Genomic DNA, 64195 nt, shown 5'->3' with positions numbered 1-64195 from the left:
TAAGGGACAAAATTAGATTATATTGAGCACATCTGCAAAAGATTTTCTGAGAATTTAAGTTCAGTTAGATACTGTGTGCTTTCTTCTTGAGGATTTTTATTCAGATCCATTTTAATACAGATTCATTCTGGAATGCTAACTGACTGCAGCCAGTCACCGCATTGTCACAAATGCAGATTGCCTCTGTCTCTTGGGAAATCAGCATTTCCTCCTTTCAGACTACTAAATGTGTCTCAGTAAGAAGAAAAGGAGGTAAAATCTTTAGAGCTCTATTATGCTCATTCAGTTCTCAGGGACAACTGAGCATATTTTTTCAACTTTGTGAGGCTTGTTTATGGCTGGGGTGGTGATAATTCTCACAGCATGCATTGTGTTGACAGAGCTAGGAACTGGCATTCCGTTCCAAAGAAAAGCCATGTGATGCATTGTTTTTCTTTCTGTACCGCCAGAGGCCACCTACAGTCTTGTCCTAAATTGCTCCCATGCAGTGTAATGTTTTGAATGGGCTAATGAAGGGGGGGGAACTATGTTACGAGGCAAGATGGTTTGTAATGGCTATGTGGAGGGGTGGGGGAGGCAGGGGGAGAAGCAAAGAGAAACCATGTCCCTGCCTGAACACTCACCCATCTGTTTCCAATAAATTTATTTCCTTTCTGGACTATGGATAATCCTGGGCCTTTAAGAGAAAAGCGCCCACCCACCCCTTCTTCCCATCCCCAATCTATTTTGGCTTGCTGCTGTTTTCATTTCCGCTTTCCTGTTCCGCATCTGGTGCCAGGAAATTCCCCACTTCCGCACTTGCTGGCCAGGAGACGGGGGTGGATCGAAGGCTGCCGCGTAGTCAGTGCGGAATGCAGCCGGAGGGGGTATCAGCATCTCCTTTTAATCACTCACCACCCAGACGGCTTAATGAAGCTGAGTTGGAGTGCATTCATCCATCCTGACATAGATTTCCTCAGCTTCATAGCTAGGTTGTGGTGCAGGTGGCCGAACAGCTAGATTTAGGCGTTTAATTGTGTTGATGCGGAAGGAGCCAGGAAAAAGCTCTTCAGCCTTTGCGCATACATATCTGTGTTTGCTTAAATAAATCTCAGCTCCTGTTCATACATCACACTGGGAGGCTAATCTGTAGCACAGCAACAAAGGCGCTGCTATGGCACATAAACATTACGCCATAGAAGCTGAGGGCTAAGTTTAAATGACATGGCAAATTGTTATCATATTCAAGAACTTAAGCTGAAGTATTGGGAATTTTAATTCTGTCTGGTAACTTTCCCTTCTATGCTTTAATCTCACATGTTTAGCTGGTAAAGAAGAATCCACATTTGCAGTGACATCGGTCGATGCTATTTTGAGGCGTGGGTTAAAATCTTGATGTTAAAACTACAGATATTGGTCTTTCTTAGAGGGGCTAAATGAGCTAGGTGGTTCTTCTGCCCAATCCTTGTTGAAAGAAAGCCTCAAGAATGGCCCTGAAATAAACTGGGGGCAGGTAGTTAATATACTATATATATATATATATATATATATATATTAAGTATAAGGATTTTTATGTTTGATTTTAGGGAGAGAACTGGGTCTAATATACGTAATTCAAGGAAGCAGAGAAATTTCTGGCTTCCACTCTAGATGAATCCCTTCCCTTCCGCTTCCCTTTCCTCTTCCTCTTCCCCTCCCTCAAATAGAGTAGTGCATCCTGTTTGATAACTGCAGTCTGAACTTTAGTACAGATGGGAGTTCTTTGCCCAGCAGGATTTGCTAAACAAAGTTATGTTCTCATCTAAAGCACCAAAATTTGGAGGTGGATTACTAACCTGTCAATCAAGAAGGCCTAGTGTGACTAGTTAGCTAATTAATTATTTAATCAATTATATCTAGCCTTTCATCCAGGAACTTAATAGTCTCTCTCTTGCTTCCCCCCCTCCCCATAACTTTAACAATAATCCCGAGAGATAGGTTGGGCTGTGAGAAAGCATTTGCCCCAAATCATCCTGTAATCTTACATTACTGATATTTTGACCCTGCCACTACTGCCTCCACGTAGTATTTTCACTGATGCTATTAATATGCTACTTGATGTGAAATGCTGCTGTTGAATTTAGGAAAGTATGCCAGATAAACAGAGTACTGTTACAATAATGAAAGCCAATTTGGAGTAGTGCTTAAGGCAACACTATAAACCAGAAGATTGTGAGTTCTAATTCTGCCATAGATACAAAGCCAGCTGGGGGACTTTAGGCCAGTCCCTCTCTCTCAGCCCTAAGAAGCAATGGCAAACTTCTGAAATTTTGCCAAGAAAGTTGCAGGAATTTACTCAGTCACCATGACTCAAAAACTGATGTGAAGGCACACACATTAAAATAATACCTCTGTGTTATAGTTCAAGGGGCATGGGAAAATATTTTAGGAGGGAGCAATCATTATTAAGAGCTGCCATTGTTCTCTTAATTTCCCAGTTACCTAACAGTAAAAGAGTAGCCATAGGTCTATGCAACCTAGGCCCGCACAAGGAAAGAAAAGAGGCAGCTTTTGAGATCCAGGCACAAAGATCTCTTTATGCATGAAGGATGGCATCTTCTTTCCTGTAAAGGTCATTAGCTGACAAAATGGAAGTTATCAGTTTTACTGATTTGCATGCACCAATACACTGATTATTAGAGCTCCTTCAGCACTTCTGAAGTCACAAAGGGAAATTAAAGCAAGCAAATCTGAGACATTGCACACCCCTACTTTCGTATATTCATAATTTCACATTCTATACAACAGACTTCTCTATATACACATAGTACATCAGCTTCTCTGCTTCATATAAATTCCATATATTTGAATTAAGTATGTTTTTGCTTTAGAAATACTGAAACAATATGTTTGGTGAGCAACTACTGTAGTTATGCTAAAGATCCACCTTGAGAAGGAATGGGGTTGAGACCACAGTTTTATTCCTTGATCCTAGTTATATATTTTGCTATTCAAGTTTTTTATCTCTTGCTTTGAATTGAAGATTTTTCGTAAGTTTCTCGGTTAAAAAAGTGTTGGTGTTTGAAATAAACCTAGAAATATGCCACACAATTAGTGGCAAATACACATAAAGATATATAGGTTAATTTATATTATTTTGAGAGGCAAAAATGGCATGGGCTTTACATTCTATGAACGTGGAGAAGAAGGTAAATTATTTTTGTGTGATTCCTTTGGATAGGAAAAACATCTGGTGACGAGGGGTATGACAAAGCCCTGCAGATTCTATTGCTTTCATAAAAGTCAGCAGCTCCTGGATAATGATAGAATAAGATAAAATATTGCTTGGCTGTTCATAGCAGGCAGATTTACTAAAGTTTCTAGAATAGGATAGAGTTTGTAAGGAAATGAACACTAAATATGCTCTGAGGGGACACCAGACAAAGACAGCTCAAGCACTGATGATCATATTTATTTATCAGTGGTTTTGACCAAGATGTTCCTTTTTCTTCAAAACCTACACTGCCTTGCAGATCTCACTAAAGTTTTCAGTAGTAATCAAGGATAAGATTTTGCCAGCCATCCTGTTGTTATTTCAACCCGATCAGCATGCCACGGGAAAATTTGCAAAGGCCACCCTGCTGAAATGAGGTATAAGGAGTTGCCAAAGTGTTCCAAAGACTCCTCCCTAAGACTGCACCCATGAGATCCAGCATGTGCAGTCAGACAGTGGAAGGAACAAAAGATGAATCTGTAGGAGGATAAATGGTCTCAGAAGTCCTGAGGCAACAAGAGCATCACCTAAGGTAGAAAAGAAAGCCCAGTCTAATCAAACTACTTTATACTATTCTTACACTCTAGAGAAATCATAGAGTTCCATGGAATCAGGAACAATATTTGGGCAAGAAGTAATTAAGAACCCTTTCACCTCACATAGTTTTAGTGCATAATTTTTTCCCATGTAATGCTTAAGTCTGACTGTGTCAGCAGGCATCACATTCTGACAAAAAGGCCCCTGTAATACTATTAATTCAAGATTGGACTACCTTCAAAAAAGGAGGCAACCTATTCATCCTTGTTTCTTTTCTTTGGCTTTCAATATTTTGTTCAACTCTTTCTACCCCAACATCTCAGCCTGCTTATAATACTTTATCCCAGCACAGTATGACAAGGGGCCCAAGGCTAGAATGCCATACATCTGTTAAAAATATGAGATATAGACAGAGCAATACCATGTTGAACTCATCTATTTTCTAAAAAGAAGATCCAGAAAGAAGAAGGTGAAATTCCTTTCTTATTTTTAAACCAAAGTAAAGTGAAATCCTTTCTGTTCCCAAAGGCTAGTTCCCTCAAGGACTGGTTCTCTCATTAATTTGAAATCAGTTTCAAAAGAGTCTGGTTCCAAATCAAATACTGAAGACTTGTAAACAAGCTTTGAGTGCAGAATATCAATCATTTCAGCCTGGATTTTTTAAAAAAGGACAATTTTCTACTTTACTTAAAGGTGGCTTAAAATGTTACTAATTGTTACTAATTGGTTGCCGCAACAATAAATATCAAAACTGCATAAATTACAAACACTGGAATTACTGCATAAGGAAGCAAGAAACATGCAGGAGTATATGAACTTTCCCTCATTCTACTGGCTGCTTCATGATTTGATAACTTTGCTAGATACAAAAAAAATATTTAGAAGTCATAGAAAATATTACCATGATGTGGCAATGCTGAAGTGGTATTGCTTTGCTTTTGTTTTGCTTCAGCTTTACAACATTAGGACTTACTTGGTAAGTTTAACTCTGCATGTCTACCAGTTATTACCGTAAAGGCTGAACTAAAGCTCATGGACAACAGGTATCACCTATATTCTTAAACTACAGTCCGAAACCAAGCTCCTTCTCTACTCTCACCATCTAGTTTTTGTTGCTTTCTTTTTGGAAGGCGGGTGGGAAGATGACAACATCAGGAATCCGAGCTTCTAGCATAACCTGCTCTAGCTGTTAGCTTATGCAGCCTGTCTACCAAGCAGTTTCCCATGGGTACTAATTATTCTGAGGTGGGGCCCATAATTGCCTTGGTTGGAGCAATTTAATGAGGCTGTCTGGCTGCTCCCTGCCCATGATCATATTCAATAGAAATTCCACATGCTAAGGAGTGTTGTAATTGTAGGATCCTTGTCTTCTCCAACAGTAAGGCAGTGCACAAGCAGAATGATAAAGGCGTACCTGTTCTGCTTAAGGGAGGCTGGCTAAACAAAAGCAATTCCAATGAGCAGCATGCCTTTTATGCAACTTTCCAACTCTACTGGTGTAGGTGTCATAAGAAGTAAGGATTGAGGGATAAAGAGAGAGACATAGCCTGTGCTCAGAATAAAGGATTCTAAAGATAAGGGGAGGGGGGAACTGCAACTTATTTAGGCTGAGATTTGTTGGTTAAAATGGATGGAAAGAAGGAAATTAATGAAGGATTTCAGCCTCCAGGCAAAGTGTGGGCGGACTACTTAGTGCTAGAACTTGTGTTCATTGCCAACTTTGTAACCAGAACACACCTCTTTCTTTACATCCATTAAAATAATCCAATAATTTTGAAACAGCTGGTACTGATATAAACCTACTGTGTGTGTGTGTGTGTGTGTGTGTGTGTGTGTGTGTGATTCTCTGTGTGTATGTGTGCGTGCATGCAGAGAGACCTATGCCCCAATTTGTATGTCCAGTTAATGCATATGAAAGTATTTCTTTTATGCCTGACTGAGAATTGCTGCAAACTGTTTCTTTCCTTCTATTTTGATGGGAAAGTGTTTTTTTCTCTGAGTTACATTGACATTTTTACACTAGAGAGTGCTGGGCATTCTTTCTCTTATCGCTATTTTATAACATCTCAGGAAATTCAGTGAAAAGAGGAAAGTAAAATTCCACATCAGTTGATGTGCGCTGTTTAACCAGAATTATCTGGTCCAAGAAGCGAGTAGTTATCAGACTCCAAATATTATCCTATATAAGGTATATGTGTTTATGGGGGTTCTCCCTTCCCACATTCCATGAGAACATAGGAACTTCAGGTGCCGGATGCAGCCTGGCTGGTGGCAAGGCAGAACAAGCCATCCGCTCCAGTATCCTGTCTCCAATAGTAGCTGGTGCACAGGAAACCACCCTGATTGCATTTAGCATGCCAAACTTTCCTCACTGTGCAGCAGCCCCACATCCTCACTTAAAAGTGTGGGGGGGGGGCAGACAGGGAGAGAGAGGGGGGGTTCCTGTCCTTCAGCCTGTGCCTTAAGAGGCTGGAGGGAATTCAGATTCCTGGCAGAGTCATACTGTGTGTGTGGGAGCTTTTAGTTCTTCTGCCTTTGTTCTGCTGGAGATATGCTTGGGGCATTTTCAAAGACCTCTCTATTCACAGAGGGAGTGTCTTGGACAGGCAATGGCATGACAGAGCTTCTAGGTGCAATGCAGAATTGTCTAGGCTGTCAGGATTTCCCTCAAACATAAAGGAGCTAGGAATGCAAAAATGCCTGTATTCACAGTAATCTTAATAATAAATGCAAACTACAATTATATTGCACACTAGGAAAAAGAGAGAAATATGTTGTTTCTAAAGCTCCAGTTCTTTGCATTCTAACAAAAGCAAGACTAGACAAACGTTCTACTCAGATTACGTGACAGACAGTGACATGGGCAAAGGGCCCACTGCTGGGACACAGGATATTTTGGGTTTTGAGCTTGGAGGGAGCAACTTTCTGCTGAAAAAAACAACAACCCATGGTGCAGACTGGCATTTACTCTTCAAGATGCCAGACAGGGAGAGGTCTTTCCTCATATTTCTAGGGTTCATACATATGAAATAATGCTAAGTTGCATATGTATTTGGGGACCCCTATGGCAGTGCCTTAATTTTCAGAAGAACATAATCATATATGCTTTAGTCATTCTAATAAAATAATATATAAAGATTACAAGAGTGCATATTTCAATCACTTAAAAAATCCCCTCTCCACCACAAAGGAAAATTCAAGGCACTATTGGAAGATAAGCATAGAAAAATATTTATTATCTACACTCAAAACAGAAAGCTTACAACTTTTTAACAAACAACAAAAACTACATGTTAGAAAGCATGCCTGATCTTGACCGTGAGAAAGAATTTCATGCACTCTTTTCTCCTTATTAATTGAAGTTGTTAACAATGAGTCCTGGACCTGGCACTGTGTTACGACAAGTGCTAAAAAGACTAGTGTGGTAGGTGTCTATGGAGATTCTCAGTCATCTAGGTCATGGTTGTTCCAAAGTTGCTTTTTCAAAGGGCAACTGGTCTTTGATTTTTCTTGAAGACATTTCACTTCTCATCCAAGAAGCTTCTTCAGTTTAGTTGGGTGAGAAGCGAAACGTCTTCAAGGAGAAACAAAGTCCAGTTGCCTTTTGAAAAAGCAACTTTGGGATTAGTGTGATAGATAATATCACGGGAATTCCGTCATTGGTATAAAAAAAAAGGCCAAGGAATCAGATGCAACATTCTTTCCTTGATCCATATGTTTGTGTGATTGAAATTACTGTATGATTTTTTTAAAAAGTATTGAGACGCTAGAAAGAGAGCAGAGAAGAACAAAGATGATTTTGTCTGGAGGCCAAAACACATGGTGAACAGTTGCAGGAACTGGGTATGTCTAGTTTAATGAAGAGAAGGACTGGGGGCGGATGTGTGTGACATGGCAGCAGTCTTTTAATATTTCAGAGGTATTCCCAAAGAAGAGGGCAAAACACGAGAGGTATTCTTAAAAACACCTGAGGGCAAAACAAGAAATAACAAAGAAAACTCAGAGATGCAACCTAGAACTAAGAAGAAATTTCTTGACACAGAGAACAATTATTTAGTGAAATGGATTGCCTTCAGAAGTTGTGGGTGGTCCACCATTGCAGATTTTTAAGAAGAGATTGAATAGCCATTTGTCTGGAATGGTATAGGGTTTCCTACTTGAGCAGGGGGTTGAACTAGAAGACCTCTAAGATCCCTTCCAACTCTTGTTATTCTGTAAATTAGACTTTAAGTTTGAGACTTATGGTCAAGTACATCTGCTCATTCATGCAGTCATGCAGGTTACTGAGTGGTACTCAGTAGGCTTATATTTCAGCAGATCAGCATCTCATCTTGAAATACTTAGCAATTCCTTTTAAAAATATAAACCTGAAAGAGCTCACAAAATCATATTTTTAGCATTTTGCTATATCTGAATGTCTATAAAATAGCAATAACATGTAATCTTTAAACCAGCTTTGTTTTGCTTCTCAATTCTTTTTCAATTACCTATCCTCTTGTGCTGTTCAACAGAGTGCTGTTCAACAGAAAGACTTGTGTGAATTCAGACCCTTAATTATAGGACAATGTTCTTCAAGTTGTCTTCTACAAATTTCTATGCTATTAAAGTTTAATAAGAACTATAGTCCACCAGCCGAAGGCATCTGGCTGAAGAAAGTTGCTTGTTTTCCTGTCTAAAATTATCTCCTACTTGTATGAGTAGCTCTGAGTAACAATCAATATGGGAGAATGTAAGGTATTTTATAAGCATGTCTGACTAAGAGTAGCAGAAATAGTAGAGATCTATGTGTGTGATTCTGGTTTTTGATCCTAGTCATTCTTCTTAGGTTATGTTGGGCACCTTGGTGTGTGTGTGTGTGTGTGTGTGTGTGTGTGTGCGCGCGCGCGCATGGGAGGGAAGGAAGGAGGGAGAGGCCTGTAAACAGAAGATCAATGGTATACTTCAAATTAAATAAACAAAGGTGTGGAAATTTTGTTATCATTGCAACATCCAGGAATCTCAGGTAGCATGACCAATGGTAAAAGGATGCCAAGAGCTGGTTTCAACATCTGGAAGGCCACAGGTTTGCAGCTTGCTTTATGTATGCATTCAATGTTTAGCAGTCTTACAAAAGTAGGTCAAAGTCCATCATCTTACTAATGCCAAACCACTTCTTTGTTTTTGGACCCACAGTTAAAGCAGCCAAGCTGTGACAGAGAGTGACTTTTGGACTACTGACTCATCAATAGGCGTGTCAGTTTTTGTGGGAAGATGTAGGGTTGGTCTTAACTTGAAATCTCTCCCTCTTACTAACCCATAGAAGGAATGACACATTGTACTAAATCATCATTTTGTTAACCCCTTCTGTGATCCCGGCCAATTATGTCTTATTTAAATCTGGTTTAGTAGAATATTTGAGCCCAATCATAGTTTTCTGTGTACTGGGGTTTGTGTACAGTGGGAGGAATTTGGTCATGCCGGATTTCTGAAGCAGAAATGATAGTGTTTAAGCATCCATAAAAATTTGACTTGAAATTCTTGCTTCCAGCTTCTTGCAATTTCTTAATTCTCAAAAAAAGCAAACAAAGAAACTAAGCTACTTTGTAACACTCATTTGCATTTCAAAAACCTCAAGTACCTGAGGAATTAATTCTATAGGCTAAAGACAATCACCAGATTGTTATGGAGGAAAATTACCAGGTTGTGGTCTCTCAACTGGAAGCAGCTCAGATTACAGGGAGTAAATTCCTGAGCACTGAATCACAGCAGAGTTCCTTTAGCCCTTGGGGCCCCATCATCATTAATCTCACCTCACCTGCTTGCTCAGCTATTTCATGACATAGCCACTCAAACCAGAGAATCCAGAGGAAAATGCTTTAAAATCTAAAGGGGGATTTTAGATGTTAGCATTTCTTAAATACTTAGCAGTTGATTTGTGGTTTGCAAATATAGCATGAAGCTCACTTGTAGTAGGCTACTTAATATTAACACCAGCTAAATTCACTGTGTCTAAATAGACATTCATGTTCCAAGTCTTCTCACTGAACTATCAGACTACCAAGCAATTTGCTGATAAAAACTCAGCATTCATCTGGCTGCGCCATGCAAGCTATGGCTTGTTTAGAGGTTTTCATTGAAGGAAAAGATTTTCCTGGTTGTTTGCAGTATGTTCAATGCCCATGGGAGCCAATTGGCAACTTGTGTTGGACCACTAAATCATTTCGAAAGGGTTCAGATACATGATCCAGGTACCACAGATGCTATCGAGATTACATCAAGATACTACAACTTGCAAATATTTTGTAAAGCTCATCCAAGGTCTTGTCTGCCAATCCTGTCCAGCTGGCCACTGGCCCATATTTATGGAAAAGTTATTTTTGTTCATCATAAACAAGTTTACAAGCTTCAGTTCCTGGAGCTCCAAATATAATCTTCCCATGCGGTCAGTCATCTTGAAACTATGGGTAGGTACTGTTATGCAACCTGGGCTACCTGAGATTGGGAGAGGCAAAATGCAATCCCATCTGTTTTTTTTAAAGGCCTGTGCAGGAATTTTCAATTCTTGGAAACAAATGTAGGTTGATTTCTAAACTGACCTTTTTAGAAAAATTGATTCAATATGTTCTACTTTAAGCATTAAACTAACCAACTTGCACATGAGCCTGAAATACCTTTTTGCTTCTGAGAGATTAAAACATTTTGCTTTGGATTTGCAATTCTATTAATTTCACCTGCATTTTATTATCTTATATTTTGTGCTTTTTAATAACATGAAATCTATTGTCTATTTCATGGTGAAGCTTACAAAATGACAATTTCCCCTCCCACACCCTGCTCTATTATAACCCTGTATGGTGGTTGTTGTTTTTTTAAGCAAAATAGTACAGAATTTTTTTAAAAAAAAATCTTTATTTTACTAATCAAAATATTAATTACCAAGAATGGTAAGAAACAAAACCTTGGGGTTTTTTGCCATCTTCAAGGCAAAAGAAAAGTGTAAGATACATACATGTAACATAAAGTACCATAACAGTGAACAATCTACAGCTAGTTTTATGAAACTAGCACTTCAGGAACACATAACATTTTATGTTCCAAACTGTACAGCTAGATTGCATACACATATACCTCATAACACATTAACTCTGGTACAATGAGAACTGCTTCAAAATTTGTGCAAACAAAGCAGCAGTTCTTGAACAAAAGAAAACGTGGTATGGAATTCCACAGAATGACTTGATTTTTGTTTTAAGAAAAAAGACCTTACAAAACACTTCAACATAAGGATCATAGTACAGTACAGGTTTCACTGCTCCTTTTTAGGTATGAAATAATCCAAGATGGATAACAAGGAAAAACATGTTTTATGAATATCACATTATTCCTCATCACTGTCCCAAACAAGTCAACAGTGCCAGTCACCTAGGAAAACCACAAGCAAGTTTGAGATGACATCTTACAAAAAATGCCAATCTTCTTCCTCTCCCTCTGATCATGAGCTCCACCCACACATTAAAAAAAAACACATAGCAGCCACAAACACACTCACACATATACTGCTAAGGCAACATGAACAGGAAATCCCCTGCACTCCTGGACCCAGAGTAATGCAAATGCTCATCATATGAGAGATGTGTCATACTAGTATGACTGGTCCGTTTCCCCTCTCTCCTTCCTGCTGCTCTCGCCATGGATGCTTCGGCAAGACTAATCAGGTTTAGAGAGCGTTTCTGGCACAAAGAAACAGGCCACTCGATCACCCTTAATTACTAGGTGGGGGGAAAGGGATGGCCCTGAGCAAAAGAATGCTGGGTAGTCCCCCCCCTCCCCAATATCTAAGGAGTGGAGCTGACAAAAGCTGCTTTTCTTCAAAAGCTCTCAGCAGGGCTATTTAACCCTTGAGGGAACAAGCCCCGGCTACCTAAGAAAGCCTTTTTTCAGAAAAGAGGAGGGGGAATCCTCAACCAAGAACTGGCAATTTAAGTTAACGCAAAGCGTTTTCGAAAATAAACGCAGCGTTATTCTCGAACTAGCACCAAAAGTTTTAAAAAAAAAAGTGCACGCAGCAGATAGTGGTTGCTTTCCACCCAGATCAGGATTTGAAAGGCCTGACGGGTTTTTGTAAGTCTTTCCCCTTTTCTTGGAAACGACTTCATTCCCCCCACCCCCACACCCCACGTTCTCAGCATCTTCTCTTCCAGGAGCAGCGACGTTCGCGCTGGCGTGACCAGTTCCTCTTTCGGCGCGCAGCCACCGCGTCCCAGTTCCAGGGAGCGCCCTCCGTGGCCAGCCATCGCTCGGCCTTTTGTCTCGCCTTCTTTCCGAGTCACCAGAGCGTCTCTCGCCTAAACTCGCAGGGGGAGGAGGACGGGGGGGTGTAAAAGGCCTCACTCGGGCTCCCCGCGCCACCATCAGCCTCCCGCCAAAGTCCCGCCACCGAGGAGACAGGCGGTACTGAGCTCCTCTGCCCAGAGAGGGGCTTCCGCAGGCTCCGCTTCTCCGCGGGGAGTAGTTTTCAGCTACGAGTCCCCGGCGGGGGCGCTTTAAAAGGCTACCACGGCCCTCACCATTATGCTCAGCACTCCGTCGCCTTGTCTGCAGTTCGCTTTAGGCTCCTCGGCGCCTTTGGCCGGCGGAGGCTGGAGGATCAAGCTAGAGAACCGGTCCTGCAGGATTCGGGCCAAGCTCGGAAAGGGCCCTTCTTGCCTCTGGGGCTGCCGCTCGCCTTCCTCCTCCGCCAACTTGGCCTTCTTGCTAGGCACCAGGCCGGCTTCGGCGGCGCCAATCTTGTCTAGGCTGCTGCTGCGGCGCTTGCGGCTCGGCTTCCTGCTGACTGGCAGAGGCCCCGAGGCGCCCCGGCTCCAAGCCGTCTGGGTCAAGGAATGCGCGGGCAAGCTGCTACCGGGCTCTTCCTGGGTCTCCATGGGTTCCGGATCCAGGCTGCCGCAGGGCTGTGGCGTGGGTGGAGGCGCCTCCTGTTGGGCTGGGGGAAAGAGGATTGCCGGAGGACCCTCCAGATGCTGCGGGCTGGGCGCCGTCCCTTGTAGGTCTAAGTCCGGCTGCCGCCCAGGAAAATTTTCCACGCTTCCTCCGCCCATCTCGTCCTCTTCCTCCAGCTTGGCCGAGAGGTAGAGGTCGCGGGCGTTCCTCATCACGAGGGAGAGCTGCAGGCTGCGGTGGAGTCGAAGGCCTCCGCGCTGCATGCGCGAGTGATACATCTTCCACACCGACATCGTCATAATACGCTGCGCTTCTTTCTGCACCTCCATGTTGGCGGGCGCTCTTCGGGCTTCTCTTTGGACCCTTCTGAAGCTCGAGTCGGAAAAGAAACGCCTGGTCTTCCTTCCCCCTCCTCCAAAAGCGAAAGTGGCGCGCCTCCGGCTGTTTCTTCCCAGCAAACACCTCCCCAACAGCCCGTACAGAGACGTCCGTTCCGACTAAGCGGGGCCGCGCCCAGCGCGCTGCATTTTATACTCCTGGTGATCTCAGCGCCAGGGCCGCCTCCGCCCACTCTGCGAGCCGCATCCGGCCTTGTAACTGCGCGCCACTAGCCGCCCTTCCCGAAAGGGGGAAGGGCAGGCGGAAATGTCAGGGCGGGAGAAGAGAAAGAGCCAAATGGAGGTGTCGCCGGGAGACGAGGCTCGCGGGCGGCGGGCTTTTTCCTGCTAAGCAAAGAACTGGAAGTCGGGTTCCACGCTGAAATGGCGTGATAGGGTTCAGAAAAAATGAGCAGCTGGTTGTGTAAGCGGTGTGGACAAGCAGTGGCCAGCTGCCGATTCCTTAGCTAATTGGCTTCAGAATAAATTTGTTTCCTTGGAAGTGGAGTACACTCTGCGAATTCTGAATGAGATATGGTGGGAGTGCAAGATTTACTCTTGAGAAACTACGGAGGTTGTTGAACTCTTACCGACCTCAGACATCATCAGCAAAGTTAAAGAATTTGGGAAGTTGTAGTTCACTGCCTGCAGGCCACGTGCCCCCATTCGTTGGGAAATAGTTAAATAAATAAGATTCATTCCGTGCACGTTTTAAGGCTGGGGAAGGCTTCCGCACACTGTTCTTGGGTTAGATTCAGTGATTGGCAATTGATAAGGTTGTCCAGAGGCAGAGCAGCAAATAATACTATTCAATGGAGCCAAAACACAGCCACTTATTTTGGCATAAAAGACAACCCATGTTATGACAGTTGATCTTTGCCTTAGCATGTTGTGAAAATGCAATGGTGGCATTTTCAATGAAGCAAGGATTAGGAAGATTTGGAAACAGATGCTCTTACTGATTAAGTCAGGTTTGATTCCAACCTACTTGAAATAAGTGACATAAAACTTACAACTATTCAGAAGCTCACTGTGCAGACAGTTATCATTATGGCAACACATGAATTAAAACTATTGAGACTACCATATCTGACCTGCAAAAATCCAATTGTCCAGTAGATGTCACAGATGATACCAAAACAATTTAACTTCTTTCCATTTAGTGTTTTCCAAACAAGTTGCACCAGTATAGCTAGTTTGGTTTGTTAGTACAATTCTGGCTATATCCTTTATAATAATATATGTTGGTACCTCAACAATCTATAGGGTACAGCAAAAGGCAAATGATTGGCTTACTAAGTTTTAATTTACAGAGGTGTTACATCAAATAAAAATTTTGCACTGTGGTTTCATGTTGGTACTTGCAATCTTCATATTTTGCATACTGATTTAAGCCTCCAGGCTGTAGTCATGACAAGATGTTGAATAGGAAGGGTATTCAGTTTTTGTACTATCAGCAAAATTAAAGGAAACTAGAATTAAAAAAAAAATCTGTAATTTCAGGACCAAAGCAATGCAAATACTTTTTAAAAATACACTCTGGGCAAATTGTGAGAAATCTCAAGTTTGTACCCCCATGTAAAACTATATATAGAAAATCAATGCAAGAAATGTTAGGTTTGCCCTTAAGATACAGTATTTTGAACTCCAGATCTTGTTCTAACTCAACCATAACAATTGTTTTGCTAATTATAAGGAAAGATTGTCACCCAAAGTTTTGAAATCCTCTTGTCATCAACCAAACCTATACAACAAACCTGACTCGGGAGTAAACTCCCTTGCAGCGTTATTCGGCCTGGCAATTCTGGCCAACGTGGGCCAGCATTCCGTCATTTCCAATGGAACCAAAGGGAGGCCAGTTCAAGCAAAGCCTTCAATGGAGCTTCGCCTCAATTTGCATACTTATATTCTCTTTCATTCATCCGCATTTGTGGCTGTCTGCTTTTTAATTGCCCTGTTTTACTACAGATGGGGAGGGTTGGTGTGTGTGTAGAGAGAATATTCCCATATTCACGTAAATGTTTTACTGGTCGGGAAAACACATTGTCTTTTAACCAGTCTCCCCAATCAACACAACGGAAGGCACGCTCGTCCCTAACTCCCTATTCATTTTACAGTATTCCCAGAGCTGGGCTCCTCCCTCTATTTAGGTCACCCCTCCCTCTCGCCTCCGTGGTTACTGCATGTATTATTGGAGCCTGACGACAAGGCATGGGGAGGAGCCGAGGCTTCGTTCCCAAAGCGCTTACGTTTGTAATAGCAGCCCTGCTTCCTGTGCCCATAAATGGGTAACGCGACGAAAGGCTCAACTGAGCTTCCGGGCCTTCACCGAGGGAGCCATCTGCCTTGTCAGCCAATCCGCTTACGTATAACGGGCTGCGGGGTAACACAATACTCTGCTTGGGTGGCGCATGTCCTCCTAAATCCTGCCACTTTCAGAGACTACATTTACAGCTCACGTCGTATACTCTCAGTTTGTAAGCAATTTATGTAACTTCCAAGTATGGATATCGTACCTTCCAAAGCAAGCCTAAGCCATTTTTTTTTCCTTTTAGTCTTCCGAATTCCTGCCTCCTTTCCAATACTGTAATTTCATCTGATCGGGTGTGGCTGTGTAAATCCTTATCACAAAACTCACATGCGGTCTAAATGTATTACTTTCCTGTTTCACGGAGGCTCAAAGTACACCAGGAAGTTATTTTACACCGAAACGTATATGGTAGTTTGCATGTAGGTCACATTTTTGTCTTGATCCAAAAAGGGGGTAAAATAAAATTCGGCTGACGTAACACCTTGTAAGCTTTTAAGTTTATTAAATTTATATCACTCCCCGCTCCCATATCGCTATTAGAGCGACTCTGGGAGGCTTTCCTAAATGATAAAAAAGCGCGAAAAATTGGAGAAAAAAGTGATCAGACGTTCCTATACGTCAGTGTTTTTCAACCACTGTGCCGTGGCACACTAGTGTGCCGTGACATAGTGTAAGGTGTGCCGTGGGAGAATTACTTTATATATAGTCAATATAGGCACAGAGTTAAATTTTTTTAACATTTTCTAATGGTGGTGTGCCTCGTGATTTTTTTCATGAAAAAAGTGTGCCTTTGCACAAAAAAGGTTGAAAAACACTGCTATACGTTATGGCTAGATAGACTACTAGAGTTTTCAGACGTGTAAACTGGATTTTATTGGCTACGTAGCAATGTTTATCTTGGGATCAGGGCTTGCCCAAAACGGTGAGGGGGGGGGGAATGAGCAAGAAAACGTTTACAAATTTTCAGCGTCTGAAAATATAAACATTCATGAACGTGAAATAAAACAAATCTGGAGCAAATTATTAGACAACCCAACACAGACATGGGCTTAAGGAGCTTTTGGCACTTATGTACGAAATAAGTAATTTCTGGTTTTGGCCAGACCGCTTTCTCGTCTGGCAAGGATCTGCCTGTGCCTCTTTATTGCGTCATCTCCAATCTCGGCCCACGAGGTCTTTATACTCTCCTCTCCCTCTTGGGTCCCTTCCAGGGCACGAGCATTCGCCATGCCAACTATTTATTTAAATCAGTGGTTCCCAACCTTTTTTTTTGTGTGGCCTAAACAACTTTCGGTTGTCCTACCTAATCAACTCTAAAATCCTGATCCCCCCCCCACATATAATTCTTACTTTACTCAAAAAGTGAAATCTGCTCGCGCAGAGGAAGCCTAAAAGGCCAGTAACTTGGTTTAAACAAGGTTCAAAATTGCCCCCATTAAAAAGCAAATTGCCTCCCTGTGGGGCTTAAGCCCCACATTGGGAGCCACTGATTTAAACGGTGGTGAAATTTAAAAATACGAAGCCCCGTATCTTCTATGCTCCTTTATCCTGCAGTTAAGATACGGTCTTGCTGTCTTTTTTCTTTAGCACGGAATGATCAATAACGAGTTCCCTCTCAAATGGTAAAAATAAAACATTACTAAAAAAAAAAAAAAACGCAGTCCGCTTTGAAGACATTTTCGGTCATTTTGCCAGGCGACTAAGGGCTATCAGAGAAACGTTTGCGAGTTGGGGTGGAAAACTTGAAAAGGCGAAGCCTTCAAACGAGAGGCGGCTAAAAGAAATTAATGTGTGCAAGCAAAGCCGCCAAGGCCAGGTCTTCCTTCTTTAGGAAATTGGGGAATGGAAAGAAAGGCAAGTAGAAACACCCCTCCCCCTCAAAAAAAAAAAAAAGACTGCACGGAAGCTAGGAAATTCCAGGGGAGATTTCTTTTTCTTTTTTTCAACCCGCCTACTAACTTCTCTTCCCTATTTTGACTCCTCCCTAGAAAAGGCGTGTCCCCTTTCCGTATTTAAAAGAAAAAAGAAAAAGAAAAAAAACCCGAGGGAATTACAGGGTTGTGAAAGAGGGACCCGTAATAAACATGGCTGCCTTGATGGCTTCAGTTCAGTGAGGGGGGGGGGTGAAGAGGGAACATTTTCCTCCATTAGATGTCCATGTCCATGGTTTCAAAGCCCATACGCGTTTCTATTGGTCGGCTGGGCTTCTGGAAGGCGACTTGAACGGTCAAGGATGTCTCTGGAGGACCCCTTCTTCGTGGTGAAAGGGTGAGTGGCAGTCCCCGGAGGGGATACTTTGAAACAAAGAAGGGGGAGGAGAAAACCTCTTCCCTCTGGAAAGAGCCACGGAAAGAGCCGGTTGAAACCACGCGGGGTGTGGAGAGAGTGGAAAGATCGGGGAATCCGAGAATCTAAAGGCGGAGAGAGAGAGAGAAATTTCCCCACCTCTGATGGGAAATCCCGTTCAAATAGTAAAACAACCACCGGAACGTCGTCTTCTTCGAAAGAACCTTCCCCATAGAGATCAAAGGAGCCTGCTGCGTGGCTGTGGGCTTGAAAAAGAAGCCCAACTTTCAGAAATAGCGGCCCTCGCGGGCTGTTCCCAAATGCTCCGATTTGGGATGTTAGAAGGAAACAAAAACGTTGGTGGACGAAGTCTGAGCACCGTTTCTCTCATGCAGAAAAACGGCCAAGATCGGTCGACTACTGAATTTCTGCACAGTACAAAATAGGCAACAAGGAGAGTTACTTTGTATAAATCAGCAATTTCGTTATTTTGTTCCTCGCGATGTCAGATCGTAGCTGCTCTTTGGGTTTTAGTTATGCTAAAGAATATGCTTAGATCTGTATTTTAATGTCGTCTGAACGCACGTGGTCGGAGTAAAGCTATGAATACTCTGTTCCTTTTGTGTTGGGGATCTGCCAAAGGCTAAAACTGGCTGTGGAGTGCACAGTGCATGCCCCAGTTCTGTTTTCTCTCACACATACATGGGAAGAGGAAGATCCCCCTGGTCGTTTTTCACCCTCCCTTCAGATCTAGATTATGACTCCCTTTATATCTCCATTTATGTCATTCAGCTAGAACTTTTTTCATTTATGGTCATGTTTTCTTAGGGGACAATTGGTTTTAATTGAATTGAATTGAATTTATTGCACTTATATGCCGCCCTTCCCCCCCCCCCCCAGGGGACTCAGGGCGGCTCACAATCCAAGTCAGGGAAGGGGATACAGATAAGGGATAAAAAGACAAACAAAACAATACACAATTTAAAAGCACACAACAACCATACCATTTGAGGGGGGGGGCAAAAGCTCTTTAGCCCCAGGCCTGTCGGAACAGCCAGGTTTTAAGGGCTTTGCGGAAGGCCTGGAGGGTGGTGAGGGTTCGAATCTCCACGGGGAGCTCGTTCCAGAGGGTCGGAGCAGCCACAGAGAAGGCTCTCCTCCAGGTAGTCGCCAGCCAGCATTGGCCGGCGGATGGAATTCGGAGGAGGCCTAATCTGTGGGATCTAATCGGTCTATTGGAGGTAATTGGCAGTAGGCGGTCTCTCAAGTACCCAGGTCCAATACCATGAAGGGCTTTATAAGTGACGACTAGCGCCTTGAAGCGTATCCGAAGACCAATAGGCAGCCAGTGCAGCTCGCGAAGGATAGGTGTTACGTGGGTGAACCGAGGTGCACCCACGATCGCTCGCGCGGCTGCATTCTGGACAAGCTGAAGTCTCCGAATGCTCTTCAAGGGCTGCCCCATGTACAGCACGTTGCAGTAGTCCAGTCTAGAGGTCACAAGGGCATGAGTGACTGTTGTGAGGGCCTCCCGGTTCAGGTAGGGACGCAATTGGCGCACCAGGCGAACTTGGGCAAATGCCCCCCTGGTCACAGCCGACAAGTGGTGTTCGAAAGTCAGCTGTGGGTCCAGGAGGACTCCCAAATTGCGGACCCTGTCTGAGGGGCGTACTGTTTGACCCCCCAGCCTGAGAGATGGAAAACTTGGCCAATTAGTAGGAGGGAAACACACCAGCCACTCGGTCTTATCCGGGTTGAGTACAAGCTTGTTAACCCCCATCCAGACCCTAACAGCCTCTAGGCACTGGCTCATCACGTCAACCGCTTCACTGAGTTGGCACGGGGCGGACAGATACAACTGTGTATCGTCCGCATACTGATGGTATTTTATCCCATGCCGTTGAATGATCTCACCCTTACAACTTATGTCTTTCCTTTGGCTCTGCAGAGAAGTTCAGAGGATTTACGGACCTCCCGGCAAAGAAACAGCACCTTCTTCTAGTGCAACTGCCTTGATCTCTTACAAGTATCAGTTGATCCAAATAAATTGGATGCTGACATATACTGCTGTTTCTTTGAGGAGCTTGCGTGCCTTTTCTGCTATAAGAAGTTTGTTTATGCTGAAATGGCCTGCCTTGCTTCAGAGAGGTAGTGGTTATCTCAAAGGAACAAAATCGGTCTTGGGTGAACTGCATTAGTGATGCATTTTGCCTCCATATGACCTGTCAATCAAGTCCTCCTACCAAGAGTTCATTCGTGGCACGACAAAACCGCGCTCGACTAAAGCGCGCCCGATTAAACTGCGTCGCTGACGTCATCAACAGGGCAACAACAGCGAGCGCGGAGAAAGAAGGGCGCTTTAAATAGCGCTTTGAAAGCAAGCCGATTCAAGTTAAGGTAAGGGTTAGGTTTAGGGTTAGGTTTAGGGTTAGGTTAAGGGTTAGGGTTAGGGTTAGGTTAAGGGTTAGGATTAGGTTTAGGGGGGGTAGGTTTAGGAGTTAATTTTAGGTTTAGCGTTTACAGCGTGCTTTTTTCTTCACGCTGTTGTCGCGCTGTGATGACGTCAGCTACGCGGTTTCGTCGAGCACCCTTTAGTCGAATGCGGTTTTGTGGTGGAACCGAGTTCATTTCCTATACTTGTCGCCAGCAGTGCAAAATCAAAGGCATTGTGACTTACCCTGCCAGGTCACCTTAGGAAGGGGCTAGTGGGGGTTGTGAACTTGAAGGTGGGAAACAGCTCCTCCTTCTGGTGCCAGATGCCTTGTGTTACTTCCTCCATCCCTTACAACTTATGTCTTTCCTTTGGCTCTGCAGAGAAGTTCAGAAAGCAGTGAATGCAGCCCAAGGCCTTTATCAACGTTGGGGCCAGCTGCTCCAGGAGACCCAGATTGTGAACAAGGAGGAACTGAACTGGACTACAAATGAATTACGCAACACCTTGCGCAGCATTGAGTGGGACTTGGAGGATTTGGAAGAAACCATTTATATCCTTTTGAGGCTGAGAGTGAAATTAGGTTGGGATAACCTCCCTCAGTGATGCTATTATATCCTTTAAAAACAACAACAACTTCCTGCCTGCTTGTAAGACAGCCGTAGCAGCATTTTGCTTCTGCATTTCTGATGTAAATCTGTTTCCCCAACCTGGTAGGGGAACAAGCAAGAGAAATTGAACTTCTGGTGACTGAACATCAGAGTAAGACCCACGTATTGGAATTCAGCCCTGTCTAATTTTTAAACTTACAACCTCCAAGTCCTTTGCCCTTAACCCATAATCACGCATTGTGGAATCAAACCCACAAAAGTTTACCATTGCACCATCTGAGGTTGCAGCACGACGTTCTTTTGTTACAGAGATGCGGGAGTCGGTCAAGGTGAGGCTTCCTGAAGCATATACCCGATTCTGCATCCGGGGAGGACAGGATGTGATGAATAAATATCTTAATTGTTGCTATTGAATAGTCACCTTGGATGTAAATTCTTAGTTTTTGATTGATTCTGAGCAAAATTTAATGTTATGGAATTCATTTTCTATCAAAGAATTATGATAGAATTATGACAAATTGAAAAGGCCACAAATTCTGGATATTATCATGCCTCTTGGTGGCCTTATGCTTCTTTATAGATTTGGTTAAGTTCAAAAATTTGAGGGATGCGGTGGCTCAGTGGCTAAGACACTGAGCTTGTCAATCAGAAAGATTGTGGTTTGAATCCCTAGCACTACATAAAAGCTCCTGTTATTTGTCCCAGCTTCTGCCAACCTAGCAGTTCAAAAGCACATAACAAATGCAAGTAGAAAAATAGGGACCACCTTTGTGGGAAGGTAACAATGTTCTGTGCACCTATGGCATTTAGTCATGCCGGCCACATGACCATGGATACATCTTCGGACAGCGCTGACTCTTTGGCTTTGAAACGGAAATGAGCACCGACCCCTAGAGTCGGAACAAGTAGCAAGGGAAATCTTTAAGGTTAAAATTATGGTATGTATCATGTCATTGTATATGCGATGCAAGTATGTGATTTGCATCAGTTTTGTGGCATAACGGCATCTATAGCAAATATTTACTTAACAACTGTGGTGATTTGCTTAAGAACTGCTGCAAAAAGGATTGTAAAATTGGGTCAGTCATGTGACTGACTCATTTTACAACCATCATGAGTTACAAGCACGATGGGTAGGCTCCATTACAGTAATAACTTGAGGACTATCTTTGGTTAAATAGGAATCTATTTACCTGGAGCCCTATGGAAATAAAAACCACCATTCTTTCTACTAATACACTCTTAGTGGACACCATCTTTATTGCTTCTTTTCTGTTTTCTGTAGGAAATGCAGGATCACATGTCTGACCCAGCAGCCCAGTCCTTTGTGGAGAGGAACAACCGAGAGGTAGGGTCTTCTGCTCCCTCCACTTTGCTTGGAATTTCCTTTGGGATGGAAGAGTCATAATATGACAGTGGCTATTTTAGCCTCTGCCACAAAGGATTTTCTAACCCAAAGATCTCCTGGCAAGTTTTTGCTTGAATTCTCTGGTTTCTTCTTATCTCTTTCCCTGCAACATAACTTATGAATTCTTTCTCTAGAAACATGGCACCATTTAATTAGGGCTTTGACTTACTGCATTGGTTTCCCCTATTCGGAAGCCACCGTGAAAACAATTTGTTTTTAAAAGAGATTAAAAAATCAGAAGTGAAGTATCCTACAATGGCTTTGGGTGTGTGATCTCGGGACCTGATGTTTTTGTCATCTGTGGTTCTGGATGAAGTTGCACTTCCCCATAAAGACCCAGTTTGTTCATTAGGCAGTTCTCCTGGACTCATGTTTCCACTTAAAAAGAGCAGGTGGTAGGTGTGATTGGGAGCTTTTGCACAACTCGAGTTTGTTCACCAGCTGCAACCTTTCCTGGATCTTGACTCCCTGTGTTCAATTATTCAAGCTCTGATCATCTCCCCTCTGCACTACTGCAATGCGCCCCACACAGGGCTACCCGTGACATCCATTTGGAAGCTTCAACTGGTGCAAAGTGTGGCATCGGAAGAAAACTTTGGAGCCCCTAGGATGTAATACATCTCTGCTTCTCAAGCTACACTGGCTACTGGTCTGCTTCCAAGCCAAGGTGTTGATTATGACCTTTAAAGCCCTTAATGGCATAGGTCCAGGCTAGATGAATTGTCTTATCCCACTAAGATTAGCTTGTTCTACTTGGGCTGGCATGGAGGGCTTTCTGTGGATTGTATCCGTCAAAGAACTCCAGCTGTCAGAGTCCAGAAGAAGTCCAGAAGAAGAGCCCTCTCTGCTACATAACCTGCCCTTTGGAACATCCTGGCCAACCAGGGAAGATCAGCCCCCAACATCCTATCTTTCCTAACAGCCTAAAGACCTGGATCTGCAAATCGACCTGGGGACCCAATGGGGGAGTTCTGCTCTGAAGGTGGCTGCTCGATTGATAGCAGATGCCACCTTACCTCCCTTCTCCCAACTCCCCACTCGTCCATCTTTTTAAACTAACCCTATCCATGTATTTTCTTTGCTTTCTTTTTCTTTGTTTACTGCTCTATTATTTTTTACTTTTTTCAAACTTCCTTTTTATTTGTTCATTTTTTTTATTGTTGTGAGCCACCTAAAGTAGCCACAAATAAAATTAAGAATAATAATAATATAACAATTGAAAAGGAAGCCCTAATCTATGCATGGTTAATATTATGTTGATTATAATATAATTGAAGTTTTATATTGTAAGACCAGCAAAACAGTCTTGAAAGACTTTTACAGTATTTTTCAGAGTATAAGACGCACCTTTCCTCCCCACAAAAAGAGAGTGAAAATCTGGGTGCGTCTTATACACTGAATAGAGTGGTTTTGGTTTACCGAAACCCCACCCTCTTTGCAAAAATGGACATGCAGAAAGTTTGGGAGGCTTGTAATTTGCTCCTGGGGGCTGGGGAGGGCAAAAAGTAGCAAAAAATAGGCCTCAGGAGCACTCTACAAGCGTCCCAAAGCCTTTGCATGCCCCCCCTCTATTTTTGCAAAAAAAAAAACAAGGCATGCAGAGGGTTTTTTAAAGTTTATTTACCTCTTCAAAATCATGGTGTGTTTTATACTCTGGTGCGTCTTATAGTCCAAAAAATACAGTAATAACTACATTATATAAGTGTTAAAAGCCAAGGATTTTATTACCTGTAGCTGATTTTAAATTCAGGAAATGTTCTTTTCTACAGAAGTATAACTTAGTCAGTTTGTTCTCCCACTCCATTTTAATTCATCATTGCCACTTAGATGTTGCATGGTTTTCCTTGAAACAGTTAGAATCTTGTCTTGCTCAGAGTTTTCCCTTTTCTTTTCTCCTCTTTCTGTGTGGAAGCTGGTGGATGACAGGGACCGCTGTGGGCTGTTGAGTACGGAGAAGGTGTCAGCAGCTGATTCACATATTTTGGAAGAGCAGCAGTTGCACCAGAAGGTGAGAAGATGAGCACCATCCCAATCAAGCTAATGATTTTCACAAATCAGCTCCATTTCTTCAGAGACTAAAGGGGACTTTTTTATATTTTGGGGGGGTAAAAATATAGCACAGATATGTAGAAGTATAAGCTCTAACATAAACGATTCTTGTTGGCCTTAAACATCTGTGCCATTCTGATTGATTGCATCTCTTGATATTCTTTTTCTCTTCCTGTCAAACCACTACTAGGAAAGCTCCTTGAATGGAAGTAATGATAATTTGCACTCTTTTTAAAAAAATTGGAATTCTAGGTTCCAGCCCTGGCTTATGAGCATGTTCAGAATATCAATTCCCCATCAGTAGAACAGGAATAGTAAAGGTCAGCTTAATAAAAGCGAAGTAAGATACTGATGCACACTTGTACTTTTGAATTTGCCCCATCAATGTAAAAAAAGAAAGTCATGTTTCAGAATTAGCTGCTTGTCTGCTTTCTTTATTTTTCTTCCAAACTGCTGTTTTAACTTATTGAACAAATAGCAAGAGCCCAGTCTTGTGATTGAATTGAGAAAGGCTTGTATATGTACCCATTTTTTTCAATAGCCCTTTGTAAAAGAAATGCAGTGGTTCAAACTGTTGAGTGAAGTACTATTGTAAACACTTAATTCCTTTCCTTTTTTCCTGAATTTTCTTTATAAAATTTTTTGCCCAAAAGGATACAAAGATTCTTATGGTGTTGGGTGCATCACACAGTTGCATTTTTGACAGAAGATCTCTCTATTATTTGACACTTCTGTAGATCTCTTGTTTCCTGTGCATGTTGCTGCTGTCTCCCCGCCCCCCCTGCAAAAAATGCTCTGATGCCTTCTTTTCTCCATGATAGTTGATCATTGAGGAACAGGATGAACAGTTGGAGCTGGTCTCTGGCAGCATTTCTGTGCTGAAGCACATGTCGGGGCGGGTTGGAGAGGAACTTGATGAACAAACTATGTGAGTCCAGGTAGCAAAGGTGGGGTGGTGGTGGAATTGATTGGATTTGCTTGGATCTGTTTTTCATGTGATATTGTCCAGCAATGTTGGAACATTTGAAACAATTCATTCAGAACTACAGAAAGCCCCTATCTTAGTGAGTATGATGGCAACAGACGAGCTCCATACTCTTAAACAGATCAGAGATCAGATTAATGATTGCTAATCTAAAATGAAGAATTCTTTTCAATTCAACAATAGCTGAAGGTCCAACAATATGCAATCCTGGCGAATCCCATAATGTAAGCAAGATTAAGGCAAAAACTGCTATCCTCTCTCTTACCATCTTCTATCAAAATGTTCAGCTGGTGTTCTTCAGCTTAAAATACTGCATCTCATCTCATACACAAAAATTAGCAGATCAACCCTGATTGATATTCATACTGACAGTTAAAAATAATTCTAGTCTCTTAATTCTATTGGAGACAAATCAATTTGGGCCACTACTTCCCTAATGTAGAATGTGTATTTTGGAGTACAGTTCCATCTCTTAGATCCCAAATTGTATTAGTAATGAGAATGAGGTGGCTGGATGGAGTCACTGAAGCAGTAGGTGTGAATTTAAATGGACTCCAGAGGATGGTAGAGGACAAGAAGGCCTGGAGGAACGTTGTCCATGGGGTCATGATGGGTCGGATTTGACTTCGCAACTAACAATATTTTGAAAATTCCCTGCAACAGGGCAAATTATTGTTAGCTGCTAACTTCATGCCTTGTGACCAAGTGGGAGGGGAATAAGGTTCTCAAGCTTTAAATATGGGGTTGCTGCTTTAGAAATTACTGCTATGTGATGATGCATTTGCTGACTTTCTAGAATGCTAGAAGACTTTGCTCACGAGATGGACAGCACTCAGAGCGGCATAGATGGGGTGTTCAAAAAGATGGGCAGAGTCTCCCACATGACCCGTGGTAAGAGGCGGGGCTTTATGGTTTATCTTGACCTGTCCATTTGCATGGAATAAAATTGCTCCCACCTTATTCCAATTCTCTGGGCTTCCTTTTCATTGTAGAACTGTTTAAGGAGCTGCTGAATCTTACCCCGTCTGGCATTACTAGATGCCCAGTTTTCCTACTGTTTTCCTTTAGACAATTTGTTGTATTCCACATGTTTTGAATAATTAATTCCAGTCAGTGTGAACAAAGGCCAGTGAATGTGTTACTCGCTGGACTGCAGATTGCCTAGAAGACCTTGTTTGTTTAGTTTGAGCAGATGTAGGCTTTAAAAGTTTATAGAGATACTGGCCTTCATAAATTCACAGCTGTTTAAGTACACTGACAAACACTGATTGATTGGTTTGATTTATATCCTAAGTTTTGATCAGAAACTCAAGGTAAGGCAGAGAGTGTTCTTCCAATAATTCCATGAATAGGTTGGGCTGTGACTGTTCCAAGGTCAGATCCCCCCCTCCCTTGATTCAGCAGATGAGCCAGTGATCATAACCTGGAATGATCATTCATTTTGAGATCATATTTTTTATGACCTTAGGCCTCAAAGGAACAGCTGCAAGAAAAATGGATCATTATTTGGATTCAGGAACAGAAAAAGATAAGGGACTACAGGAGCATAATTTCATAATCTGTTCCTCTTAGGCTAGTATTGCACTTTGATTTGTGCTGAACAGTCTCTTAATCTCAGTTCAAATCCAGAATCAGTCACAAGTAGCATTTATTTATTTTTATTTTGTACAAATTGGAATTAAATTAATAATAGCAATTAGGGCATGCTGTAAAATACTGTATATACACCGTCTTTGAGCTTGTATCCCTCTATATCTACAAAAACATATGTCCAGTAATGTCCCTGATAGTCTTGCTATCTATGATAAACTTAGTTGCAGGTTAGCTCACCTGTCCCCCACTACATATGTCAATCAAGTAACCAAATTCCTATGAATAGGATCATTTCTGGAGTTTAATGCCAGGATACTAGTGTTCTCTCTTCTCATATTGATTTCTGTTCAGTCATGTTTGATTGTCAGAGACTGGACAAATTCTTGCAGTTTTCTTGGCAAGGTGGTTTGCCTTGCCTCCTTCCTACAACTGAGAGAAAATGACAGGCTCAATGTTGATCAATTGGCTTTACCTGCTGGTTTCTAACCTGATGCTTTAACCACTACAACCACTTCATTTTCTTTATTACGTGCCTAATAACTAAGGACCAGAAAAATTGCTAATGCATTAAAATCCTTTCTTTCAATGGGGTTGTGTTCAGTACTGAATTAGGGTCAAAGAATGTGTAGGCATTTGTATACATAACCCATTAACATTTGTTTGTAAGGTTTGGCATGAATGCAGCTATAATGCCCTATATTATAAATTCATTCCCCAGTTTTGTGCTTAGTTCCAAACATCAGTTCCTCGTGTTCCCCTGGTGGTGGATTATAACTTTCCAGTTGAGTTGGCCTTCCTGCACTTAGACCATCTCTCTTTGTTTCTCCATCAGAAAGACGTCAGTGGTGCATCATCTGCCTATTGGTCATCACTGGTGTGGTGATACTGATCCTTCTTTTTGCTCTGTGGCCAACTGACAGATGAACATAGGGAAAATGGAAAAGATGCCACCAACCCTGTTCCTTTCATGTGGAAAGCCTGAAGCCACCATGGCTTTATGTCCTATATGGGGTGAGGGCTAGTGAAGACATAGTAGGACAATGACAAGAATGTTGTATTCTCACTGGACTTCCCTCCCTTGTATTCACATTGTTCTCCCCTATTAGGAGCTACAGGTTTGTGACAAGGGAGGATCTGCTTGTTGGTACTTATCAACTCATCAAGGTAGTCCAGACCAGGAAACCAAAATAATGAATGCTAATACTATTTTTATTGTAAGGTTACATTAATAGACTCTTGCAAGTCTGAAAGCACTTCTCCTTTCCGACCTGTTCCCTGCCTTCACTTTCCAGAGAACTAGGGAGAATTCTGAAGAAATTACACTTCTGTTTTGGGCTCAGATTTCATTTATCAGACCATTATGTAAACCGCAGCTCTTCCTTGTGCCTCATAAAGCTCTTCTTACAGCCCATTCCTGTACTTTAGGATGGGAATTTGTGTACTGCCTTTTTTTTTTGCCATACTTGGGAAATATTGGATTTGCCTACCCGTGTTTCTTAATTGTGATCATGCTCTATCCTCTCTTTGGGTCACCAGCTTAGAAAAAATAAGCAGAAGTATTTATTTTCTGTTTTTAGTCTTAAATATCCAATTCCTTTATACCAACTCTGCATCTGTGTAACTTATCTCTGCATTGAATGTATCTGATGAAGCACAATTGACTTAAAGGGCTACCTATTTTTCAGTCGAACAAATCAAAAACGGTGGAAGAATTAGATAGGATAACAGTATGTTCTGTTTGTTGAGTTGGTGAAATACTTGGTAAAATTATAAGGGTTGAAGATGATCTAAAACTGTATTTCTATTCTATTTAAATGCTTAATGAAACCAAACACTACCTCTCGATCCCCCATCCCTCTGGTTAGCTGTTTTCTAAAAATTGGGAGATAAAACATTTGTCATTATGTAAATGTATATTACAGCATTGTGCATCAGGATGCAACTGATGGTGATGCTTCTGGGCTAGGCAAAACAAATCTGACTTACCAATCAATGTACTTGCTCTCTTTTCAACTTAAGCCTGGTAAAACATGGTGGGCAGATCATCTCAGCATTGGCAAAGTGGATTCTGCCCTGAAAATAAAACACTGGCTATTTCCAGGGGTGTCCAAGTGACTCAGTTTTCCATAAGCAATATCTCTATGGGATATTTTGTTGTTACAGACACTTGACCATATATATGATTATAGAGCAGGCATTGGCGGACATCAGATGTAAGATCTTTATTATCTAAAAACCTGAAGTTTACCAATCTGCTTGGCGCAAAGAATGCCGAACCTTGGAATTTAGAAAGATACTTACAAGGGCTATGGTAGGGAGAAAAACTGTTTCTTGTTAGATCAAGCTTTATATGGGTGAAGGGAAAGTTTTGGTTGCTGCTATTCTGAATTCTTGTGCTGCTGAAACTATACAAATTATTGGATCTATCTTCTGCCTATCCCCTTTTAGAAAAATGTTAAAACATTTTTTTTAAATAAACATTTTATACTTGTATGTAAAGCACCTGTTTTGGACTATTTTATTGACGTGGGAAGGAATCGGCAGGATCCCTACACCTCTAAGAGAATGAATATTGAATGGCTTTGTCTCAGTGGTGCAATTCAGCCGGCTCTATCTGGTTTGGGTGATCTGGCAGCGGCGATGATGGGAGGCTCCGCCAACCCACCCGGACATCATGATGTCCCATTTTTGATGCTCTGTGCATGTGTGGTAGGTTGTGCGCATGTGTGCGCTCACATTTGCGAACTGGTAGCGAAGGTAAGTGAATACCACCCCTGCTTTTTCTGATATAATCAGTTTCACCTTGTTTTCAGCTTTATCTACAGATGCAGGATACAGAAGTGGTAAGAAAATGTTGACAAAAACACAATTGACTATGGAGACCCCAATATATGTAGATCCTGATGCTTTATTGTTATATAGACCATTCTGTAAGTTCATGTTAATGTCATATGCCTTGAATCTCCACCATTTACTGTAAGCCACTTAGAGAGGTTCAGCTATTGGGTGCTTAAATTTTTTAAATAAATAAATACATTAGTAGCTACTCTGCTAGACCTCAACAGCGAACAAAAGAGAGTATATTAAAGAATGTTTCCATTTAATCCCTAGCACTTGCAGAAAGAGTGGGTAACCTGTGACTCTTCAGGTGTTGCTTAAACTTAACCTGCAGTGCCCCTTAGTGTTGTCTATACAACTGGAAGATGCAGTTGGGCAGACACTGATGGGACACATGTTGACACCACAATTCATAGCGACACAAACTGTTTGAATATTTGCTTCTCATAGTCAAATGTAGGATTTTTTCTCACAACAGTGAGTCAAAACATGTACCATATTTTTCAGGGTATAAGATGCACTGGAGTATAAGACGCACTGACATTTTGAAGAGGCATTTTTTTAAAAAAGTATGTATGTAGGTAGGTAGAGAGAGAGACAGGGAGATGGTAGGTAGGGAGAGTGAATAGTTAGGCAGTTAGGTAGATAAAGGGATAGAGAGAGAAATAGAGACAGAGAAAAATACAGTAGGTGGGTAGGGAGAGAAAGAGAGAGAAGGTAGGTAGGTAGATAGGTAGAGGAATAGAGAGAGGTAGAGAAATACTGGAAGAAATACAGTAGATAGGTAGGGAGAGAGAGATAGGTAGGTACGTAGCTAGATAGAGGGAAAGAGAAATACAGTAGGTAGGGAGAAAAAGTAGGTAGGTAGATAGAGGAGTAGAGAGAGAGAGGTAGGTAGGTAGGTAGATGTTTCCAGGTGTATTTATCCATGTGCTGGAGAAGGAAATCACTGACAATCTGCAGCACCCAAGTTTATTTCTGCTCGCATAGCATTTGATCAATGTAATTCTCATCAACCACTCTAGCTTTCCTAAAGGAAAAAAAAAGTGTTTGCACTCTGCAAACCTCCCCAAAACGGCCCGTTTTTTGTCAAACAAAAGGCACGAATAGCCTTTAGGGGGCTTGCAGAGTGCTCGGGCGGGGGGGGGGGAGCAAAAAAGGCCAATTTTTGGTGAAAAGATATGCATGCATAGCCTTTAGGAAGCTTATAGAATGCTGCTGGGAGGGGGGGGGGCAAAAAGCGGACCGTTTTTCATTCATTTCTGCCTTCCACAGCCCCCAGGACCTCTCTGAAAACGTCCATAAGGCTATGCAAGGCCATTTTGATGAAGGGGCAGGGCTTCAGGAGGCAAAAAATGCTGTATTGTGTGTATAAGACGCACCCAGATTTTCAGCCTCTTTTTTGAGGCAAAAAGATGCATCTTATACTCCAAAAATACGGTATATACTTGTAAATATATGACAATTTTTCAGTGTTCCTTTCCATCAACTACATGGCAGCCCTTAGTCTCACTGTGGTGGTCAGTTAGTACCAGCTACATAAATAAGGATTACAACCCAACATCTGTGTCCTGCGTCTTTGTTGTTCATCCGGAACCTGGACACTACGTGCAAAACTGTAGATTTAGTTCCCATTTTCAGCAGAGTAAGCATACCAAAGCAATCAGAATAACCAGGAAGAACTAGTTTGATGTCTTAAAATAAATATTAAAATATCAGGCTAGAAACTAGGGAACCTTAAGTTCCGTTCCTGCCTTAGTTACAAAGCCAGATGGGTGACTTTGAACCAGCCACTCTCTTCAGTCCTAGGAAGGAGGCAAAGGCAAACCACTTCCCAAAGAAGTGGTCAAGAAAACTGCAGGGAGCAGTTCAGGCAGTTGCCAGAAGTGAGAAACTTGACTTGAAGGTCTGCATGTGCAAAATAAAACAAAATGTTAAAAAGTGATGATATTTATGTAGTTATTTACCAAACACATCTAAATTATATTAACCAAAAAATCTTTACAATCCTCAAGGCATGTCACAACTTTTGAGCACCCCTAATGTTTGGTAATTGAAAGTTGAAAAATTTGACACGCCCTCGTTGCGTGTATACACACATATATACCATGCATCACATTTTGCAAAACTTAAGTTTGTAGGCAAGAAGTGTTCCTGAAGACATACTTCTAGAGATTTTTCTCAGGATATTGGCAGAGCAGATGGCTGGAGGGCACCTTCCCGTACCGTACCGTATCAAAGAACCTTCCAGGTAGGGGTTAGGGAAAAGCGGATGCTAAAAATTGTTTCTTCGTTCCCCATTTTACATTTCCACTGGATCACCACATCCATTTTAGCAGATGTTGAACTTTTGATATAGAATTTGAAGAATCATTCATTAACGATTAATGTATTGTGTTAACTTTATTATGTAAGAGTTACGGTGCTCAGAAATAGGATGCTTCACAGCTTAAATTCATTATTAAATAAATCCAGTTTGTAAATTTGGGCAAAGCTATCCCAGAACATCTCAGAGTAATAAATGAACTTAATGAAATAGCCAGGGACACCAGTGTTACAAACTTTTTTTTTTATTAACATTTCTGAATTCCTCTTTTTTTTTTAATCTTTACAGTAGTTAATGTGCAATTCTTGATACTCTCAGGTCACAGGGATGAGGAGTCACAAAATTTTTCTTGGCACTTATAACACAGAACAAATACTGGCATCATCCGGGGGGGAGAGGGGAGGGCAAAGGGGAAAGTTCAGAGGTAAAAGCGTGGGGTGCTGAGGGACCTGGGATGGGCTTATGGGTGGGAAAAGGGAGGTTTTGCCATTGTTATTTTGTATTTTAAAGGATAGATTCTCCTCTCTGAAAGGATTTTACAAGGGGCAGGGAAGGGAGAGGTACTGATATATTGGAGTAGCTGCTTGCATTAACCCAAAGCGCCTGGAAGGGGAAGAAAAGAGTCCATGCTGCATCTGCACAGAGGTTAAATAATCAGGCTTTGTTAGTGCTTTCTGTATACATTTTTGTCCTTTTAAAAAAAGATTTGTTTGCTTTAGTTAAGGAAAGAAATGACAAATCAAATGTCTATTACGGTCCTAGACCAGCATATAAATGTCAAAAGGAAAATAAAAGATGACAAAAATGGATACAACAAAAGTCAGGCCTCCCATCCCCTCCGCAATCTGTTCTTTCCATTGTTTAGAGAAAGCATATCCAAGATGCAAATATGCCCACTAGAAGAAGTTTTTAAGTAGGTTGGAAAAAGACTCAACAAAGAGGAGTCCAGCTGAATATTCCGACATCCTCTGGGATTTAAATGTGGGCATCAGATTTTTCCCCCCAAGAATGCCAAGTGGGTGAAGGTATTTCCCTGTTTCAGAAAGTAGGTGCTGAATGTCCTCCTGGCTACCACCTCAAGCTACCACCCATGAGAACAGACAGCGAATATGAATTGCAACAAAGTGGATCTCTGCGGATTACAAACTACAGTCCCAAAGGTCTCTGCCCAGACTTCAGAATTCCTCTCCCTTGTAACTTGACGTTTTAAAAATTGAGCTCTGGCAGCTCCGTCTTGGAAGACAGACCAGCTTACTACATCTGCAACAGCAACTCTTCTAAGGCAGTCAAGCCTCCTGATGAGGAAAGCAAGCAATGTACAACTTTTCCCCCCTTTTCTCCTAGAAGGTTCGAAAATGTCTATTATCGAGTTGCCAGGGATCACACCTGCTGACAATAAAATAAAAGTCCTTCACATGTGAAACATACATGCAAGATGCTATTCAAATTGTCTTCCAGTGTAAATAGAATTACTAGCTTATGTTCCACCAGAATTACTTCACCAGTTTATATGCACCCCCTGGGCACCTATTCAAAGGCTCTAATAGACTCTGAAGTACGTAAACAGTAAAGGAATAGTGTATGCTCTTCTTTTTTCCACTTAAAATCAGTGCTTTTCTTCTTTTAGCGTATGCTCTTCTTTTTTCACTTAAAATTGGTGCCTTTTATTTTCTTAGAATAAGTCAGGCATCCCAAGAATCACAGCAAGAAATGGTTGCCTTTCCCTCAGTAGGTGCCACTAATATTGCACAATCCCCTCCCCCCTCACTCCCCGCATCAAAAACAAAAAACCAAAAACCCTGGTCTTCGCTTCCAAGATTGAAAAAAATACCAAAGCTTATGTGCAATCTACACTTCTCTTGCTCTCACAATCTCTGAGCTCAAAGCAGAAGATTTCAGAGTTCTCCCAAAGTATAATGGTGAAAGTCAGTGCAAAATTTGTTGGTCAAAAGGGGTGCGATAGAAGAGATTGACTTACCGTATAATTCATTTTGTCATGACACTTCCTCAAAAGTGTCATCTTCCTAAAGCAGATTCTGCCTTAACTCTCTTTATCAGTCTCAAAGGCGGGGCCCCCACACCTATTTATTTATTTCATTTACAAGGCCACCCAACTCAGTAAGGTGACTAAAGACAGAGACATAAATAGCTGCCTCCTGATTCACATCTTGAGTTCACCTTGCCCAGAACTGTCTTTTCCAATTCAAAGTGGAAAGTACCAAGGACTGCAAAATGTTTAACCAGTGAGTGATGCGGTGATGCACATGATACTACAAAACGTTAACAGCAACTCTATCTTGGGTAAAAGAATAAGAAGCAAGCATTCTAGCTAAAGTAAATTCAACTGAACATTAAATTCTGGATGCCTCTGAATATTTATTAGTTATAATTGCCCTGCATTGACAGATGTATGGATGCAATTTTATTTCTAATTATGGATTGCTCTGACCTTAGAGGTTCCATAAGCTTTTATGTTCTGTTGAAAAGAGGCCAATATAATTGGGGGATGGAGTGGATATAGATCTAGGTCTCCTGTTCTTATTTTTCCCCCAGAACTGGTTTCTTCCCAGAGCAAATTATTCTTAGTTTTCATAATCTAAATGTTACTTTCCGCTTGGAGCCATGACAGATCAGATAATTATGATCTACTAAACACTTTTCTTGTCCAAACCTTATTAACTCTTTCTTTTTGGCCTTTCCCAACATCATAGTTATTTTGGTGGCTGAGAAAAGAGGGAGGAAGCTACAGATAATAGAACCTCTTTCAGAAGAAGGTATCCAATGAATAGGGATAAAATTGTATTCTTCCTAAATTTCTTCATTTCTTCAGTGTAAGATGAACATCTAAAAGCCCTGCCTCCTTTTCCTGCTTGTTAGTTGATTAATCTGATCAGTTGGCTCGCAGGAAACAGCTGGTTTCTTGTCACTGTTAGTAGCAAGAAATCCACTGTCTACATACAGGGTTACTGAGAAAAGCCAATTGTTGAAAGGGGATTAATCTTCCCACTGTAAAAACTGAAGACTAATAATGTTACTACTTATATCCAAGTAACTCTGCTCAAGATTACTGAGGAGGGGATGAACGCATGATACACATTTATGTTATAGGAGCTCTTAGTTGACACTCAGCTGAACAAGTAATGATAACCCAAGAAAGCTTTTCACATCTTGAGCAGTGGCTAGATAAGAGTTCAATGGAGATTAGAGAAGACCAATCTAACATACTTTTATAAGGAAAAACTCTTAATGATTAGGGAGAATAAATTCTGTTCTGAGTCACACAGTGAAATACTGTTGTCACTGCAGTATTTTTTGCTTTAAAAACCAATGTAGGGGGAAGGAATTTGGATGTTATTTTGTTTTTTTATAGTATTTTGTCCACTGAAGGCAAGATGTTGTAGTAAAGTTATATTGACTGGTTCAACTACAGGTATTCCCAACTCAGAGTGGAATTTAAAGAATAAGTCTTCCAATTTAGTTTGGAGGTCAAGATGGTAGAAAGAAGTATTAACTTCTGTGCATTTTTATGTAAAAAAAAGTCTATGCCATTTCAATCTCCTAATTCCTCTGCATTTTCAGGGAAGGGAAAAGAGAACCTACCAGAAATACTGTACTAAGGAGAACAGTAGAAAAAAGGGACAAAGGCATAGAATTTTAAGAGTCTACTGTGCAGCTGGATTGGAGCATATAAACCAGAATTCAGGAATTGGGAGTGGTACTAGCCGAAAATAGCAAGACTGGGATTAATGCAGATTGAGGAAAAAGCTGGCATGTTTTTTGTCTGGGGAAAAGTGTTTACTACTACCGCTACCACAGCTGTTTTCTCTTAAGAGTCTGTTCATTAGAATCACATTCATGTTCATGAAAGAATAGCTGGTAAATATAATTGGTCAACCTCTATATTACATGCAACAACATGGGTGGCAGCATGGGTGAGAGATAAGACACAAGCATTAGGATGATAATAGGAACTCATGTGCATGCAACTGTTCTATATTAGTTGTTGCTATAAAAACTGTGACCTGGATATGTATCTCTATTCATACTGCAACATTCATCCCTATAATTCCATGTATGACTTAGAGAGGTGATGCAGGTGGGCATTCTCAACAATGCACATGCACTCTTGATTAGATACCTAGTTTTCTTTTTCTTGCAATCCAGCTAAATATGCAACCTTTGTTCAATCCTCCTATTCTTTCCATTGTTTAAACAAGGCCAGATTTCAAAAGTGACAGCTGATTAATTTTTCTCCTAAAACCATTTGAGAATTCAGGCGGAGACTATTATTATAATTCTCTCACGCACACATATACCAACCATACCAATAAAATTTTGTATCGTTTACCTCCCTTTTAAACACCATCCATTACATACTTTTTAAAAACTAGAATATGATTAAAGACTATTGTAGTGTAAGAAAATAATGAGCTATACCCCTATTTGGTTTCTAGAAAATGTATATGATTTTTAAAAAGTTAACTTCTGTCTCTTCCATTTTTCAGGAAAACTACTAATCAGATGTGAAGTGAGTGGGGTTTGTTATATAATATAACTGACTATAGTACCATAGAAGCACTGTGTAAATCGTGTCCTAGGTAACAAATAAGCCTCTCCTGCATAAAATAAACTAGTAGAAAAGAGAAAAGAGGAACTGGAAGAAAGAGAAAGCAGTGAAGTGTGAATTGGAGTTAATGTTAATAATTAACTTTCGATCTTGGAAGAGCCATTTCTTTATAGTAAAGCAAATGCTCATAGTATCACTGGGCAGGGCATGCAGTGGGATACCACAAAGTTTGTGCCCTTCATCATGGATTTCTAAAAATAGCAGCACCTGAATTATAATTCTGAGAAAAATAGACAAAACAAAACTACCTGCAAATTCACAAAAACTCTTAATTTCTTAGTGGAATTATAGGAAGGAAATCAGTAAAAGAAGGAAATCAATATAATACCTTAGGTTTCTAAGGCAGATTTACCTACATTTAAACGGGGACAATAACTTTTCTGAAAATATCTCCAATCAATTGCAGTCTCCTGGATCAGCACTCAAGTAATCAGGTCCTCTGCACCTGGCCTGGCTGCTGTTTCAGCTCAAAATCTTACAATGATATCCTTGCAATTTGAACATGACTTTATACCTCTTTAGATTCTGTACTTGTCTTTCGCTTTGCCTTTTAGAAAATGCCCTGGACTTACCAAAGTCAGTAATGAACAAGATTGCCTATTCTAACCAAAGAAAACCAGCAACATGCCTTGAAGTACAAAGCAGCTATTTTCTGAGCAAAGTAGGACATGCACATGAAGTATATTAAAAGGGGGAGGGGGTGGAATCCACCCACATGACTTCTCAGGCAAGACTGGTACATTCACATTCACACAGTTGGTGGGCGAATGTTCCATCAAGGTATGCAAAAAAGGTCTCATTGTGCTCAGTCAGCAGTACTATTCACACTTATTCCCAGCTAAGTGGGCTCAGTGTGGCATTCTTAGTGTTCTATCTAGAGAGTAGGAATATATATATATCAACACAGTGAAGTTCACCTAGAGCTGTATCAACTCATAAAAGGATTTAGAAATGTGCTCCCCCACAGTTACAAATATAAATGTACCAAGGGATTCTCTGGAACTAGATAGTGGCATGAAAATTGTCTCCCCTTGTCAACCAGGACCTGAATGTGTGTATCTCTGAAACAAGATCTGGGCTGATTTTGAGCTCTTTCTAGATAAAGAACATACATACGTATGTACAAATTATGTATGCAAAGTAAATATACATCCCCTTAGCTAAGACTGGTTGAATCTAAAATTTGCAACCCCCGCTGAAATACAACCAGTGTAGTTAGGTGCTTTAATTGTTTTTTTTTTAAAGATTTACACCAGGCTTGCTTTTCTTTATAAACAGACAATAACTGAGACTCAGCTATAACTATTGAGCTTTCTTTGGAAAAGGAAAAAAATTTCCAGGCGAGTTTTGGTTCAGTTGATAGATAAATTCATGTAAGAGACATTATTGACACTGATTAATGCTTTCATGTGAAATCAGATACTAGTGAAACTGTCATCCCATCTTATTTGGAAGAATTCTAAACTGTGGGAATGATTTTTAAAATGCTCCAGATTTTGTAATCTTTTTTGGAGAAAGATGTAACATTATTCATGCCCTGAATTTGTCTTCATGGAGAGACAAATCCTTCAAGATTTCCAGTTTTAAGTTCCTTTATTAAATAATTTCTCTCCCTTCCCCCCCAAGCCTTTCCCAGTTGTGGAGAATGGTCTTGTGTTCAAAGGATGGCTTAGAAAAGTGTCAGGCAACAACCATCATGAACGCACAAAGGATTGTTTGGAACACCTGTCTTACTGGGAAAAATAAAAGCCCAACTGCTACCAAGCATAACTACTTCAGTATCCCAGGATTTCCAAAGAAGAGAGGAACTCTTTCAGTATGACTGACTCCCTTAATCCTGTCAACAGAAATACAAAAAGGCAGGAGAGAAGGTTTCCTAAAATTCCTGGTTTGCCCACTTACTTATTTATTTTCCATTTCAAGATGGAATCCAACCAGCAGTCCTTTTTTCTGGGTCAAACATCACTTGGGAGCCATATTAATATAAAATTGGCCTTTAGTGGGGAAAAAACAAAAGGTAAGGTTTCGTATTGTAATTAGGTACTTTTTTGGAGATTTTCAACCATTCAGTAAAGGTTCTTTCCAACTATCTGGAGGTTTGAAATATCCACACAGGCTGGTGTGAACATGTAGCACTGGTTGGATTAAGGAAGTGATGCTTTCTTCCTTGGCTTTGTCTCGTCCATCAAAAACTGTTTTGTAAACTTCATGTTTGCCTTTGGCAAACTACCTGAAGTGGGAGAAAGAGTTGAATAAGAATTTCTTATTCTGCTCTCTAATCCACAAACATGGAGGGGAGGGGAATGATTTCCAGTTATGGCAGCAGTAAGACAGGTAAATATACCTGTTAACTATTAGCTCCTAGAGAAAGATCCCTATGCCGACTGCATGGATATATGTCCGATATTGCAAACTGCCTGAAAACTGAGAAACCTGCAAACACATTTTGTGTTAAAAGAAAACACTTCAGAGAAGAAGCTGGCATAGAAGAAATGAAGACTATGTTAAAGGATAGTAATAATCTCAGCTCTAAGTTCAGTGTTTTCTGTACTGGCTCTGAGCCAATAAAAAGGCAACAAGTATAGTGTCCTACATGATACATTAATTCAGGAGGTTAGAGTGGTCTGAATGACAGGACAGATCGGTGTGTGTCACAGCCGGAGAAAGTGCATAGGTTCAGAGGCGTGAAAGCAGACATTAGTGTGTATGCATGCAAGTATATTTAAGTTGTGACGATACCAAGAATGAAAGGAAAGGAACTGTCTCCTTGCCTAAAACCTAAGTGTACCTAAGCAAGAGTGGAAGGGGAGGGGTAGAACTGGAACTGAGAGGAGCAAAGGTGACAGCCCAAGAATGTTAGGATCAGTCCCTTTCCTGCTCGTGTTTCCCATTCTCTAGAAAGGAAAGACTTAGTAATGGTCAGTCCAAGTTACAGCCCTAAACTGGCGGCAACAAACATAGGATGGAGGAAACATGTAGTGTTCTGGACATTACTTCCTTTAGTGTGTTTGCAAGTGGATTTGGTTGTTTTTCCTCCCACTAAAATATTTTTTTTATCAAAACAGTCATAAAAGAAGGGGCTGGGAGAGGAGAAATGCCAGTCGGAACTGCCAGTGCAGTAGCAACAGCAGCAGCAGGGTTCAAACTACTTGTAGTGCCTGAGGAAGAAAGGTCAAAATTTAAGCATCTTTGTTTCAAAAAAGGAGATAGCACAATGCTTTCTTTCCCCTCTGCCAAAACAAAAAAACAAAACAAAAAAAACAAACCAACAATAATAAAAAGAAAATGAGAAAATGTGGAAAACGATTCTACAAAAAAAAAAAAAAAAAAATCAAATTAGGAAATTAAAAACCATCGCCTGGAAAAAGAGGTGGGCACACTTCACTGGAGGCCCTCGGCTGAGGTGCCTGCATCCCCATCATGGCTGCTGGTCTCAAAGTTGTGCTCCACACCCATGATGTCTGGCTCCATTTTGCCACTGTCATTGATGAAGGTTGTGTAGGCGTCGCCTTCAGCCATCAGTAGTTTCAGTTTAGGCATCCAGCTCTTACGGACAACACGTCGTGCATTTGTGCACATATCAGCAGCAATTGCATTCATCTCGCTCTCCTTGAAGTTTGGGGCAAAGTTCTGGCAATAAACTGAAGGAAGAAAACAAAGGCCACCTTAATCATGGTTACTATAGCAGCAATTGGGAATGTTCCTGTGACTCTTAGCCTCTGTTTCTAGCCCCAAAACCTACTCATGCTTGCAAAGACTCAGGGCCAAATCTGGCACTACATTTATCTGTGTGGTATATAAACATTATAGATTGTGATAACTCAAAGAGATTACATGCTAGCTAGATTTCCTAGGTATCTCCTTTCTTTCAAGTGGGAAGTACTACTTTGCTCCTATATTTTATTCACTCTCCCATACAAATATTTTGAAGAGACACTCACACTTCACAGCATGCAGCACTCGGCTGTCAAGAGGTTTCCGGCTGGGGTCATTGGTGGAGGAACGGATTCCAGTGCCACAACTGTTTGCAAGGGTGTTCCTAGCAATGGTAAGAAGGCAGTTAAAATGTTATGAAACACTGTGTCTTACTGGTGCTCTTCCTCTAAAGCAGTGATTCTCAACCTTCCCAATGCCGCGACCCTTTAATTCAGTTCCTCATGTTGTGGTGACCCCCAACCATAAAATTGGTGTCTCGGTTCCTAAGACCATCGGAAATATGTGTTTTCTGATGGTCTTAGGCAACCCCTGTGAAAGGGTCGTTCAACCCCCAAAGGGGTCCCGACCCACAGGTTGAGAACCACTGCTCTAAAGGCTAATTCTGTCCACTTGAATACTATTCAGATGAGCCACGGTGGCATAGAGGTTAGAATGCAGTACTGTAGGCTACTTTGTTGCTTGCCGGCTGCCTGCAGTTTGCCAGTTCAAATCTCACCAGGCTCAAGGTTGACTCAGCTTTCCATCCTTCCGAGATGGGTAAAATGAGGACCCAGATTGTTGGGGACAATATGCTGACTCTGTAAACTGCTTAGAGAAGGCTGTAAAGCACTGTAATGCGGTATATAAGTCTAAGTGCTATTGCTATCTGTCTTTAGCTGAGTTTCAGTTCCTGTCTTGTTCCTTGAGCCTAGGACTACATCGCCAGAGCAGAAAAGAACACTGGGATGAGAAGGAGTAAACATACAAGAAGAGATACCCACACCCCCATACTTATATCTCCATAGCACAGATCATCATTTACTCACCGGTCAAAAAAGGATGCTAGTAGCCGCCTGAGAAGCACTTTGTGCCGTGTCCCAGCACTAACATGGCAATTCATCAACTGTGCCCGAGTGATGTACACATTAGTACCTGAACAGAAACAAAGCCTGTTGTGTACATTCAAACTGTATACAGGCCAATATAGAATCTTATCAAGCACCATGTTGTCAAAAGCTTTAGGTAGTAGACAAAAGATAACATGGTTAAGGTAAGATTCATCCAATTTCTTTCTGCTTCCGATATTGTGATGCCACCCACTGGTTTGGCAAACAGACCACTTCATTTGATAGCTTTGATCCAACCATGTCAGTTACACAAATGACTTCTGAAATACAGCACATGATCTGTTTGGGAGTCATCTCTGTGGCTAGGAATTTTAGTGGCTTATGGATATTCAGAGGGCAAAGTCAAACCCAAGCAAGAGTTTTGAAATTCTAAACATAGAATTGCTTGCAAAAATTAATTGAGAGTGGTAATGTCCTGGGGTATTGATGGGCCTTGTGGATTGCAGATACTAGTTATTGAGAGAAGAAGAAGAAAGAAAATAATTATCTGCAAATAAGTATTCTACATTACTATAGGATTAATTTTTGGACTGATCTGGTGGATTATAAAAATTATAAGATTGTGATACTGGTGTGAAATTGAAAGAGAAAAAAGTGTTCTTTCCTTGGTTTAAAATAGGGGGTTAGAAGTTGGTTGGGGGCTAGGAGATTATTGTGGTGTATTTTACTAAATTAAGGTCCCAATTAACCTAGTTAATAGACATAAGTAGATACAAGCAGAAATGGCAAGAAATCCAAATTTAAGCAATTTAGGAAAGAAAACAACATCTGCACCATCATCTGCAGCATCAAGTCCATCAAGTCCAAGGTCAATAGAGAGCATGTTACAAGCAGAGAAATAAAATTCATTTCAAAAAGATGTGAGGATGATGTTCCAATTTTTACAGAAGGCGATAACAAAGAATCATAATGAGGTGAAGAGTGAGTTGAGAGAAGTGAAAGAAATGATACATGATATGAATGAAAAAATAGATGATAGAAAAAATGGAAGATATGAACCAAAGGCTTACACAGTAAAATAAAGAGTTGGAGGAAAATGTGATTTCATTGCAAATGGAAAAGGCCGCTTACTTTCTGAGATTCCAAAACACAGAAGAGGAAAAAGGAGAAGTCATGTTTAACTGATGCCATTGAGGATGAAATATTGACATGCTTTGGACAAGCTATCCTCACAACTAATTGGACTCCAAATCCAATATTCACATGTACAGTTACACCCATTTCAGTGGAAAAAGACATGCATAATTTTAACTTACCGTATTTTTTGGCATATAAGACACTCTGGAGTATAAAACACACATTCTTTTTTGGAGAAAAAAAATCTGCCTCTGCCTACCAGCATCCAATGGTATTCATCTGGTTAGCATCCTTGCAGCAAACATCAAACAGCCTGGTCAGCTTCAGCACATTATCGCAGCCAGATTCAACATGAACAGCTGATTGGTAGTTGGATCGGCCTCCCAGAATACCACCAATCAGCTGTTCTAGGGTGCGGGAATTGCTATAGCCCATTGGTGCCTCCGCACATCACATTTTTGGCCTCCGTACGTCATATTTTTGGCTTCCGCATGCTTTGTTTTAGACCCGTTCAAGGCTGCTGGAATCGCCATAGCAGATCGCTGCTGACTGCAACCTCTGCATATCAAATTTTCAGCCTCTGCATGTCACGTTTCCGAACGCCCCATTTGGCCCCAATGCGCGGAGACCAAAATGCGCGGAGACCAAAAACAGGGCATGTGGAGGCCAAAAACAGGGCATGTGGAGGCCATGCGCGGAGACCAAAAACAATGGTCGGAGACCAAAAACAGGGCATGTGGAGGCCAAAAACGCAACATGCAGAGGTGGCGATCGGCAGCAATGTGCTGTGGTGATCTCTGCAGCCTGGAACAAGTCTAAAATGGAGCATGTAGAGGCTGAAAACGCAATGTGCGGAGGCCAAAAATGGCCAATTTGTGGGGGCCGGTGCTTCAGCAACATTCACTATATAAGATGCACAGACATTTCCATCCAATTTTTGGGGGGGAGGGAAGTGCTTCTTATACTCTGAAAAATATGGTATTCATTTTTCTTGGTTCTCTTTTCCATGGCTCAGTATTCTGACATGTACAAAGTGCCATAACAGGTAATGTTAATACAGGTAGTCTTCAATTTACAACAGTTCATTTAGTGACCATTTAAAGTTACAATGTCACTGAAAAAATGACTTATGACGGTTTTCAGTTACAAACTTTCCAGTTACAAAAATGACTTATGACGGTTTTCAGTTACAAACTTTTCAGTTACAAACTTTCCAGCATCTCCATGATCATGTGATAAAATTCAGATACTTGGCAATTGCTTCATATTTATGACTGTTGCTGTGTCCCAAGACCATGTGATCTCCTTTTGCGACCTTCTGACAAGCAAAGTCAACGAGAAAGCCGGATTCACTTAACAACCAGGTTACTAACTTAGTAACTGCAGTGATTTCACTTTAACAACTCAGGCAATAAATTGTAAAATGGGGCAAAACTCACTTAACAAATATCTCACTTAACAGCATAAAATTTGAGCTCAATTGTGGTCGCAAGTCAAGGACTACGGGCACTTGTTCCTTTCTTTAATTTTGGGGATTAAAGGCATTTTTAAATAATGCTAGCTCAAATTTTGACTCTATTGTAACATAATTATCAGGACTCCTTTTCGTTTAGACAAAAAAACAATCCCCCAAAGTATAGAGTGAATTATATGTGAGAGGTAAGAAAGGTTTTTCCTATGTACTGAAACCAGTTTCAACTCTAAGGAGTCCTACCTATCACAAGTTCCAGTTTCTCAGCCGGGTCACCCTCGTCATATAGCTTCGGATGGCATCGGTTTCCAATCTGGTTGATGAGCTCTGCAGGCAGTGAAGCTAGGTCCTGCCGCACTCGTATCCGGTTGCGAGACTCTGACTGCACCTGATCTGGCAGTGCTTCTACTTTTTCTGCTGAAAAAGGAGGGGGGGGGGAGAAAGGGACAGGAGGAAAATAGGAGAAAGCGGTGAGCAGATATGAAATGAAGGTACCAAGTCTATTCTTCTCTTTGAAATGTTTAAACTCTGCAACTACATTTGCAACTCGCTCTTGCAGAGTGTTCTTAAGCAAGTCATTCAAAGAGCTAAGAAATTACTGCATCCTTTAAAAAAATGGAATCACAACTACCTCTTCCTCTTCCAGGAACAGGATGTCTTTTAAGAGCTTATGTTTCAATCCCCTTTCCATAAAATATTGTAGTCTGGCTGTATTCTCTCATTAAAACAAGGAAGGCAAATATGTGCAATGCTGGCAGGTGGAGAAAATTCACTACCATTGGATTTGTTTATTCATCTTAAGCAGAGATTGCTATTCATCCTCCTTGTCCATATTTATAGGGCAAATACTGAAAATATTTCACAACCTCTTCAGTACCAGGGAATGCATGCTGAAGACCCGGAAGCAATCAGGGAGGCTGAAAGTTGCAGCTTTTCTATGGTGATTAGACCATCAGTGCATATTTTATTCTTTATTTTTTAAAAACAAGCCATAACACTATTTTTTCAGCAAAGATATGATACAATGCAATAATTTAAAGCTACCTACAAAAACAAACTAATGAAAAATAAAGGATATATGGTGCAGCAGCTGTGAAGCAAAAACAACTTGACAAAGACTGAAAAAAAGAAAGAAAAGTCCTCAGTTGCCTCTTACAAAGATCACGTGGAGTGCTTAAAGCACCTCTGAAAAGACGCAACCCCAAAATATTAAAATAGAAAAGACTTACTGGTTGTACAGAACAAACTGGCCCAATCTCAGTAAGGTTCCTTCAGTTAACACCCGAAATTGGGCTACTGGATTATTGAACCTTTTAGTTAAAAAAGAGAGAATGGCTTGGATTTGGGTTGAAAAAAAACAAGCAAGTTGTGGATGGCCCAATTATTTATATATATATTGTCAGGCCTGCAGCCAGTTCCTTCTGGGATCTTTCACCTGTCACACTAATATTCTATTCTACTATGCTTTTTCATTAGTAGGGAATTGGGAGGGGGAATAGTAAGGAGTAGAATGTGATGTCAAAATAAAATTCCTTTTTAAAATTCCTAGAATCCAAGGTCATCCTTTGTTTCTACACCTCTGCACCTGACTGGAACTGGATGGGTGGAACTGCCAACATGGCAGTGGAAGATTGGACCATGTGATGGACCTGTGAGTGTGGGGGCAAGGTCATAAACTCTCAACTGGGTGGGGAAAACCCAGGAAGCTCAGATTCGGGTTTTCCCAGATGTGCCAACATGACTCTCTTAATAAATTGGAACTTTGAGCAATACTTTGCCTTGGACTCTGATTTAATTTTGGATGTTATTTGGAACCCTGACATATATTATAGAAAAATGCTAGCTCAGGCCTGTCAATAAGTGACAAGAATATTCTGTATACACTATTTCCGGTATTTCTGAATTTTCTTTGAGGGCAGCACTGCTAGTTCTGTTTATAAGTCCCCAAGGCAGAAATGACAACTCTTAACTTTGCGAAGCTTAAACGTGTTGTTATGATTTCACTTTCCAATATACATTTTTATTACTTGTATTTCAGATCTCCCAATCCCTGAGCAGAGAAAGCATGAAAATGTCCAGAAGAAACAAGTTCCCATCATCACTATCGAAGCATTCTGGTTTGATATTAAAATATTACAGTTGCCCCTACCCGTTACTTGATGTGTTCAGATGGAGGCTGACAGCCCTTGGTTATGGATACTGGCTTCCTGCATTAAGCAGGGAGTTCACCTTGATGACTTACCTTGTGCTCTCCTATTTTAATTCTATGAACAGGAGAACAAAAGTCACCTGTAAAAAAAAATTATCTACCGTGTTTTCCCGAAAACAAGACAGGATCTTATTTTCTTTTGACTCCTGAAATAAGCACAGCCTTATTTTCAGGGAGGTCTTATTATTTTTGAGGTGCAGGAGGCGGTGAATGTGGTCACCTCATGGCTGCTTCTGTGTTGCAATATTTTCGGGGAGGGCTTATTTTAGCACATACGCTCAAAAGTCTGATTGGGCTTATTATCCAGAGAGGTTTTATTTTCGGGGAAACAGGGTAACAAAATGTAGGCCATGTAACTTGGTCTGCAAGTTGGCATCAGAGTATGGACTCAAAGCCTTGGTTAGTCTGTTACTTTCAAATATACTACCACTTCACAAATATTATTCATACCATATCTCTAGGCTGACATTATTAATAATATTTGGAGATTTATTTCTAATTATTCCTAGTTTAAAATCCTTCTCAGGTCTGCTTCACACTTCTTTCACTTCTCTCTCTCGCTCTGTCACATACATAAAAACAAACCCACAGACCAACACATACAAAATGTATCGGAACACATTCATTTGTTTCATATTGGTCAATTGCAATATGCACAAACATCCCTCACATCAGGAATTAGAAACAGCTGTGCCCGCCCTCCTTTTGTCCTACTGTGTCCTATTCTTGGAAATCGCCTGGACAAGTCCTTGCAGTTTCCTTGGCAAACTTTTTCAGAAGTGGTTTGCCATTCCTTTCTTCCTAGGGCTAAGAGAAAGTGACTGGCCCAAAATCCACCCAGCTGGTTTTGAGCCTAAGGCAGGATTAGAACTCAGATTCTCCCAATTTCTAGCCTGACACCTTAAACACTACACCAAATTAGCTCTCAAGGTGGTTAGCTAGTGAACATTTCTGCTGCCCATATGAATCAGAGCATAGCCATGCCTCACTTTTTAAACAATAGAAGTAAACATATGCAACATGTATCAGCTTTGGCAATAAATGTAAAGTTAAGTAGACAATATGCAAAGCTGAGATTCAAAGATTCTGTTGTCATCCAACTTTACTATCCAGCCTACAAGATCTCCCTTGCATCTCATCTCTGTGAATATTCTGATCAAAACAGGAGTAGAGTGCAATACACTCCCTTGCCTTTGTTTAAAGAAAACAGTGACAGCCCTTTTTAACAGTCCACATGGGATACTTACCCGTCTGCCCTACATTCATCATGCTGTACATTGTGTACATGTTGCAGATTTGTCGGTACTGCTCATCGGAGCCTTCCTCGGGTGCATCTTCCTCTTCATCTTCTTCATTATGATAGGAACTGGGGCTGTCACTGGTGTAAGCACTGGAGGTGCCAGGGCTTGTCTGGTCTGAGGTACTGGGGCCGCTGACCACGCCTGCCCCTCCACCTCCCCCCGTTAGTGCTGCCTGCTGTTGTTGCTGCTGCTGAACCTGTTGCTGTTGTTGCTGCTGGACCTGTTGTTGTTGTTGTTGCACTTGCTGCTGAACCTGCCGGTTTCCCCCGCTCAACTCCTGTTGGGAGGAGATCTTGGCCATTTTGCGGCTGCCATTACTACCGCCACTATTCCCTTCCTTCTGGTTGTTTTCCCAGAGCCGCTTAACCACAAATGTGCATTGGACAGAGTCTGAGTCCTGTTGCTCTGTCTTTACACGAGAGACCAGGGGTAAGGGCGTATTGCCGGAAGGCCAGGTGGATGTCTGTGCCACAGGGCTCTGTGGCTCAGAAGAAGGTGCCTCCTCGGTGTGCAGGCCTTGCGAGTCACAGCTGGGTGAGCTGACCTTCAGGAAGAACTCAGTCCCCTTTTCCATAATCTCCTGGATCTGCAGGAACCCTGCTGTGTACATGAGCAGAAACTGATCACCCACATTCATGCTTAGGCGACCAGTGTAGCAGAAACTAAGGATCTGCTGAAAGGATTGAGGTTGCACCGCAGCAGGAAGCTCCACCACAGTGCTCTTGCTGTTGTTGAAAAGGTCCCGGAAGTAGCAGCTGCTTGCAGCCAGCACAGCTCGGTGTGCCTTGAAAGCATGGCCTTTCACCACCACTGAGACATCACAATACAGCCCCTGTAACCGCTGCTCGTTCAGGCATTCCAAGATGCTATTACCAAAGTTGGGGATCTCCATCTGGAGAAATTGAGCCATCCTCCTCTTCTTCTCCTCCTCACCCAGATGGGTACGCTGGAAAAAAAGAATAAGGAGCCAGAGAAGTTAAATGTTGAATGGACATGGAAAAAGAGCAAAGGAGGGAGACTGGGCCAAAGAGAGAGAGATCAGCCAGAAGTGGGCAATGTTTTGGCAGCCTCGGGCTACCCTTTGTAAAAAAAAAAAAAAAAAGCTGAGGACTACAGTGGACAAGGCCTTGAAGTGGTGAGGTCATGCAAACAGAAGAAGTAGGGTTTGATAGAGCATTTTTAAAAGGTGCTTTTAAATGTTTAAATCAATCTGACAGCTTATACCTCTTTCTTTGGTTTTCTGTTCTTCTTTCTTTCCATCTCCACAATTTGATACTTAGCTGCCAAATTTTGATAGTGTGATCTCCAGGGCCTCTGTAGACCACAAAAAAAGGGGTTCATAGGGCATATGAACCCTAGGACCACACCTTCCATTAGGGAGGTAGCAGAAATGAAGTAGTCCATGCAATCAATCATTTTATATGCCCACTCTGGAAATGGAAGTGTCAGCTTAAGGTCTTAGTTCTTCCTCCAGTTTTCAATCATCAAAAGCACTAATTTATTCATTTAAAGACTTTGAGTATCATATAAACCCAAACCTTTGTCAAAATGTAATTAGGCTCTGCTTTAACTAAACTTGTACCCAAGGTTGGCATCCATTTACTTACCTTGTTCATATCCATAGGAGAGTTAATTTGAGATTAGCCTGTATTCCTAGCCATCAGCAAAGAGATGGGAAGTCTAGAGCAACTGTAAAATGAAGCTGTTATATCTGTATCATAGCTCCTCCACCTGGCCTTCTGAATAAGCATGGCTGGATGGTGATGAAACGGGGAAGAGAAGAGAAATGGGGGAAGACCACGACACATTTTCCCTTCTTACTGTAAGAAGCAAACAAACCAGAAGGTGATAGGATGTCAGCCAGCACAAAATGAGCCAAGATGCTCTCAAAAGATGGCTGCAAACTATATAGTTAAGGCAACTATCCATTGGTCATCTGGGGCCAAAGCACTAAGTAAACCATTTGGCCTAATGAGTGCCAGACTGAGTGAGGAACATTGAACAAAGATGGCCAAAATAATTTCACCTCCAATTATACACAGACACATACACACACAATCTCCTTTATAAACTATTTAAATTGTAGCTTTCTCCCCTTTTTAGGACTCTGTAATCCCCTGCTTCAGAGTGGGGTCGAGGCGACTGAGTGGTGCTGAGCGTTTACTGGCTGGGTGCCCTTCCTGATGCCTAAGCAGAATTCGCAGCAGATATTTTCTCTTTGCAGCCTGAGAAAGCAACATCTGTTACTGCCTAGGATTGAATTCACAACCTTCCGAGTAGGTGAGCGTCTTCACCTCTATCCCACCATGCTGCTCTGCTTTATTAGTAGCTTTTATTTTGACCTGAGGGAATTATTTAACAAATATTATAAAGAAATTAATGCATAAATAATAAAAGAACTACACTGGATTTGTCTGAAAGCATAAAATTTAAAATGGTTCCAATATTTGCCATGCTGTGGGCAAATTTTAGACTTCCATGGCAATTAAAGCAACTAGAAATAAATAGTATTTGTAATCCATTCTTATTATGTGATTTCCCTCTTTTTATTGTATTCTGGCCATTTAAACAGAGAGCAGCATATGAAACTTCACAGCTCAAGTTCCTTCTTTTGATATTAATGAACACTGCAGGAGTTATGGAAAATGGAAAGATTTAAGTGTAGCTTCTTATTAATCTTGGTTAAAAACAATCCAATGTGACAGCACTAGGATTGTGCTGAAATAAATATGGCAGCGTTGCCACTGTAAAATAGCCACGCATAATAAACAGGTTGTAATCCAGCAGCAATGGTGATCTGCAAACCCAGTGAAGCTTTCTACCTATTACCTCCAGAAAGGAACAGGCTCTTATGAGCATATCGATCTTCCCTGATAATAGCTCAGGAAATTCTAAATCATGGCACTGTCTTTTTAGGACAAACAATATGTGTGTCAGAGATAAGATACACCATGAATGTAAATGAAAGCTTGGGCTAAAACAGACAAAATGGTTTATTCCCACACACCACTTGCAACTGGAGGGCAGATTAATGCTGGGTGGAATATTAAATATCAAAAAAATTAATGGTGGTTGTTCTTGTCCATTATTCTTTTACTAGAGAGACACTATGACCCAAAGGTTTCCTGCTGCAAATCACACAGAAGAGAGAAATTATTCTGTAAGGAATGACAATGCAGCTGAGGACACAGAATAGGTACACAATGGGCTGTTGCTTTTAAAAATTCCCAATTCTACAAAAGGCTTGGGTGGGAAACAGTGCTTTACAGTTATTTGGAGATGGTTGGAGCAGAACAATACAACAAGATAATCCTCCCTACAGAGAGTTTATTCAGAACGTTGGCACTGGAAGTGACTAAGATTTCTGCTCCATGTTCAGATAGCATCAGGTAAATGCCTCCCTCCTTCCCCCAAAGCTTTAAAACCGCTAGCAATTTTTGGAGGAAGATATAAAGAGGGAGAAAATAAAAACCGTTTATGCAGCTTCTTACAAAGCAGTACTGAAAGATCCTCAATATGAATTTGTAATGGAATAGACTTTCAGCTCTTTTCAAAGGAACATTTATCAGAATGAGACAAAACATTCACACATTTTGAATGCTGAGCATTCCATTTCTTAAAAATTCAATTTTAATTTAGTGTAGTAAAAGTTTCTGAGATGACAATTTGCTGAGAATTTCATCATCTTTTTAAGAAAATGCAGGACACCCACCAGAAGCATAAGCATATTCTGCAAATAGAAGATCCTGACAACCATTTGGTAAACTTCTGGTCTTTATCCTTTTTTTTTAACCTAATCAAGCACAGATACAAATATCTAATAATAAACAAAGATGTGTATAAAGTCTGAGGACTACATATGAGATGAAAGGCAAGACTGCCATTCCGAAAGTATCTTTGTGCTGTTTCTAAGATAGGAGAAAAATCTCAGTGGGAAGGAGGGAAATTGAGGATGAATCGCAGCATTAAGTCAATCTTTTCTTGGGCACCATAATTGGAAGTGTGTCACTGTCTTAGAAGCCTTCCACTGTGAAAAGGCAACCGTGAATCCTGATTATTATTACATTACAAACGATCCTTATTTACACCTATGTTAATCATGACAGCATTTGTTGAGGTATTAATAATATTAGTGTATTGTTAACCTGATTTTTATATAGAGTTTTAAAAATTATTTTATCTTGAATGTTTGATTTTCAATTACCAAGACAGCATGAACATGTTCTTCTTTTAATACTATCATTAAAGAGGATATCCACAAAAGGACACAGAAACTATGGAGTACTTTAGTTAAGGAATCTCTTTACAGCTTGAACACTGAATACTTCAATCAAAGCTGACAAACTAGACTGTTTATTCTTAACTAAACACAATGAATTGGGTGACCAAAATTCACATCTTGGTCAGAGATCTGACACTGTGCCATTTTTATACCACTTTCCATTGCACAAGTTCTAAGGAAAAATGTTTAAGGAGCCCAATGGAAAAAAGTATAGGCACACAGCAATTTTGTTATCTGAATATTATATACTAGTTTATTTAATGGCCTATAGACTTATATGAAAAGACAGTATAGCCTTTAGAGCGTTGTCCGACAAAATTTTCTTGCTAAAGATGATTGTTCTGCTGAGACAAATATGATTACAACGGAAACAGCTGGGTGATAGAACCAAACCATTAAATAAAACAAAGATTCTGGGGGTTTTTTTGAGGATGGGGGGTGGCAGAGATCCCTTCCAACCTGAGACATTGTTTTCTCATCATTGTAAAATGAAGCCAAGTAGTTCAGTGTTTCATCTTTCCTGCATCTGTTTTTATTAAGTTTAAACAGCATTTTCACTATGCCAGAAGACTAAGCACTTCAGCGATGCTACAATTCAGCTACTACTTGTATTCTTGCAGGAAGAAGAGTAAACTGGGTGGAGGACAATTAGTGCCAAGTCAAAACAATATGCACACAGAAGGTGGCAAAACAGATTATATGTTATAAATTGTTTTCTTGATCCTTGTTCCCTAATCCTGATCTTGTAAATCCACTGCTCTCTCAGAGTCCAACTAAATCAGTAAATATTTTGCTGTCTAAGAAGCTATACAGATAAAGTCTTTGGCTTAAAAACAATGCCTCAATTTTCTACCCTAGACTGCTTGAAGTCTGAAGAAAAATAACTCTGTTTCTCCATGAATCATATGCACAGCCATGTAAATAATTACACATGTGGGAATACATGGAGTAAACAGCCATGAATTGCATAACATTAGATTTGAGATATTATTTAAAATTATGGGTATGCAAAACACTTCAAATGCAAAACGTCCCATTTTGAATTCCAACACTTTCAACTGAAAGAAGCTATTATTCTGAATTGAATACAATCACATTAGGCTTAAAATGGGGTGCTTTGAATTCAGTTCACAATTCAAAAAACTTTGGGTGCCACTATTTTCCAAATGACATACAGGTAAGAAGAACATGTTTTTCAACTAAAGTGTGACAAGAGCTTTTGCTGCCATTATCAAAGATGCATTTTTTTTAAAAAAAAAATCTAGAGTACTTTCTTTGGGGATCACCCCCAAATTACAGAATTTTCTAAGGGAAGCAGTAGTTTCTTTTTCCATTTTTTTCATCCATTTCAGAAGAAACTATTTCAGAGAAGAAAGATATCAAGAGGGCAAAGAATAACTCTTTGCCAACAGCTGACTAGGTGGTTTAGCCACTAGACACTGAGCTTGTCGATCAGAAAGGTTGGCAGGTTCAGCGGTTCGAATACCTAGTACAGGTCTCCTGCGTGAGCAAGGGGTTTGACTAGATGATCTCCAAGGTCCCTTCCAACACTGTTAGTTAAATTAAAAAACTACGAGCTGAAAGATTGCCCAAAAGATCTTTTTCAAAAAGAACTGGACTTTCTTTGTTTTTTCTTGAAGAAAGGTTAAATGGCATCAAATATCACTTCTCTAGAAGACAGAACCACAGTACTGTATACAGTATTATTTCAGATGTAGTCCTGTCACTATTCTGCAGAGGTCATCTACTTGTCTTCACCTCAAAATATTACTAATTCTAAAATTATTTAAAGTTTAGCAGTAATGTAATTTAATTGAGTGTGGCTTAAAACAGTTGGGCAAACATAGACATATGATTTGTAGCCTATAATTTAGCATTACATATTTATGCAGCCACTGCATCTTATTCAAGAAATGAATAACATGATTCAGACAAATTGTAACTTAGTGCACCATGTAAAGTCAGTCAGTAAAAGATAAAGGATTTAAAGAGGATTTAAATTATTTGGCATTAGGGTTATGTAGCACTTGCATATAATTTTCAAAAAGTATTTGATACTACCAGAAACAAATATAGGACCTCAGGCAGCACCTTAGGGCAGCTGGGTCTTTTCCTAGAATCATTGAAATACTTTTGGTGATCAAATCCAAATCACTGCACAGCTATATATTGTTGTGGTATGTAGAATTTTAATCTACAAAACACTGGGACTTTACTCAAAGTAGAAGGAATAATGACATGTTCTACATATCAGTCAATTTTGGCACAAAACCTTCACGCCTCTGCTAAAATGCTGAAGATGGAAAGGAATTTCAGTTTTCAACACGGCAACGACCCAAAGCATACTTCCAAATGAACAAAGAATGGCTTCACCAGAAGATCTAAGTTTTGGAATGACCCAAAAACAAAATTCATAGCCTGGGCCTGAATCCAATTGAAAAATATGTGGAGTTACCTGAAGAGGGCTGTGGGCAGGAGATGCAATCTGACTGATTTGGGAGTGCTTTTTCAAGGAACAGTGGACAAAGATTGCCAAGGCAAGATGTGCCCGGCTGGCAGGCTCCTACCCCAAAAGACTCCAGAAGATCTTTAAGTCTTGCTCTTCTTAGGCAGAATGATTGAATGATTGCCTATATTTTTTAAAACAAGGATTATAGACTGCATTAGTTAACTAAAGTTATTGTTTGTAAGACACCCAGAGTTGCCTCTGGATGAGATGGGTGGCATACAAATCCAATAAATAATAAATAAAGTAATAAATCAAAACCATGAATCATGCCATCTTAGTAATGTGACCTGTTTTTGCTTGGGATGTTGTGGGAACAAACAGGTAGGGCTTCTTACTTATTGTTTACATGTTATATGAACATTGTACAATATTATTTTACTAATATGGGAACCTGCCATTCTTGTGCACGATTTATTATAAGACATAAATGCACCCACTGTGGCTTATTCAACAAACCATGATTAAATCGATCCATGGATTAACAATATTAAATCCAGTCAGCATGATAAATATTCCGAATAATAATAATAATACTAGGACAAGTGCATATTTCATTGCTTCCATTTCAACTGAAGGGTGAGAATTCTTCTATCAGTGCTTGATCAACAGCTGTCAAGTAGTCCCAATTACAAATAATCCAGAATAGCCTATCAATATAAGAAAACTATTTCCTCCCTTCCTTTGTTCTACTGTCACTCAGAAAGCCTCTGCTCTTTTGTACCTTTCATGCCAGTCACCTGGCTCAGACATTTGATACTACCCATTTTTCGGAAAGAAAGTTATAACAAAACCAGGGAACCAAGGACAATTTATGTATTTGAGCAAAGCCAATCCAAAATACAGTAGAATAGATCATCCCAGAACAAAATGATTCTCTAGGTTTCTTCTTATTCCAATATATGACCAGTCTAGCAGACTTATGATATTACGCTGGTTTGCAAGAACGTTGCCACCAAACTTTGCAGGTTATTTCATTAGCCAAAAATGATACTGAAAAAATTCATAATGAAAGTTAAAATTTGCCTCATAAGAAAAGCTGAGGCGCAAGATAATACAACAGAAATAACTAAGAATAGGGAGCAGCCTGGAAATTGTATGTATTTATTTGATTCATACACCAGCTTTCTACTCTGGAGGTATTTAAAACAGCTTACAAAATTTAAGAGCACGCAAAGAAAAAATTACCTAGATTATGTCCTTGCATAATCTATATGCCAAAATGTTGGATTGGTCTTTTCTGAATTTACACAAAGCAGCTATTCTCTGGATATACAGTATTATGTTTCCATGTTTCCTTCCTTTCTTCTTCCCTCCCAGTTTTGTTAATGTGAGTCCACTTTCTTCCCTGTTCTTATCTGAACAGCCTGCTGAGAGGTTAACTGATATTTAGCAAGTGATCAAGATCAAGTCAGTTTTGTTGCACAATGTGCCCAACATGAAACATCTTAGCTGTTGGTACATTGGTTCAATATACAAATCCTGTTTAGGATAGAGTATTCACCTTGTCTGGTTTCACTAGTGACAAACTGAAAAATTAGAGAAATATATGTATATAATACTCCTAATTATAGGAAATTGGGTTTAAAAAATGGCAGACCTGAATTGATTTCAGACAGTGAAGGAATTTTTTTATCAATTTAAAATTCCATCTTGTATTTATATCAACATGCTGCATATACCAACTGTGGTTTTAGGGCAACAGTATGTTGGCTTGCAAAATAGTCTTTAGATTAGAGACCCTATCTTGCACTGAATCATATGAGTACGCCAGGATAAAATTAGACTTTCGATGTGTTTTGGGCACAATGGATGAAAACTGACTGCTGTTGTCTTTGTTAGAAAATGTTGCATGTGGCATGAGATGACTAAGGCTGGTAATCGAACATACATTTTCTACACTACCAAAGAAGATTATGTGGAAGATTTAACTAGTCAGTATGTTGGAAGACAATATGGATAGAACCATCTACTAATGATTCCAACTATGGAACATTGGTACATGCAATTTAAGAGCAAATGATTAACAACAAGATTTTCCCTCCCATAAAAAGAAGTAATTAAATAAAGGAACAGTTGAGGTTAAAAGAGGCAAAGAAATAAAAATGATTTTGATAGAAATAAGAGTTCTGGAATTGGGTGACAAGGGCTAAATAAGGAATGTCCAACACAGTGAATTCAATTAAAAGCAATGAAATAAATTTGCATGAAATGGAAGTAAGAGAATGTTGGAAAGAGTATTTCAGAGGTCTGCATAGAAATTGCAGTGATATTATAGCCATAAGAAATTGAAATGAATGCTATAAATATTAGTATTTGAGAAAAAAATGATGAAAGGAAATCATAAAATACTGAGAAAACACTAAATAATAAAGCTGTAGTACAAATGGTGTCACTGGAGAAATGTAAAAAAAAAATGATTTGCTAAGGGGGTGGCTGTGCAACACGCTTAACATATATTTGGAAGATGGTATTAAAGAATGCCATTATTGTTCCCTTGTACATATGGAAAGATAAGAGTATATGCAAAAACTATAGAATTTTGACAGAATTCTGATGGAAAGGATGTGAGAAATGACAATGAGCAATATTTGGAAAGTGTGGTATGGCATTCTGGGTCATTGAGAAATGCATGAATGTGAAATGTGATGTATGACTGATTTATAGAAATCATATAAAACCAATATGAAACATTTGCACAAATATAAGACTAGTTACTGAATGTAGAAATAGTGGTATATGATAGAAGCAAAGAAGCATGAAAATAAAGAGAATGCTTTGGGAAAGGTTCAACATTAAGTACAGAGCAAGACAAAAATATGTTTGGCTAATTTATGTATTTATGGATAAATATATGTAATGACATATGAGGTATTTTGGATGGGAACACAAATATGAACATGTGTATTTTTTATGGAGGTCATACAACATTGCTGGCTGGGAACTAAAAGATTTGTGGTAAATGTTAGATAGTTTGCAACGAAGAATACAGATCTTAAAATTAATGTTTCAAATACAAAATAGTTATCTAAGTATTTCTTAGTCACTTTGCAACATTACAAAACTTACTGTGGCTGTTGGTCTCATAGATTCTAACAATCAAAGAGCAGAATATCAGGTGACACAATTTCTCTATTCTTTATGCATCCATAAATTAGGACCATCAAGGATTATAGTTACAACCAGCCTTTCAGAGAAATGCTATCTAATTTACTATGAATAAAAAGCCTGATTAGCCTGCAACCATATACCTAAATGGTTTGAGTAACAAGTCTGGCCAGTTGGGTCTCAGAAAAGGACTGTGAACTTTGTCATTTTCAGGCAGAGCAATTCTTTCAATAATTAAAGCTAATAACAAGCCTGAACTGGGAATGTAAAATCAAAAATCACAATCCCATGGAGAACTGTACTCAAACTTAAAGTGAATGCAATCCCCATTTCCTATTTATGCTTAGCTCCGAATATAGAAAGACTATTATCTCTTACAAATGTTGTAAGAAAATATTAGGGACTATCTTCTCAACCATGTTCTTGCCTGTATGTTTTGCATGGAAAACTTGGTCTCTGAAAGTTGGCATTCATTTCTTGTCTAATCTAACGAGAATATAATGTAATTCAGTGGAGTTTACTTCCGAGTAAACAAAGAACTAACCAGAGCTAATCACAAGGAGAACATTACATGTTGATTACATTTTTGTTTGGAAAAAAATATCTTCAGTCCTATATTGTCAAAGGTTCTTCAGATTCTTTCAACATATATAGTTGAGGATTATACATTTCCTGAAATCTGAATTTCCTCTCTTATGCAATCAGCCTCAATAGTGTAAAGTTGGAAACTTGTTGTGCTGTGATTCTATGGCGACAACAACCTTAGCAAAACCCAAAAGGAAGAGAAAATGACTATTTCTTCCAAGATTCAGAAGCTATTAAAGTATGTAGTTCATTTCCTTGTAACCAACATTAAGCAGAGAATAGATGGTCCAGGAAAAGGAGAGGGTTGGTAGTTAATTTTGTAATATGAGAGCTCCAGCCTTCATTCTTATAACACTGTCTCCACCCAAGACTGGGAAACTAATTTAGCCATTAATAAAGCCGAGCTTCCTGTTTCAAGTTTTGTAAGTACAACTCAGGTCTATCCCAGCAGAAAAATGATATCTCCCTTTTGTATGAAGACAATACAATGACCCACTGTTTCACAAACTAAAACATTTTCTGCTTCTATTTTTTCCTTGCAGTCTGTAGGAATTAATTAGTGGGCCTTTGTTATTTCCTTTTATATTTGGATGAAGAGAGGAATCAACAAATCAGTTGGACAAAAACAGAATCAGAAAAAGATAATCAACCAGCAGACCTTGAGGCTCCAAATTTATTAATTTGGAGCACTTATATTGCAACTACTAGCAGATTTCAGATATTCTTCTGAATTTCCTGATAATAAAGGAAATTGCCTGTTACATTCACCAGACATTAATCTTATATAAGGCATTTCTTTTCTAAAATACCACTATTGCTTTTCTTTTCTTTTTTTCTTTTGAGCTCAATAGTACATGGAAAAGGTAGAGAGGGAGCAAGGCATTTATAAGCCTCTTCCAGCCCTCAGAAATTTTAATTATTACCAACCATTTTCTCACCTTATTCATACAGCAGAGACAATCCTGTCCAATGATTCACCTTGAATTCTTACTGACACAATAAGAACTGATTGAACTGAGAACTAATATGCAGTCTCTTGTCTCTGTGAAATATAAAAATACATAGTAACTAATGCTAAAAAGTCTATCAAATACACTACTTCTCCAGCATTGTGGTTTTTTTGCTGTTTATGAAGGAAATCTTCCTCCTGTCTCCCACTCATTCACCCACGCAGAATTCTATTAATTTATTTTCTTGAAAACTTTTTGTCTGATGACCAGAGAAATAAAAACACTGTTTTTTCACATGCAATTTTGACATTCCTCCTGTCTCAAAATATGTATCGCAGACCTATCAGAATACAAATCTACTACACAAAGCAATCTCAGTTAATGTATTAATAGGGAACTATTTCCTGTTCCCTTTTGCAGTTTCCAGTAATTTTAGAATGAGAAGCACTTTTAGCAAAATATCTAAACATTTATCCTAGTAATCTTAGTCAATATGTTGATATTTCTGTCATTTATAAAACTGTACCCTGAGTCTTCTTTTAACTTATTTATACAGTGTTGGTCATCCCTTTCTTAGCGTCAAGCAAAATCAACTGCAAAATGTACTGTGTGAAAAAAGGTGTTAATTTGAATCAGTAAAGCATTATTTCTAATGTAAGACTAAAGAGTACCCTCACCCATTTTCATGATGACTATACAATACTTATATATTTAATTAAGTTTTAATTATTCCTTCTAAGTTACAATTGTTATCAATAATTTTGCTTCCTTCTTACATGACCTGATCTTCCCAAAACAAAGAATAACTTCCTTCAGAGCCAGATTTAACATTCTTCCTTCAGCACTCCTCCAGGGCAGGTATAAGAGAACATCTATTGCAGAATGGGTTTGTATATGTGGTAAAGGAGAAGTGGAAGATAATTCACATGTTCTATTACACTGTGAACTATACAGAGCTTGTAAGTCTGCCCATATTCTCCCCTTATTAGACAGATTGCCAGGGAGGGCAGACAGTTTTTATCTAGGCTTTCTCCACCCGGTTACCACGTATGCAGTGGCAAAGTTCTGTGCGGCTGCAATGTCCATAAGAAAAAAATTGTATGTGAAGATGGGTTTCCCCTCCCCCCCTTTTTTCCATTTTCTCCCTTTCCCATTGTTGTCTGTGTAATAAAATAATAATAATAATAATAATAATAATAATAATAATAATAATAATAAAAGAAAAAAAAAGAAAAAAATTGGTTACAGAAGTATAGTTGTCATCTGGTACAAATTATCTGGATATATCTCTAACAATGTTTGGACCATTGTATTTACTCCTATACTTAACAGCGTTGCACCCAGGTAAACCAGGGAGTGACCTGAACAATCTGAGAACATGTATGTTATTTTCTACTTTTAACGTCAATTCTTTTTAATTATATCTTAATGTCAGTACTTTTTAACATATTGTAAAAACTAATGTGTATTGCTGGTCTTTGACCGTAATAAAAATTTACTTACTTACTTACAATTGTTATCAATAATTTTGCTTCCTTCTTATATGAAAGACCCAACCCCACTTCTTTCAGTTCTATGATATTGAGTTTACAGTGTTGAATACTATATTCAGCTACAATATGCTTCAGTAAATGTTTTCATTATACACATTTCCACACCCACATTCTCTGACAATTAATGTTAAAAACAGTAAGCTAAGACTTAAGTATCAGACCATTTAAATATCAGTACAGATGCTAGTTGAAGTTGAAAAGTAAAAGTTTATTGACTTGGTGAATGAAATTAGATACTAACCAAACTTTCATTGACTTCTTCTAAAGAAAATATGTAAATTCCCACAATTCAGGAAATTAATTAATGAATAATGGCAGATAATGTGGTGACTGAGATTTGCCATAATCTGGATTAATCATGAATAAATGAAATTGATAACTTGGAAGGAATTATGTATGAGAAAGATAAGTCTATACTGGAGGGAGGCTAGAAACTATTGTTTTAAAGCTGCAATCATAAATGGAGTGTGAAAATAAATAGTGTGATAGAGGTAGCAACTTTCTAAGCTACAGGGTGCAAAATGCTTCCCCATGCCTGAATGGCTCCTGTATTTTCAAAGTTGCTAAAAGTGTTTCCAGGTTTATAATAACTCAATAAGAATTCTGCAGTTCTTCAATATTTTAATTCTGAAGTAGATGCTTCCACATGAAAAGTTTTAGAGATATGCAACTTAGGGGAGCGAAAAGGAGCACAAGAACTGAAAATTCTTAAGAAATCTCTTTCTCACTACATAACTTACATTTTTAAAATTAAATCACTATTCCATACTAATTCTGCATTCTTTGAACTTTTCCTACCTTCTCATTGTACCACATATTAAAATAAGTAAGTTTTATGTGGTTCAGTTTTACCAAAGGAGAAATGGAATAATGATTAGGCTTCCACACTTTTATTTATTTATTTTGGATGGTGAACTACTTAAGTGTTTCTAGGTTTATCATTCCAAATATTAACTTTTCTGAATAAACAATGTAAAGGATTCAAATATACAAAGTATATTCTTCTAACATTGCAGAAAATGACTTGGCCTTTCAAACTCCACAAAGCGACTTTCTACAGAAATACTAGTATTTGAGTACATGGGATCAGCACTGCAATCCTGCACATGCTTGCTTCCAAATCCCACATCTTAATAGGATTTATTATTCATGCATTCTATTATCCGATCATTTTCAACAGAACTAGGTTTGGGTTCTGGCGTCACAATATAATGAGCACTGCTGGCTCTAATATGTAACTACAAGTGCCTGATAAGAAACTTTTTGGAGCAGACTTTGATATCTATCCAAGCACTGATTCATTTTCCAATATCCCTCCAATTTATGTAGCACATTTAGTGTAATCTAAGTACAGACTATTTTTTAGAGACACAATGAGAAAATTGAAGAATTTTGACAGAATAATTTCCTCACTGCAAAATCCAAATTGCCACATGTTATTTTCATAGACTTTCCTTTCATTCAAAAAGTAATCCTAGGATTACTTACAAGGCAGAATTGTACGGTATGGCAATAAAGTTGGTAGATAGAGCAAATTGGAGTTAAAGCAAGAAAAGGACATGAACATGATGACAGCATCGCAGGAAATCATTGTTTAATGCTATTTGGGACACTTACTGTTCCATCTCCACAAGCTTCAACTTAAATGGTATTGTCTGTCCATTCCACCATTCGTGGAACTATATAAGCCAAATAACCCTCATCCCATCTCCAGCCAAAAAATAACCCTTGGAGGAAGTAATCTTCCTCCAAATGCAGTTTTTAATCTCCCATAATCACCATTGCAAAGTGTTGTGAGAAACTGCAAAGGGAGGCTTCAACTTCAGACCGGCTTGTTTAAAAAGAGTAAATCTTATGAATCCCGGTTTGAAGTTTTTTTGGGGGGGAGGGGGGGAGAAACAACAACACCAACGAGGAGTGCCACCGCTCCGGTCTTTTCGGGTCGGCATCAAACTTAGCTTCACCCCCAACTTTCCAGCCCTTCGATGAAAACTTCCCAAGTCTTCCTTTCTCTTGCGCGTCTCCCCCTTTTTCACTAATGAGGATTTTAAAGCTCCCCGCTGAAAGGAGGCAAGGGGGGGGGGCCTTCACGCTGGGAAGAGGGATAAGGAGGCAAACCTCCCCCCGTTTATTTCGGCGCCCCTTCCTAAGACGGAGCCGAAGCATCCCCGTCCCCCCGCCCCCCCTCAAGCCTTCGAATCTCTCCCCTCACCCCCCGCCGGTTTCCAGGCCAACCTGCCGGCCGGGCCTTCCTGGAGAAAAGCCAAGCGGGCTCCACCGAAAGTTTTCCTTTCGCTCGGCTCCCTTCGCACCCCTTCAGCCGGCGGCTGCGAAGGGTACGAGCAGGAAGGAGGACAAAGCCCTCCTAGGGAAAGCCGGGGGATTTCGGACGGGCCTACTTGGGAGGGGAAGCCGCACCGTTCAGGCCGGCGGAGAGAACCGCGGGAGGAGGGGGAATTTAGCTTCCACCGCGTTACGGGGCTCCGCGTGAGGCCGGGAACGAAACGCGCCCCTTTTTTTAGAAGAGGTGGGAGGTGGGAGGAGGTCGAGGTTAACCAGGCGGCCTAGAGCCCCGGCAAGCAACGGCGGCGGCGCAGAACTCCGGCCGGCCGGCCGGCCTGCTCCCCGCGCCCGCATCCCATCTCCTCCTCGGCGTGGCGGGGAAGAAGGAAGGGGCTGCTGCTGGCCCTTCTCAAGGGAGGGCAGAGAAAAGAGGGCGAAGGAGGGAGCGAGCAAGCAAGCGGTGGCCTCTTCCCAAGCGGGAAAATGGGCGCCGGGAGCAGCTGTTACGGCCGGGATAGGGCTCCCTCGGCCTCCGGCAGAGGACCGGCCAGTTCGGGGGACTGTTTCGGAGGGAGGGAAAAAAGTTTAAAGACCCGGAATAATGGGGGAGGGTCCCTGCGTTTGGAGGAGGGGGACCAGACCGGGAGGGCTCCGCGCTGCGAGCGGCGGGGAGTTAGGGGACCTTTCGGAAGGGAAGAGGGGGGGCGCCCGGAGGCCTCACCTGTGCAAAAGTAGGGCGGGGGGGGAGGAGGGAAGATCTGGCTCAACGGAGGGGCTCTGCTCCCCTCGCCCTCCGAGCAGCGCTAGCAGCAGCCATTCATTGTCAGCCTAGGCAAGCTCAGCGGAGAGCAGCGCACTCGATCGAGCCGGGGGAGCGCAGCGCGCCGCCAAGCCGAGCCTCCAGCGCTCTCTGCTCCCGAAGGCCTGGCTAGTGGAGCTCCGAACCGGCTGCTGACTCGCTCGTTTTCCCTTCTCCGGCCGTCGGGCACCTACTGTTCTCTCGAACCCGAAGGGACTGTTTGCTTTTGAACTCGCCAGCCAGCCCAGGCCGATGTCCTTATAGCAGACTTGGAAACAAGTTTCCATGCCGGAGAGTGGGGAGATAGGAGAGTGGGGGGTGGGGAAAGTCTCATCTGGACGATCTGCGACTATGGAATATCGGAACATTTAAGTTAATGCAAATGACGTCTTAAGTTTTCCCTAATTTGTTCCTATATCTATTAGATTGATAGTGTTGAATCCTTCCTCCCCAATAAAAGAACAAAAAGTTTTCCACTCTTCCAGAACTAATTCTCCACTAGACGGTACAGTAGCCTGACGATATAGAAGTTTCTATAAATCCAAGGCTAAATCACAGTTTCTCTTGAATAAAATTAAACAGCTGTCCTTTACAAATCCATAACCTGGTACTGAAGTTTACCGAAGTCAGAGGTGGGAAGTGATGACAGCTTGGGCTTTTTTAAAATATTAGAATTGGACAATAAATACTCAGAGTGCTTAGCAACCTCAAAACTTGG

At 40.5% G+C, this 64195-nt stretch overlaps 3 protein-coding genes across 4 annotated transcripts; 1 reads left to right on the top strand and 2 right to left on the bottom strand.

Annotated features, from left to right (window-relative positions):
- Positions 1-11688: 11688 nt before the first annotated feature.
- On the bottom strand, positions 11689-13196 carry IER2 (immediate early response 2). Its single transcript, XM_032212126.1, has one exon. It carries the CDS (start codon positions 13015-13017, stop codon positions 12292-12294), a length of 726 nt encoding a protein of 241 aa, XP_032068017.1. The 5' UTR covers positions 13018-13196; the 3' UTR covers positions 11689-12291.
- Positions 13197-17391: 4195 nt separating this feature from the next.
- STX10 (syntaxin 10) lies at positions 17392-29247 on the top strand. Its single transcript, XM_032211353.1, has 8 exons — positions 17392-17644; positions 20477-20646; positions 20939-21033; positions 21990-22052; positions 24025-24120; positions 24983-25089; positions 25943-26037; positions 27572-29247. The coding sequence occupies exons 1-8, from the start codon at positions 17610-17612 to the stop codon at positions 27661-27663; spliced, it is 753 nt and encodes a 250-aa protein (XP_032067244.1). The 5' UTR covers positions 17392-17609; the 3' UTR covers positions 27664-29247.
- A 2884-nt stretch (positions 29248-32131) lies between these two features.
- NACC1 (nucleus accumbens associated 1) lies at positions 32132-63509 on the bottom strand. Of its 2 annotated transcripts, none has more exons than XM_032210329.1 (6): positions 63400-63509; positions 47358-48357; positions 44145-44318; positions 41273-41378; positions 40472-40569; positions 32132-40171 (listed from the first exon to the last, which is right to left on the bottom strand). In XM_032210329.1, the coding sequence occupies exons 2-6, from the start codon at positions 48319-48321 to the stop codon at positions 39912-39914; spliced, it is 1602 nt and encodes a 533-aa protein (XP_032066220.1). In that variant the 5' UTR covers positions 48322-48357; positions 63400-63509; the 3' UTR covers positions 32132-39911. The 2 variants fall into 2 exon arrangements, with proteins under 2 accessions (XP_032066220.1, XP_032066221.1); XM_032210330.1 differs by having other exon boundaries at positions 44145-44315.
- Between the last annotated feature and the right edge of the window lie 686 nt (positions 63510-64195).

The sequence above is a fragment of the Thamnophis elegans genome, chromosome 2 (assembly GCF_009769535.1).
Source record: "Thamnophis elegans isolate rThaEle1 chromosome 2, rThaEle1.pri, whole genome shotgun sequence".
In the NCBI taxonomy this organism is placed as follows: Eukaryota; Metazoa; Chordata; class Lepidosauria; order Squamata; family Colubridae; genus Thamnophis; species Thamnophis elegans.
This window is presented reverse-complemented; position numbering and strand designations above follow the sequence as displayed.

Excerpts from the sequence above, each read along its gene's own strand:
- IER2 (XM_032212126.1), bottom strand. The coding sequence starts at position 13,017 with ATGGAGGTGCAGAAAGAAGCGCAGCGTATTATGACGATGTCGGTGTGG.
- STX10 (XM_032211353.1), top strand. The coding sequence starts at position 17,610 with ATGTCTCTGGAGGACCCCTTCTTCGTGGTGAAAGG. Across the intron at positions 17,645-20,476 it reads CCCTTCTTCGTGGTGAAAGG|AGAAGTTCAGAAAGCAGTGA; the intron begins GTGAGTGGCAGT and ends TTGGCTCTGCAG. Across the intron at positions 25,090-25,942 it reads GAACTTGATGAACAAACTAT|AATGCTAGAAGACTTTGCTC; the intron begins GTGAGTCCAGGT and ends CTGACTTTCTAG.
- NACC1 (XM_032210329.1), bottom strand. The coding sequence starts at position 48,321 with ATGGCTCAATTTCTCCAGATGGAGATCCCCAACTTTGGTAATAGCATC. Across the intron at positions 41,379-44,144 it reads GAAACTGGAACTTGTGATAG|GTACTAATGTGTACATCACT; the intron begins GTAGGACTCCTT and ends GTTTCTGTTCAG. Across the intron at positions 40,172-40,471 it reads AGTGCTGCATGCTGTGAAGT|TTTATTGCCAGAACTTTGCC; the intron begins GTGAGTGTCTCT and ends TTCTTCCTTCAG.